Here is a 70,178-nt window from a genome sequence, read left to right on the forward strand (position 1 = left end):
GCATTCCTCCATGGAGAAGACAATGGCCTTGCAAGCAGATATAATAATATCTTCTACGTTACTGACAAGGAGGAGGGGCAGCTGGTGAACATCTTAAGTTCGCATACATGGTCAGCAGGTTAGGCAGGGGGCAACCCAAGTCACTCAGCCAGGGGCCTACTAGTTCTCTTACACCACTTAGCATAGATGGCTTGGAAGTCCAGGGCTCTGGGGCGGGGATAGAGGAGGTGTTCACACACAAGCAAGGCTGTGCTTTGTCCAGCCTATGCGTTTTAAGGGCAGAGCATGACAGGGAAGGACATCTGTCTCAGCCAGACCGGGAGGAGGAAGAGAGGCGGACTGGGAAAGGTGGGAGTCCAACGTTGGGCTGAGGTGGTGATACCACTCCCGCACTGACCTCTGCAGGACCATCAGCTCCCACCTCTTGGGCTGGTGTCCTTTGCTGGGTTAGGAGTGGGCATGGGGTGGAGGGGGCCCAGAACCTGGCCTGACCATCTCAGGGCCTAATAACCACAGCCTCTGAGATCTTGACCCTGATCTACTTTGGCTCGTCCCTTCACTCCAGGCCAAGGGTATTGCAGGAAAGTGGAGCGAGCATCCAGAAGGACCAGTTAGTTAGTTAGTTCTATGGCTTGTTCTGTTCTCCCTCTGAGCTTCCCAGTTATGCCTGAGGCGATGTGAGTTGGGCTCACACTCACTTGCTGCTGAGAGTGCCTACAAGGGCAGAATTTTTCCAAAGAAGTCGCAGCTAGTGAGCAGTAAAGCAGTTATTCAAACACCCATCCGCCTGATCCTGGAGTCTATGGTCCTGATCAGCCCTTGGGGGTGGCTCTTCCCCCTGTTGATTTTAACAGCTATAATGGACCACGTTCTTTATCTGCTTGGACTCCTTTATCAGACCTCACCTTTATCAGCCACTGGGGTCTGTGCTCGCCAAGACCAACTTTAGAGGGAGGAAAATGGACAGACAGAGAAGCTGGGAAGCAACTTGCCCAAAAGAACAAAGCAAGTCAGTGGCAGAGCTGGGACTTCAGCTCGGGCACGTAGCCCCAGCCTCTGTGCCCTTGGCCGCTTCATGGCGTGGCCTTCATCAAAACCCACTTTCCTAGAGCCAATCCCATCTCTCTATCCCCCACTCCTACCCCCGGGGGGAGGGGCAGAAGAACCCCTTTTTATTTTTTCAATTTTAATTACAATTCGTTAACGATATAGTGTTATATTAGTTTCAGGTGTGCATTGTAACGATTCAGCACTTCCATGCAACACGGGGAGCTCATCACAGCAAGCGCCCTCCTTAATCCCCTTCACCTGTTTCACCCATTCCCTCCCCCACCCCCGTAACCCTGAGTTTGTTCCCTGTAGCTAAGAGTCTGTTTCTTGGCTTCCTCTCTCTTTCTCTTTTCTTTTGCTCGTTTGTTTGGTTTCTTGAATTCCACAGATGAGTGAAATCACACGGTATGTGTCTGTCTCCGACTGGTCGTTTATTCTGCTTCCCATTATGCTCTGCAGCTCTGTCCATGTCCTTGCAGATGGAAAAGATCCACTTTCTATCTATCTATTTATTTATTTATTTATTTATTTATTTGACAGGCAGAGATCACAAGTAGACAGAGAGGTAGGCAGATGAAGAGAGAGGAGGAAGCAGACTCCCTGCTGAGCAGAGAGCCTGATGCGGGGCTCGATCCCAGGACCCTGAGACCATGACCTAAGCCGAAAGCAGAGGCTTTAACCCACTGAGCCACCCAAGTGCCCCAAGATCCATTTCTTCTTCTTCTTCTTCTTCTTCTTCTTCTTCTTTTTTAAGATTTCATTTATTTATTTGACAGACAGATCACAAGTAGGCAGAGAGGCAGACAGAGAGAGGGGGAAGCAGACTCCCTGCTGAGCAGAGAGCCCGATGTGGGCCTCGATCCCAGGACCCTGAGACCATGACCTGAGCCAAAGGCAGAGGCTTAACCCACTGAGCCACCCAGGTGCCCCAAAGATCCACTTTCTTGAGGAGTTTCCCTAGTTTCTTTCTGGGAGACATTGCCTGGATCCCCTGCTCACTTGTGCAAAAGCTGACAAGGACCTGGTGGAGTCTGGGATGCTCACGGGCTTCCTGGCTCAGCTCCCTGTGCCCCCTTGGTGGGCTGGAGCTGGAACAATCCTGAGTGTCCCTTCCTGAGCTCACACGGCAGGGCGCCCCACTATCCACCCCATACTAAGTGCCTTGGGGTCCGGGGCTGCTCAGAGCTGAGCCACAGATGAGCTGGTCTCACCCCTTGGGGGGCCCACCGCCTGGAGGAAGACAGACAAGGAAATGGACCCGGCCGCCATGCCAGTCAGGTATCCCAGCCTAAGACTCCAACTCTTCCCTACCTCAGGTCTTTCTGCTGTGCCTCCCCACGCCCTTCCCTGCCTGCCCCCTCTCAGGAGCACAGCACCACAATCAGCTCACTCTGTATCTCCTCAGGATGCCCCAAGAGGGGTTCTGTACTTGTTGTCTCCATCCTAATATATTTTGCACACCTCTCACAGACTCACGACTGCCCCACAGAGACTGCACTGTGGGGCACGGTGCTGAAAGAGAGCTGTGTTCAGGGAGCCCCAGGAGCTGGGGCCAAGGACAGTCAGGGTGGGCTTTCCTGAGGAGGGGAGCCTTGTTCTGAAGAAGGGTAGGACTCTGGCAGGTCAGGGAGGCTGGGCTTCGGGGAGTGGGGGAGAGGGTGCTCCAGCAGAGGAAAGCTGCCTGTCCTGGAGGGGGCGGCCCACTGGGCCGGTTCAGGCTTGGAAGGGGTGGAGGCTGGCAGGGAGGCCAGAGGCCAGCTCACAAAGCTCCAGAGTGCCCCCTAGGGTCCGATGACGGGGTGCGGGGTGGGGGTGTGTGTGCTGTGGGAGCTGAGCCTCAGCATGGCCCCTGCCACATCTGTGACCTTGCTAAGCCCCCTTCTGCCTCTCTCTGGGGACCTCAGTTACTCCTTCTGAGCAATGGGGAGTTGCGATAGCATTGATACGCACTTCTTTGTGCCTGTTTGGAGCTCTTACTTTCTTTCTTTTTTTTTTTTCCCCAAGATTTTATTTATTTATTTGACAGAGAAGTCTGTTGTTCAGTCTGCGGCTGAGAACCTGGAACTTTTGCCCAGGGCCCTGCCTTTCCACAAAACAGCTGCCGCAAGCCAAGCCTGCAAGAATCCCAGGAGGGCCGCTGCTCAGAGAAGCGGGAGAGTCCTTGCCATGTGGACTCGGCCCCAGCCCCACGTGTGAGGGTGTGGGGACCCGGGGGACATTTGGAAGAGCGGGAGGGGCCCTGGAAATCACACAGAGACTCAAGGGAGCAGAGTGAGACCCTAAGGCCTGGAGAGAAAATCTCACAGAGTATGGTGAGGGCTTGGGGGACAGGGGGAGAGATCCTGGGGAGCAGAGAGGGATTCCCGGAGACCTGACCGAACCCTGCCCCCTAGCAAAAGAAGTCAGCTGGCTAAGGATTAAATAGCTTAATTTACCAAATTTACCTGGAGAGACCACTTTTAGGCAACCATGGAGCATTGAAAACCTTATACAAACAGGCCCTTTAGGTGACCCACCTCAGAACATCCCGTAAGCCCTAGCTGACCACTGGCTTACTAACTGGGACATCAGACACCGGACACTAGTACCAGGAAAGGGGAATTCTGTATTTTCCCATACCTCCTCACCTTCTCTCTTAACTACAGCTCCCTCCCCCACCCCTGTGCTGACCTCAGCTTCCTTGCAATATATTGGATACACTTCTGTCTCCTTTGTTCTTCTGCCTTGGGTGAATTCTTTCCTGCCTACAAGGCTGGCCTCTACCCAGTAGGGCTGTCCCACATTTGGTGGCCTCATCCCATCAGAGCGTGCCACATTACCAACACTTTGTTTTAATGACACTTCATTCCTAATATATTCTTATGAACACATTTCTCAGATATGTTAAGGAGATTGAATGCTGAGTTTGGGGAATTTATTCTTCTTGAGGGTTAGTCTTTTTATCATAGAACATAGTCTTTTTTTGCTATAAAATAAAAACTAGCTCTGTATAAATGAAAATTTTAGTTCTTTTGATGTCCCTTAAAGATTGAGTAATTTTCTGATGTGACTTCTTTTAGTTTCTTAAGAATACTGCTCTGTTTTTCAGACTGAGCAATTCAGAAAGTCTAGCAAGTGATCAATTAATCAAAGAGGGCCCTCAAACATTTTGTACCATTTACAGGAATTCATGTAATAGGAGATTGGTTTGAACACTTGAAGATTTATCTGCAGTTCTACTGGGTCTGCTTTTATGCCTCTTCATAATGAATTTGAGCAGACATGGAAACATAAACTGGGGTGGTGAACCTGAAAAGAGGGAGACAGAGAGGAGGAGGCTGAGGACACAGGGAGGCTGGGGTTTCGGGAACACTGGAGGCCTGGCCCCTCTGACCCTCTCAGGCCCTGTGACTCCATTCCTCCCCTCAGCCCCTATAGAGATACATGAGTACGTTTTGGACAAATCAGTAAATTTTATCAACTGTGTGAATGGATCGTTCAGAAATCATCATGGAGAAACCTTAGAAACATTATGCCAAGTGAAAGAAATGAAACTGTTTATATGAAATGTCCAGAATAGGAAAATTCATAGAGACAGAAAGTAAATTAGTGATTGCCTAGGGCTTGGAGTGCAGCTGGGGGCGGGGAATGGGGAGTGACTGCTCACAGGGTTTTCTTTTCTTTTTTTAAAAGACTTATTTATTTATTTTAGGGAGAGAGAGATTGAGAGCGTGCACAAGAGATCAGGGGGAGGGTCAGAGGGAGAGGGAGAGAGACACGCTGAAGAGCGTAGAGTCCGAGGTAGGCCTCAATCTCGGGAACCCTGAGACCATGACCTGAGCCAAAATCAAGAGTCGGATGCTTAACAAACTGAGCCACCCAGGTGCCCCTCCAGGGGGTTTCTTTTGGGGATGATGAAGATGTTCTAAAACTGACTGTGGTACTGGTTTGTAGAACTTGTGAGTATTCTAAAAATCATCAACTTTACACTTTATTTTTTTAATGTTCTCACTTTTAAATTTGATTGTTTAGTGTTCTGTATCATTTTAAGATCTTTATTTATTTATTGGACAAAGAGAGAGAGAGATCACAAGCAGGCAGAGAGGCAGAGAAAGAGGGGAAAGCAGGCTCCCCACTGAGCAGAGAGCCTGATGAGGGGCTTGATCCCAGGACCCTGAGATGGTGACCTGAGCCAAAAGCAGAGGCCTAACCCACTGAGCCACCCAGGCCTCCCCAACTTTACACTTTAAATGGGTGAACTGTGCGGCATGTCAGTCATATCTCAGTAAAGTTATTACAACAAAAAAGTTGATTTGGGACGAGGCATCTGCTTCCCAATCCCTACAGCCACAGGCAACAGATAAAATTTACAGGTGCATGTTGCCTGGCCTGCAAGAGAGAGGGGAGGACGGTGGTCATGGGCCTTCCTGACTTCAGTCACATCATTCTGGGGGCTCCCTGGTGGGGGGGTGGCTACAAGGGAAGGCTGAAAGAGGGAGGCTTATCAGGGCTTCTGACTTCTCTCCTGTTGCCTCGGCCCCAGCCACCTGGAGGCACAGAAATGTTGGAGCAGCACAGGGTTTATGGATCACTGGCAAGAAGAGGCTGGGAATGGGGAATGGAGCTGGGCAAGGTCACCAGGCAAGCAGGAGGGGCTGCCCAGGTCAGGAAGCTGAAGGCCTCATCTTCCTCATTGGTGGCAAATGTGGAGATGGGAAATCTGATTTTGCAATGGGGCCCTGGCCCCGTGTGGGTATTCTTGCACAGGCCAGGGTGTGATTGCCCACAGTGGCCTTGGCCTTTCCCAGGAGGACACATTCTTTGGTTTGACACTTCCTGTCTCCCCCACCATATACCTTGCAACCACCACCAGGGGAAGACAGATGGGCCCTAGAAGCTGAAATCCGGGCAATATCTGGGTTTCCCCATTCTGGCCGGACAGAGATTCCTGGGACACCATGTCCCAGGCCCCTCTAGGGAATCACTCCAGGAAACAAAGGCATATGCTCTAGAAATGACACATCAGCATATCAGTAGCTTTTCTTTTGATGGCTGTTCTCTAAACCTGGCTCTGGATGCACTGGTTGTTGGACCCCTCTGAGGGCAGAGCCCAGTGCCGGGTCCCAAGAGGGGCCCAAAGATGAAATGGGTCCTGTCCCCTACGGAACCTGTGAGATGAAGGGAATGCAGAGTCTTGCCCTCAGGAGCCTCTGTCTGGGGGACAGACTTGGCACATTTGAGAAGCCCTGCGGGGAGGCTAGACAGATGGAGTGGCTTGGGGAGTCCAAGTTTGAGGGGGCAGCTCAGGCCTTCATGACTCTTGCCTAAAGGGATAGGTAGCCTTATCCTGTGGACCAGCCTCAGACTAAAGGGAAGGTTGGTGAGCTGCCTCCATCCTGATGTTGGGTGTGGGATGCATCATAGAAGATGCCAGCTGGGGGTGACATTGGGCCAGACCTCCCAGAGAGGCTGACTCTGAGGAAACATGTAACAGGACCCCGGGGCAGTGGGTGTTGGTGCTGGCAAGGAGGGCACAGCTCCCAAACCTGCATGTGGGCATGCACCTGTTGGGATATGGTTGAGTTCGAGTCCCTGCTGGGCAAGGAGACTTGACCCTGACCTCACTCACAAAAACTCCCCGGGAGGGCAAGACATGACAGGACACATGTGTCCCCATGCAGACATTGCAGGACATGTAATCCCCATCCTGAAGATGAGGAGAGCCCACCGAGGCCCAGGAAAACAAAGCAACTTGCTCCAAGTCACACAGCTAGGAAAAGATGGTGCTCACGATGCCCCCATTCGAGGTCGTCTGGCGGTCCGGTCCGGCAGCAGGGAGAGGTGCACAGTGGGAATTGCGGAGTCTGGGCAGAACCGATGCGAAGCCCTGCTTGACCAAGAGGCCACTGGGGCAACAGCTGGCCTGTGAAACTAGGTTGCACAGCAGCCCATTTCTTCTTCCTTCTCCCAAGACTGAGTGTGCAACCAGCATCATGCATCCAAGATGCCACCTTCTGAGGTGCCCTGCCCTAGCCCCCAAGAGTCCCATGGGCTGCTGGAGCCAGAAACTTCCCCAAGGCTCACAGCCTCATGGCCGTTGCACAGGGGAGCTGGGACTAGCATGGCCTCTGGACCCTTCTGTCACTCTGGCTGATGGTTTCTCCCAGCGGTGCCCTCTCCACACCCCCCAGACCCAGCCACCCTAGCCTGAGGTCTCAACCAGAGCATTGGACAGAGAGAGTCATTTGGGGTCAATTCAGAGGAGACTTTCTGAAGGAAGCAAAGAGGAGCAAAGAGGAGGAGGTTGCTCTGACTGGTCAGAGTTCAGGGGAGCCTTCACAAGGTGGAGGGGCATGCCGAGCGGAGGGATTGGGTGCAGAGGTCAAGCAAGAGGAGGCGGCTCAGAGGAGTCTGGGCCGTTTGCATATATAGGGCATCCTGGTGTCTGGGGTGTGCAGGACTGCCGGTGACGGCAAGGGGGAGCAATAAGACTCCAGGCTCTGAGGGTGCCTGGGTGGCTCAGGCAGTTAAGCGCCTTCAGCTTAGGTTATGATCTCAGGATCCTGGGATCAAACCCCACATCGGGCTCCCTGCTCAGCGGGAGTCTGCTTCTCCCTCTCCCTCTCCCCCTGCTCATGCTCTCTTTTTCTCCCCCTCTCTCTCTCAAATAAATAAGTAAAATCTTCGGGGCACCTGGGTGGCTCAGTGGGTTAAAGCCTCTGCCTTCGCCTCAGGTCATGATCCCAGGGTCCTGGGATGGAGTCTGCATTGGGCTCTCTGCTCATAGGGGAGCCTGCTTCCTCCTTTCTCTCTGCCTGCCTCTCTGCCTACTTGTGATCTGTCTGTCAAACTAAAAAAAAAAAAAGAATTAAAATCTTAAAGAAAAAGAAAAAGACTCCAGGCTCTGATACCAGCTCAGGAGGCATGTGAGCTCCTAAAGGCAGGGGTTTGAAAGAGCCCCTAAAAAATTGCTGTGCATGATAGCTTGTGGCCTGGGAAGAGTCCGGAACCTAGAGAAAGTGGAGTCTGGAGATTATGGTCACGCTCCAGAGGAAAGAAGATGATGACAGAAACCAGAACAAAGGGGCACCTGGGTGGCTCAGTCGGTTAAGCATCTGCCTTTGGCTCAGGTCATGATCTCAGGGTCCTGGAATCGAGTCCCGCATTGGGCTTCCTGCTCAGCACGGAGCCTGCTTCTCCTTCTCCCTCTGGCACTCTCCCTGCTTGTGTGTGCTCTCTCTCTCTCTCTCTCTCAAATGAATAAATAAAATCTTAAAAAAAGAAAAAGAAAGAAACCAGGACAGGGGGTTACGGGGGAGGTCTTCCCAGGAAGAAGGACCAGGCAGGGCACACCACAAGCTTTCATCTCAGGGTTCATGCAATGGCACTGAGCAAAACAGCAGACCTAGTGGAGACAAGCAGTGGGTATTCATGGGGGTCTTGAATGTAGAGATACAGACCAGGTCTGTCTCTCATAACTGGTGTCCTGAGAGGGGATGTCCCCAGGGACATGAGAGGGAAACCAGGAGAGTGGCATCAGGGGACAGTGGAGCAGGGGTCATCAGTGCCTGTGCAGGTAAAGACAAGGCTTGAGAGGGACCACTGCATCCAGCGAGTGCTGGCCAGCCTATGGCAGCGTGAGTGTCAGAGAGTGAAGAAGGGGGTCCATGAAGGTTGACGACCCTTCCTCGGGCTTGGGTGGGGAGGAGCCAGGGCAATGGGCCATTTTCAGGCTGAGAAAGGCAGTGGAGATGACCCAAGAAAGGGGGACAGCCACAGCTGAGCCCCTGAGCTGTCCGAGGGCTGGGTCCAGAGAACAGGATGTTGTGGCCTTGAAGGTTTCCCTTACAACTGACTGGGCAGGGGGTGGTCAGGCTCTAGAGGAGGGGTGGTTACTGTTATTCATTCATCAAACATGAGCTGAGTGCCAACTGGATGCAAGACAATGCCTAGAGCTGGAGATTGAGTGGTGAATATATTATATTACCGTGATTCCTGGGGAGAAGGATGTTGGACAGCTGTCTGTCTCCCTTTTTCTCCAGGGTACTCAACTCTCTTGAGCAACCCTGGCCATGACACTCCCCTGTGGGGCCCAGGAGAGGCCAACACATTGCCAGGGAGATGGAGAAACTATTTCTTTAGTCGCACGTGAGGACCTCTTGCCCGCTGTCCAGCAAGCCCCGTGAGGCAACCACAGGAGGGACTGAGGCAAGCCTCTGTCCACATCCTGGCAGGCAGCCAGTGATGGGTGGGTCAGGAAGGCTCCTGGTTGGGTCTTTGCATCACGCTCAGGTTGGGCATAAAGGAGGGACCTGCAGGTTGGGAGGAGGTCGACTTGGGGACCATGGAGACCCAGAGGGACAGCACCTCCCTGCAGCGGTGGTCACTGTTGCTACTGCTTCTCGGCCTGGTGGTCACTCCGGCCACCTCACGGACCCTGAGCTACAGGGAGGCTGTGCTCCGTGTTGTGGATAGCTTAAACCAGAGGTCCTCAGATGAGAATCTCTACCGTCTCCTGAAGCTGAACTCAGAGCCTCAAGGAGTGAGTCGGGGAGGGTGACAGTGGGAGGGACGCTCTGCTCTGGCCAGCCAGGATGTCCGTGCTGTCCTTTCCTTTGTTCATGCTTTGCTCATGTCAAGAAGGCTTTTCTCTAAGTGTGGTCCAACCTCTTCCAGGAAACCTTCCCAGAGCTGTGTGCCGCCTCCCAACCCCCCCAGCATGAGCGCTTCTTGCCTTAGAATCTCTGCTGTGTGTGAAGAGATGCCAATTCCATTCAGCCTTCTGGAAGTTCTGGGGATGAGTGGGATTACTGGCTCTGGGATGTGACTTCCTTGCCCTGGGAAGGGCTCTGCTCAGCCTTGAGATTCCAGTGGCAATGTCTTTGTCTCCAGGAGACCCCTGTTTTCCTGCGGCTCCCTGACAAGGGGGTGCCACTCATTAGAGCTTGTCTGAGGTCTGCTCATGCTCTCAGCTTGGGGAGGGCGGGAATGGGCTCTGCCCTCCTCACCTCTGTGCCTTAGCACGTAGCCAGTATCAGACACACAGCAGGGGCTATTGAAAGGCTGCTCTCTTAGCTGGGAGGTTGGTGAGGGGCATGGGCTGGGGAAGCTGGGCAGGGATATAGATTAGAGAAGGCAAACATGAGCCTGAGTCTGGTCTTCCCACTTCCTCCCCTGACCAGGACGAGAACCCTAACATCCCACAGCCAGCAAGCTTCACTGTGAAGGAGACTGTGTGTCCCAAGACAACACAGCAGCCCCTGGAGCAGTGTGATTTCAAGGACAATGGGGTAAGGCTGGGGGTGCTGGCAGATGCCCCCCTGGGAGCTGAGCAAGTGGCTTCCTGGGAATATTTCCAGCCACTGGGGTGAGGCTGGGAGGTTATGGCACGGAGGTTCCAGTTTGACCCAGAGCCTCCTCTTCTCAGCTGGTGAAACAGTGTGCTGGGACAGTCAGCCTGGACGAAGACAAGAGCTACTTTGACATCAGCTGTGAGGAGGTGAGTGGCCCCTTCTGGGTTGCAGGGGTTAATGGGGGTGGTGTAGAGAACATCCTATGGGCCACTTAACCACTGTCACATCCAGGCAGAGAAAGCCCTTCCTACCCTGGGCTTCTCCCTTAACCTGAGCCTCAGGTCTCCAGGACTGTCTCTACAACCCTTTAGAACAGTGGTTCCCAAAGTGTGATCCTGAGAACCTGGGAATTTGTTAGAAATGCAAATTCTCAGGGCGGCTGGGTGGCTCAGTGGGTTAAGCCTCTGCCTCCTCAGGGGTCCTGGGATCCAGCCCCGCATTGGGCTCTCTGCTCAGCAGGGAGCCTGCTTCCCCCTCTCTCTCTGCCTGCCTCTCTGCCTACTTGTGATCTCTCTCTCTCTGTCAAATAAATAAATAAAATCTTTTTTAAAAATGCAAATTCACAGGCCCCCCTCAGACCTGCAGAATCAAATTCTGGGGTGGGGCCCAACAATTCGTACTTTAACAAACCCTCCAGGGGATTTGGACTCCTTTTGAGGCTTGAGAGCTAGTTTGAGTAATGAGCTTTCAGCTGTGAGACTGTGTGAAGCCCCCTGCCTTCCCTAGGCCAGTCTCTTCCTCCATGGGTGCAGGGATTCAATCCAGCACATACTCTAACAGAAGGATAGAGCCAGAGGATGACCCGGAGCCCCAAGGCTCTTGGGGTGGCCCAAGAAGGGGAGTGTCTAGGATGGAGGGGTTTCGTCTTGACCCTGGGTCCAGACCAGCTCCCATAAAGAATGTGTTTCCTTTTGATGCACAGAACCTGGAAGTCAGCAAATTCGGCGGGCTGCGCGATCTCCTCGGGAGAGCGAGGCGGGGTATTCGCAGAATTGGCAGGAGAATCAGGAGACTCTTTACTAAGTATCAGCTGCCCGAGGAAGAGTCCTAAGGGTCTGCTTTGCCCTGGCTCGGGTTTCTACACCCTGAAAAATAAATTTTTGTGAAAGCAACTTCCTCCAAGCTTCAATTTTACTTGTCTTGCCTCTTACTTACCATGACGGAATCTTCAATCCTGGGAGGGCTTGTGCGTGTGTGCGCGTATGTGTGTGTGTGTGCGCGCGCGCTTGTGTGTGTGCGCGAACACACACACATGCAAAACACAAAGGTCTGCGCCGCTCTTCCACCCCGAAGGGCATGGGGTGAGGCTGGAGGGCTAAGAGGGCAAGGATGGTGTCTCCATTCTCAGGGTTCTTCCCCATGCCCTTCAAATGCCTCCCACCATCCTCGTTGAACACCCAGCAGTGATGAAGGAGATGCACCCTGTGTGTAGTGGTAGTGGAAAGGCTGCAGAGCTGTTCCTGCTCCCATAGAGATCACAGCTGTGGGAGGGGCCAGGCATTCTCTCAAACACAAGCAGTTCTGTCTCTGGCAGGCGGGGTTCTAAGGTCAGCCTGCTCGTACAATTCCCATAAAGTTCCAATTCCCCATGTAAAGCCTAACTCTGGGGGTGCCTAGGTGGCTCGGTGGGTTAAAGCCTCTGCCTTCGGCTCAGGTCATGGTCCCAGGGTCCAGGGATTGAGCCCCGCATCGGGCTCTCTGCTCGGCAGGGAGCCTGCTTCCCCCCCTCTCTCTGCCTGCTTCTCTGCCTACTTGTGATCTCTGTCTGTCAAATAAATAAATAAAATCTTAAAAAAAGAAAAGAAAAAAAAAGCCTAACTCTGGAAAGCCCACCACTCCTGGCATCTTCTCTGGCATTGGAAAACATCACTGTTTCTTTAGCTGGGTAGCAGATTTAAGTTGGGGGTTTGTGTTTAGGGATCATATGGTACCAACATTTGGAACTATTAAAAGCAAGAATCTTGGACGCCTGGGTGGCTCAGTTGGTTGGACGACTGCCTTCGGCTCAGGTCATGATCCCGGAGTCCCGGGATCGAGTCCCGCATCGGGCTCCCAGCTCCATGGGAAGTCTGCTTCTCCCTCTGACCTTCTCCTCACTCATGCTCTCTCTCACTGTCTCTCTCTCAAATAAATAAATAAATAAAATCTTTAAAAAAAAAAAAAGCAAGAATCTTGCTCAACAGGTTGAAGAGCTCTGGCTAGGAGAGACATGGGTGCTTAGGACACTGTCAGTGTCTTGCCCACTTGCCATTCAGTAGCTGACTAGAAGCACCTGTGGCTCTTTGCCAGGGGAGTTGGCACTCCGGGGAGTAGCCTCAACCAAAGATTGGCAGGAGTTGGTGGAAAAATATTTTCTCTTCCTTGTTCCTTGGGTGAATCCACGCCAAGATGGGTTACACATCGCTCACGTCCCCAGCTGGTTGTGGCCTTGATGCCCACAACAATGACCTGTTTACTAACACACCCTGTTCTGGCTTCTTCTGTTCCTGTTCCTTCTCACTTCCTTATGCTCCCACTGCTGCTTTCCGTATTTGCCTGCCAAATAAACTCCTTCCCTTGTGTCCTTGTCTTAGATCTGCTTCTGGGCCAGCCTAAAATAAGACATAGATATCCTGTTCTAAGAGCAACAGGAGGCAGGATATCACATAGCATTTCCTTTGTTATCTCTCACACTTGCTTCTTCCTGGTGAGCAGGTCACACTAAGTTTTCTGCTTCCATGGCTCCTACCTTCCCAAGTAGGCCCATGTTGAGTGGGTTCCACTTGACCCTCCTTTCTGTGACGTCCACTGTTCATCAACTACTGAATTCCCATGCCCTGTTGTGGGCCATAATTGTGATCACTCTGGAAATCAGAGTTAATTGTCTTAGTGAAGGGACATGGTCTCCTCTGATTACAAGGTTCTGGAAAGGCTCTTCCTTTAGGAAATAGGTTTTCTCTTCCATCAAAGGTATTCATCTTTTTTTTTTTTTTAAAGATTTTATTTATTTACTTGACAGATCACAAGTAGGCAGAGAGGCAGGCAGAGAGAGAGGAGGAAGCAGGCTCCCTGCTGAGCAGAGAGCCCGATGCTGGGCTCGATCCCAGGACCCTGAGATCATGACCTGAGCCAAAGGCAGAGGCTTTAACCCACTGAGCCACCCAGGCACCCCCAAAGGTATTCATCTTTGTGTGATTTATTTAGTTTTTAAAATTTTCTCAGTATTTTATTTAGAAAGTAGTTAAACAGGGGCACCTGGCTGGCTCAGTCAGTAGAGCATGTGACTCTTGATCTCGGGGTCATGAGTTTGAGCCCCACACTGGGCGTAGAGCTCACTGAAAAAATAATAAAATAAAAAGTTAAAAAGTAGTTAAACATACAGAACCACTGAAATAACTGTATAGTGAACATGTACCCACCTATTAGAATCTACAATCAGTATTATATTTAGATTATTTTTGTAGTAGAGTCAATCCTTTAACAGCTCCTTGGATGGTCTTTGCTCCTTGTGGCTGGTTTGGGGGCAGAAGCATGGATTCAGGAGCCATGTTTTTAGACTGGGTAGCCCTCACCGATGTTTGTGATGGGAGGAAGCACCCCAGACAAAGATCAGAGCCACTGGGGGCACCTGGGTGGCTCAGTGGGTTAAAGCCTCTGCTATCGGCTCAGGTCATGATCCCAGGGTTCTGGGATCAAGCCCCGCATTGGGCTCTCTGCTTAGCAGGAAGCCTGCTTTCTCTTCTCTCTCTCTGCCTGCCTCTCTGCCTAACTTGTGATCTCTGTCAAATAAATAAATAAAATCTTAAAAAAAAAAAAAAGGCTGGGGAGTGCCTTGGAGGCTCAGTGGGTTAAGCCTCTGCCTTCGGCTCAGGTCATGATCCCAGGGTCCTGGGATCGAGCCCCGCGTCGGGCTCTCTGCTCAGAAGGGAGCCTGTTTCCCTTCTCTCCCTGCCTGCCTCTCTGCCTACTTCTGATCTCTGTCTGTCAAATAAATAAATAAAATCTTTAAAAAAAAAAAAAAAAGAGGGTCAGAGCTGCTGGTGACATTGACCCGTATCAGTCACTGAGGCTGTGGGCTGCCCCCTCCAGAACACATAGTAGGCACCCAAGGAATGGCAGTCCCTCTCTTCCTTTAGTGGAGAGGTTCGGCTGTGGATAACCCGAACTTTCTGATGAATCCAAGGACGACTTTGGTGACTCAAGACTGGAAGGTCTTTAAACATGAGGCAGAGGAAGCGTGTAGCCTACCCGTGGTCTCGCGGTGAAAATTACTGATGGGAGCTCAGAGTTTGGGGCCACGTTCCCTGGAGCAGCCCCAGCATGCACAGGAAGGTCAAGTGCATTGACTGGTGCCTTGTAACAAGCCGGATGCCGCCCGTGAGCAGAGAGGAGTAGAGTTTGGCCTTGTGGGCATCTGCTCATCTCCTGCGGAACGTCACTGTGCTGCTCCAAGGATGAACAATATTCCCTCTTTGTGATCTCGGTGCCAGATTTTTGGAGTTTTTGTTTGTTTGTTTGTTTTTGTTTTTAAAGCTTTTGATTGGTATAAGAGCCTGTGGTTGAAAAGTAAATAAATCAGTAGGGTGGATATGGAAATGTCTCCATGGGCCTGTATTTAGCCTCTGCCTACTTCTAGACATACTGTTTGTCACCAGACTGCCCCATAACACGAGCTTCAGCCCCAGAGCACATGAGGAGGATGGTGGAGTCGTGCTCAGTGGGCCAGGAGGTGCTTTCCCCTCTTCCACATGTTGGTGCCAGTCAGCCCGATGGTTTGTGTGACCAGCAGTGGTCCTCCCTGTTCACAAGGGGCTTTGTGGCATTTGAAAGACACCAAGTGCCTGCTTCTAGTTTGGCCCGATCCTGTTGGCGGGGATGAGGATGTACACATCAGCGTGGGTCTGAGGGGACGCTGTGGTCTGGTTCTGGGGCCCCGCGGCAGGTCTGGCTTGCCACCTCAGGAGCCTGGGGTGCTGTATCTTTGGCCTGGGGCAAGCAACCGAGTTAGGGGAGCCTGTGGAATCCAGAAGAAAAACGTGAGGTGAAAAAGCAATCCAAACAAGCCATTAGCATGCAGGGGGTTAGGCCAAGAGGAGGATCCCATAGGAGCTCCAGGGTGGGCTGGACAGCTGAACTAGATGTGGTGGTTTCACATGGAGCCAGAAGGATTTCTTCAAGCTGAACCTATAGCCCTGCGGGCTGCTTCCAGGGTGCCTGGAGCCTCGGTCAAGAGCAGGAAGGGGGCACTTAGAAGCCTCCGCCTAAGTTAGCCACTGGGAATGTCTGCTTCTCTCCTTCCCCGCCTCTCCCTTAAGGAAGATAGAGAGTAATCTCCCTACACTGCACATGAGGGAAAACCAAAACCAAAAAACGTGGAAAAGAAACCCCACCCAAGATAGGAAAATGTCAAATAACTTCCCCAAGATAGACCGATTTCCTTAAATTGCCTGGTAAGAGTTTGGTGAACTGAATATAGCCCCGTCTCACCCAGTCACGGCACGGTCTTTATCACATTACCGCTTGCTTGCGAGGGAATGGACATTTCACAGGACTAGTCTGATTCCAAAATCCGAGTAGGGTGCAAATAGGCAAGCCTCGGCTCCAGCTGGTGAAAGAGGGAAAGTTTTCTTGCCCATGGCCAAACTCCAGCGTCAGAGCCATCCCGGGTCTGGCTCGGGCTTCCTGTCGGCCGGCATAGCCCCACCCCCTGCTCTGTCTGTACCCGGATGCTGCTCTGGTCACCCAAGGGCACAGCGGAGCTCAGACCCACCAATACCTCCCCCACCCTGGGGCTGTTCCTGGACGATGGTTCCAGATCCAAAGACCCAGGGGATGCAGAGAGGGAAGGGCTTTTCGAAGATTGAGTGAGTGGAGGGAGGTGGCCGGGGGTTATCCTTGTCCGGATATGGGTGAAGGAGGCTTCTGGGTAAGGCTGCCTCAGGCCGGAGCTGAGGCGCACACTTTCTCCCATAGACACACTTAATCCATCTAGTCCCTAACTTACGTTATTCCCTTCCTTCTTGGGATAAGAATTCCGTTGCATTCCCACAATAATGACAATATATCGTATGTAATTACAACCTGATTTTGAATCTGATCTCTTTACCTAATATATGTTCACATCAGAACACAAGAATATGCTGATTTTTTTGTTTGTTTGTTTGTTTGTTTGAACCAGACTAGTTTGAAATACTCAGCTTTATCTACAAAGGAAATCCCAGTTAAACTGCCTGAGGAGTAGGGATTTTTAAGCCTCCTGCCCTGTATCTGAGAGGCCGTGTGTTGGGTGGACAGAGGACCCCTCGTTCACATTTCGATGATGAAACTAGGACTCCAAAGTGAGGAAGTGGTGGGTTTGGGATTTTCCATGAGTTCTTTTGGATTGCAAATTCAGTGTTTTCAACCGTCATATTATATTGTTTAGTATGAGATAATCTGAGAGGATCAAAGGTCACTAAAAAACATGGAGAGCACAAGGGAAAAATAAGTCCTTCATACTTCCTCCCCAACTTAGCTGACTGCTCCAGGATTCAAGACCTAAAGGACACTCTCCATCCTGCGGCAGCTGGGAGCGGATGCCTGCCGCCTCCTTCCTGAGGGCCTGGCAGAGCCTCCTCACAGCAGGTGAACCATGGTCATGGCCCTGAGCATGTGGAGGTCATGGTCCTGACCAGACCTGACCATGGTGAGGGCTCTGGTCATCTGTGGTCACAGCCCTGAGAAAGTGGCATTAAAATCTTTCCCATCCTATTGATAGATTGATTGATTGAGATAGAAGTTTACTGAATACTCTGCAAGGGAGTGGCAGGCTAAAATCTCTCCCATCCCTAATATATCAAAAAACCATTCTGACTGCGGTCAGAGCCAGGATTTCCCCTCTGCCCTCTCCTTCCCGCATTTTCCTTCCATAGTTTTTTAACAGGAAGAATGGAAATCACTTTGTTACCCCCACAAATTAACTATTCCATCCGTCTAGCTCACTGATTATCTACACCCAATTTATAAAAGATAACTAATTACCTACCACCTTAGCATCATTCCCTGCACCAGGGGTAACAGCCCCACCTATGTGGGGTCAATACCAGGTGAAGTTGGGTTTCCACATGAGGACACTGGGGTCCTGCCCACAAAGACTTACGGTCGAGACCCCAGAGAAGTTAGATCCTGGATGGGAGAATAGCACTATAGGGGTGACTGCTCTGAGCAAGGCAGTGGTCACAGCCCCAGAAGACCTGGGGTCAAACCTTTGATTAAGTGGGGTCAGGGCCCTTGGTACCGGGGCTGCATGCTCTGATTACTTGCCTCATGGCCCCAGCAGACATTTCCCATCACCTGGAGTCAGTGGCTCTGATCATGTGGCGTCAGGGTCCTGATCACATAAGGTCATGGCACTGTTCACACGCGGTGACAGCTCCCTGCACTCGGGGTCCCATCTAAGAACTGGAGGGACAGAGGACCGTTCTGCTTCTGAACTACGCTTCCCGGCGGGCTGCACGCCGCGGGCTGACGCACTTCCTTTAGAATCCCCGCCTCCTTCTGACCCACCTGCGGCGCCTAGAATCGCCGCGTGGTCCTCCATGGGCTTGCTTATGCCACTGTCGCCCCTGCCCCCGCTTCGCCTTCCTGTCAGCCTAGGCTCGGAGGTGGGACCCGCGGGCTGTGCTCGGGGTTCGGCGGCTCACGGTGAGTCGGCGGACTGGTTCGGCGGGCCGAAGGGACAAGGGAGAGAGGAGGTGACCGTCCTACTTCCTCCCGCACTTGGACCTCAGGCGCCGAGCTGGTGTCAGCGGTGTCCTAGGCCTCGGCTGCCCCTCAGGATGTGGCGGTTGAGGCTGGGCGCTGTGCGCGCTGCTGAGGACTCCTTCGACTGCTCACCTGCCCTGCGGTGGAGAGGGGTTGCCGTCCCCCTTGAGTCCTGGACACTGTCCATGGTGCTAACCGCCGCCTCTGTCCGGGGGTCAGGCTACACCACCTGTTGTGGCAAGCGCTTCTGAGGAACTACATTTTAAATGTTACTTCTAATTTGTAAGTAAGTACTGGACAAGTCTAAAATATTTCCCCATCAACCACAAGTTAATTAATTAATTAATTAATTAACTTTAACAATTTTAATTCCGGTATAGTTAATAGACAACATTGTGTTTCAGGTGTACAGTATAGTGATTCAACACTTCCATACATCACCCACTGCTCATCCTGACAACTGCAGTCCTTAATCCGCATCTCCTGTTTCACCCATCCCCCGGCCCATTTCCCCTCTGGTAACCGTCAGTTTATTCTCTATACTTGAGTCTGTTTCATGGTTTGTCTCTATCTCTTATTTACCCCTTTGCTTGTTTGTTTTGTTTCTTAAATTTCACATATGAGTGAAACCATATGGTATTTGCCTTTTTCTGACAGACATATTTTGCTTAGCGTTATGCTCTCTAGGTCTGTCCATGTCAGAGCAAGTGGCAAGAATTCATTCTTTTTTTGTGACTGAGTAATATTCCATTATATATAAATACCACATCTTCTTTTTTTTTTTAATTTAAAAGATTTTATTTATTTATTTGGCAGAGAGAGATCACAAGTAGGCAGAGAGGCAGGCAGAGAGAGAGAGGAGGAAGCAGGCTCCCCGCTGAGCAGAGAGCCCGATGCGGGACTCAATCCCAGGACCCTGAGATCATGACCTGAGCCGAAGGCAGCGGCTTAACCCACTGAGCCACCCAGGCGCCCCAATACCACATCTTCTTTATCCATTCATTTACTGATATATCCCTTCGAATTAGTATTTTTGTATTTGGGGGGTAAATATCTAGTAGCATGATTACTGGATCATGGAGTAGTTCTATTTTTAACTTTTTGAGGAAACTCCATACTGTTTTCCACAGTGGCTGCACCAGTTTGCATTCCCACCAACAGTGCACAAGAGTTCCTATTTTTCTGCAACTTCACCAACACTTGTTATTTCTTGTGTTTTTTATTTTAGCCATTCTGATGGGTATGAGGTGATACCTCATTGTAGTTTTGATTTACATTTCCCTGATGATAAGTGATGTTGAACATCTTTTCATGTGTCTGTTGGCCATCTGGATGTCTTCTTTGGAGAAATGCCTGTTTGTGTCTTCTGCCCCACAAGCTTATTTATTTTTTGTTCTTGGTGAGACCACATTTTCCTTTAACCTTTGAAAATTTAAGGTCATTATTGAGATGTGCTTTGTCAAGTACACACTTGACAAAGAATATAAACTACTGATAACTTTTCAATATTGATTATGTGTTGAAATGATAGTATTTTATTTTTAAAAGTTTATTTTTTTAAAAAGATTTTGTGTATTCATTTGACAGACAGATCACAAGTAGGCAGAGAGGCAGGCAGAGAGAGAGTGTGGGAAGCTGGCTCCCCGCTGAGCAGAGAGCCCGATGCGGGGCTCGATCCCAGGATCGTGGGACCATGACCTGAGCCGAAGGCAGAGGCTTAACCTACTGAGCCACCCAGGTGCCCCTAAAAGTTTTTTTTTTTAATTTTAAAATATTTTATTTATTTATTTATTTGAGAGAGAGAGAGAGAGCAAGCAGAGGGAAGGGCAGAGGGAGAGGAAAAAGCAGACTCCCCACTGAGCAAGGAGCCTGACTTGGGGCTTAATCCCAAGACCCTGAGAGCATGACCTGAACTGAAGGCAGATGCTTAAATGACTGACCCACCCAGGTACCCCTAAAGATTTTTTTAAGTTTTTTTGAGAGAGAGGGAGAGCGCACGTGCAAATGAGCAGGGGGGAGGGGCAGAGAGAAGGGGAGAGAATTTCTTTCTTTTTTTTTTTTTTAAGATTTTCTTTATTTATTTAAGAGAGAATGGGAGAGAGAGCATGAGCAGGGTCAGGGGCAGAAGGAGAGGAAGAAGCAGACTCCCTGCTGATCAGGGAGTCCAATGTGGGACCTGATCCCAGGACCCTGGGGTCATACTTGAGCCAAAAATGCAGACTGAGCCACCCAGGTGTCCCTAAATTTGCTTTCAACTGGCCAATCTAATTTGGTCTAGTTTTCATCTTGTTTCATCTGCTCCTTATTCTCTATGCTCACATTTTTGTTGATTCTGAGGACTATGTTAAAATTGCCTTAAAATAACCTGACTCAAATTAATCTTTACACTGGAACTTTGGATCCTATTGGATCCATCTCAGGCTTTGAAATGTTTTGCTACTCTTGATTCATCCTTTCCATATATTTTTTTTTCTCTCATTGCTGAATCTTTTAAAGCAAATCCCATATAATGTGGCATACCACTCTTAAGTATATCACAGTGCAACTCTATTAAATAAGGACAATTTTGCCTTACATAACCACAGTATCATTATCATATGTCACAAAATTATCAGAAGTGCTTCCATATCATTTAACACTTAGTCCATGTTCAGATTTACCTGAACATCTCAAAAAAGTCATTTTGCAAATTTGAATCCGGATTCAGACAAGATCCACACATTCCATTTTTTTTAAATGTCTCTTAAATCTGTATCAATTTTTCCCTCTCCTGGTTTTTCTCCATGGGCCATGAATCTGTTTGTAATGCTCTGAATCTAGAATATAACTCTGTTTTAGATAACACTAAAAGGTAATTTTTGCCTAGATTATAAATCAAGGGAAAACACTTCTAAACTTTACCACGAGGTGTTTATCAATATGAAAAAAAAATCACATCATCAATGGCAGTGCTGGTGGCAGTGTTTGAGTCACCACCTATATAGCACACCTGTGTCTATCACCAATAAAATAGGCATATGTGTGTAATCAAAAGACATCTGTATCTGTCTGCATTTGTTTTTTTTTGTTGTTTTTTTTAAAGATTTTTTATTTATTAATTTGACAGAGAGAAATCACAAGTAGATGGAGAGGCAGCCAGAGAGAGAGAGATAGGGAAGCAGGTTCCCTGCCGAGCAGAGAGCCCGATGCGGGGCTTGATCCCAGGACCCTGAGATCATGACCTGAGCCGAAGGCAGCGGCTTAACCCACTGAGCCACCCAGGCGCCCCTTTGTCTGCATTTGTAACTTCGTGTCCATGATGATCTGCCTATAGCTGTGAGCATCTGATTACTTTGTTATGTCTCTTAATGTAGTCCTGACAAGAAATTCATATTGAAACACATAATTTTTTATTGTAAATTACTTTTTAAAATTCCTTTTTGGTATTTTGGATAAGGTATTCCATTATCTTAAAAATATTCTTTGTGGCTCTGTGGGTTAAGCCGCTGCCTTTGGCTCAGGTCATGATCTCAGGGTCCTGGGATCAAGCCCTGAATCGGGCTCTCTCCTCAGCGGGGAGCCTGCTTCCTCCTCTCTTTCTGCCTGCTTCTGCCTGCTTGTGATCTCTCTCTCTCTCTGTCAGATAAATAAATAAATAAATCTTTAAAAAAATTTTTTTCTTTGCATAGGCACAATTTATTAAATATATATTTCATTTCAGGACAATAAATGAGATGTTAGAAACCAGGGTAAAAAAGGAGGCTTTGGGAGTGCCTGGCTGGCTCAGTTGGGGTGGGGGGGAGGGTGTGAATCTTGATCTCAGGGTTGTGAGTTCAAGCCCTATGTTGGGTGTAGAGATCACTTAAAAAATAAAATCTTTGAAAAAAGAGGAAGCTTTGGTTGTGACAGTGTTGACCATCTTTTATCTGTCTTCTCCCTCACCTTTTAGTTCTTAATTAATTAACTCTGCTCCTATCATTCATTCATTCAAAAATATCTATTAACTCTTCAATGTTAGGCCCACATGTGGGTTCTTGGAATATATCAGTGATGTGTCTGGGAGGATGGTGTTCCCAACATAGGAAACAGCCAGTGCAAGGCTTCAGGAGGGGAGGTCGGCATGGCTCTGGTGGAGCAAACAAAGGGTGGAAAATAGAGTCAGAGAGGCAGCAGATCACCAGAGAATGCGGATCCTCACAGGCCCTCTGAGGAGCTTGGCTTTTACTCAGAACATTATGGACTTTTAAAACGAATGTTTTAAATGAAGAGTCCTATTTATTAGAAATACAGAATAGGGGCACCTGGGTGGCTCAGTGGGTTAGGCCTCTGCCCTCAGCCCAGGTCATGATCCCAGGGTCCTGGGATTGAGCTCTCTGTTCAGCAGGGAGCCTGCTTCCCTTCCTCTCTCTCTACCTGCCTCTCTGCCTACTTGTGATCTCTGTCTGTCAAATAAATAAATAAAATCTTAAAAAAAAAAAAAAAAAGAAATACAGAATAAATATAGACTAAAAAAGGAAGAGCCTCTGACTTTTGATTCCAGCTCAGGTCGTGATCTCAGGGTTGTGAGTCAACCCCCATCTCAGGCTCTGTACTCAGCATGGAGTCTGCCTGAGATTCTCTCTCCCTCTCCACCCCCCTCTCTACCCCCTTCTCGCCACCCCACCCTCCACCCTGCTCTTAAAAAGAGAGAAGGAAGAGAGAGAATTGGCTTTAGTCCCCCACTCCCACTCATTTCTTCTATTCCTGATCTCAGGGCAGAGTTCTCCAGGCCCCAGGGAATACTACCTTTGGAATGGGTGAGGATCCTGCTAGGACTGGGTTCAGTACCTCCTCTGGAGTAGCGTGACTTAGCTACCCCCCATTTTGTCCTGAGTCAGTGCAGTTGGGCTGGTGTTTGGACATCTCCTGATCAGGATGTCTTGGTGGCAGCTTTACAGCCCTAGACTGCCTCTGGATTTAGTTTATATGCCAAATTGGGTTAGCTTTCCCCTCAGAAGACTGCATCTGTGTCCGAGGCTTAATTCTTGTTATTTTCTGCAAAAACCTAGTCAAGGCAGCAAGAGTGTCATTTTTTGCTTAGAAGCTTTTTTCTCTCCCTTTATGGACAGATTTAGTAGGATATAAAGCTTTGTATGCTAAGTAGTCAGAGTTATCTGTGGTTTGTTTAAGAGCACATCTTGAGGGGTGCCTGGGTGGCTCAGTGGGTTAAAGCCTCTGCCTTTGGCTCAGGTCATGATCTCGGGGTCCTGGGATCGAGCCCTGAATGGGGCTCTCTGCTCGGCAGGGAGCCTGCTTCCCCTCTCTGTCTCAGCCTGCCTCTCTGCCTACTTGTGATCTCTGTCTGTCGAATAAATAAATAAAATTAAAAAAAAAAAAAAGAGCACATCCTGAATCCTGTCTTGTCTCTTCTTACTTTGTAGCTGTGGATAAGTTACTTACCCCCTCTAAACCTCAGTTTCCCCATCTATGAAATGATAATAGCAGAACTAAATTTGGTTTTCATGAAAAACATTGTATAGCAAAATGCTGGGCCCATAGCAAGTGCTATTTATTTTTTTTTAATTTTTATTAACATATAATGTATTATTAGCCCCAGGGGTACAGGTCTGTGAATCGTCAGGATTACATACTTCACAGCACTCACCATGCAAGTGCTATTTATTATGGCAAATGGTCATGGTAATAACAACGCTTAGAATCCAAATGTCAGGTCATAAAACAAAGACCACCAAAACTTACTAAAAAAAAAAAATTCTGAGTTTATTTAATTGTCAAATAAAGATATATATACCAGTAGAAAAACTTTTAGTAAATAGTTCACAGAGAAATATCAGAGATGTTTAAGGATTAGAAAGGCAGTTTTATGGCATTTGTGCTAATAAAAGATAAAAAAAGATAGCATTCTGCATGGGATGGAATGAATCTGTGGGTCTGTACATATTTGGTGAAAACATTCCTTTTATTAATCAGGAAAGAGTCTTCAGTTAGGGCCAATAAAGGGTCTGGTCTCCCATGATTTCAAAGAGTTCATGATTTATCATCTTTAGCTGGCTAGAAGAGTTGCAGTCCAGTTTTGATGATTTCTTAGGTAAGTGCAGACAAACGGTAAAATTTCTGTAGGTGCTGATTTGTGGAAAACAGAGAAGAGCATATCTTGGACTAATTCGAGGGGCCAAGAGCCAAGGTCACTTAAGTCAGTTGTGCCTCCCTGTCTTTTATTTTGCTGAATCTCCACTTCCTGGTAGAATGATGCATACTAGTCCTCTAACCAGTATCTGAGAATGGATGGGGAAACTCAAATGTAGATTTCACATGTGTTCTTTAACCACTGTTCTATACTACCTCCTACATTGGAGGACATCCAGACTGAGTGACTCCTAAGTCACCTGTTCTTTCTTCCCATTGGAAAAGTCACAAAGGACCTTCCCATATAGGTCATAAAGATGGTTCTCTCTTATTGGAAATAAATGTTGTAGCTATTTTGTCAGTGTAACTGGTTATGGCCTAGAAGATAATTTTAGTATAATTACAGATACTTACAGAGCTGAAGATACCTCTGATGCTTACTTGGAAGACTCCTTGTAAGATAGTATGTACAGTAGGTTTTGCTGTGGGGTTTTTGAGTTCAGGTAAAGGATGTAATATTTAAAAGTTGAGTGTGGTACGTAATTTGAATCTAACCATGGGAAGACATCAGGAATGCTCTCTATAGGGGTGCCTGGGTGGCTCAGTGGGTTAAAGCCTCTGCCTTTGGCTCAGGTCATGATCCCAGGGCCCTGGGATCAAGCCCCGCATCAGGCTCTCTGCTCAGCTCAACTTTGTATTTTGCTTCCTCTCTCTTTCTCTGCCTGCATTTCTGCCTACTTGTGATCTCTGTCTGTGAAATAAATAAAATCTTAAAAAAAAAAAAGGAATGCTCTCTATATATTCTAGAACATGAAGAATGTTCTTTAAAAATAGGGAAGGAAACTAAAGAAACATGATAACTAATTATAATATCTGATCCTAGACCAGATCCTGTACTGCAGGGAAAATGCTATAAAAGGACATTATTGGCTCAACTGACAAGATTGGAATATATATGAAACTTAGATACAGGTATGATGTAAATGTCAAATCTATGAAGTTGATAACTGTATTGTAGTTATGGAAGAGAATACCCCTACTTTTATGATACACACCAAAGTATTTAGGGGTAAAGAACCGTGACATATGCAGTATATTCTCAGATGTTTCGGAGAAAAAATATACATACATACACATGCACACACACACGTATATATAACATCACACATGTTAACAATAGGTAATTTGGGTAGAGGGTGCCCAGATATTCTTTGTATTGTTCTTTTTTTTTTTTTTTTTAAAGATTTTATTTATTTATTTATTTGACAGAGAGAGATCACAAGTAGATGGAGAGGCAGGCAGAGAGAGAGAGAGGGAAGCAGGCTCCCTGCTGAGCAGAGAGCCCGATGCGGACTCGATCCCAGGAACCTGAGATCATGACCTGAGCCGAAGGCAGCGGCTTAACCCACTGAGCCACCCAGGCGCCCTCTTTGTATTGTTCTTAATCTTGCAACTATTCTGTACATTTGAAACTATTTCCATATAAAAAGTTTAAAGAAGTTGAATGGAAATGTAGGTCCTGTAAAGTACATCTTGGGGAAACGGACATGAGTCATTGTGAATGATTAATGGGCTAGCTTTTAATCATAAGACAAGGAAGAGGAGCCCAGTGAGCCTTTCCTATGACTACTCTGACTCAGAACTTCCTTTCCTCCTTTCTTCAGGAGAATCAAAACCGGAAGTTCATCCCTGGCCCTCTTGCTTTCTGGCCTTTGGCAAGCAGCAATTTCTCAGTCAACGTGAACTACTCAGTCACCCTGTAGTCCAGAGTAAATCCACTCCAACCAGGAGATGCTTGCCCAGGGGACCAGCAGCAGCAGCAGTGGCAACAGCATTCTGATAAAAGCCATTCGGGAGGCCAAAGAAAATAAAGGAAGAGGAGGTTCTCAACCCTTGTCTGGGAGTACAAATGAAAGGGAGACTTCTCTGGTTTTCCCTCATTCACCCCAGGGACCATCCATAAGCTCCTGGGCAGGCAGCCGAGTACTGAAGGTACAACTCAGTCCAGCCCTTGTGCCCATAGCACAAGCTCTGGGGAAGTGCACAGAGTTCACGAGAGGGCAGGAACAGTTGAGTTTGGAGAGCATGGACTAGATTTTAGCCAGAAGACAAACCTATTCAGACACAAGGCAGTCATGCGTGTGCAGGGAGTGTGGATGAGGTTTCAGCAGGAAGTCACATCTCATCAGACACGAGAGGACACACACAGAGGAAAAGCCTTGTGTGTAAGGGAGTGTGAATGAACTTTTAGCTCGCAGTCACACCTCCTCTCACACCAGAGGACACACACAAGGGAGAAACCCTTTGTGTGCGCAGTATGTGGGCAAGGCATTAGTGAAAAGTAAGACCTTGTTAAGCATCAGAAGATTTACACAGGAGATAAGCCTTGTGTGTGCAGGAACTGTGGAACTGTGGCCAAAGCTTTAGAGTGAAATCACATCTCATCCTACACCAGAGGATACATTCAGGGGACAAGTCTTTTGTCTGCAGGGAGTGTGGTTGGGGCTTTAGTGATAGATGAACCCTCATCACCCATCAGAAGACACATTCTGGAGAGAAGCCTAAAGTGTGGGGGGAGTGTGGGCAAGCTTTTAGCCACAAGACAATCCCCACCAGAGAACAATCACAGGAGAGAGGCTTTACAAGTGCATGGCGTGTGGCCGAGACTTTAGCCTCAAGTCTACTCTCAGCACATATCAGAGGACACACTCAGCGGAAAAGCCTTATGTGTGTAGGGGATGTGGGTGAGGCTTTAGCTATAGGTCAGCCCTCATGAGGCACCAGAGGACACACTCAGGAAAAAGCCCTGTGTGTGCAAGGACCAAGGGTGTGTGTTTAGGAACAAGTCAACCATCAGACACACCAGAGGACACACTCAGGGGAGAAGCCTTGATTGTAAGGTTATGTGGACAAGGCTTTAGCTGGACATCACTCCTTGTCACAGAGAAGAGGACACGCTCAGGGAGAAGCCTGTGTACAGGGAGTGCAAAGTGTTAGCTAGAGGTGACCTTGTAAGAAACACTGAGAGTCACATCTGTCCTCCATAAACCCCATTAGAGCTGAGAGGGCTTCAGGGACAGTCTTCTAACCCTTGACCCCTCTGTGAGTGTGGAGGTGGCAGAGGTCTAGCTTCTGAGAACAGAGGTACCAAGTGATGCTCCCTTTAGTGGTCTTTGCACCAGTCGACTAAATCTTACTTCCTTCTGCAAGTCCATTAATTTTCATTGACTTCTATGACACTCTCCTGTTTTATTTATTTTTTTTTTCTATGTCCCTAACCTTTGCTGCATCCTCTTCTGCACCCACTTTTAGTGATTGCTCGGGGTTGAGTCTCTGGCCCGTAATCTGCGGGACACCTTAGCCATGTCTTCCTGCTACCCCTCCAATCCCAAACCCAGGTCCATTTAGCCACAACCCAAAAGGTCTAAGTCTCAGGACTTAGACTTCATAATCATGCTGCTTTGGCCCTCCCCTGGCAGGTGTAAGATTTCTTGCAATGTCCACCATCAGCCTGACAATACCAGGTTTCGGGGCTTTCTCATGGTATCCAGGGCCCAAATGGCCCCTCTTGGTCAACATAAAGGAAAGAAAAAAATGTTTGTTTTCTATTAAAATCCACACAGACATTGTAGAGACACCACAGAGGCCTGGCATAGTGAGACCACTGTCAGATCCAGGAATCACAGGAAGAGATGCGGAGGTGACAAACATCCAGGCCAGATAGCTTTGGGTTCCTTCCAGTCAAGAATCATTCCCTCCTGGGTCTGCATTTTTTTTTTTTTTAGGGAGAGAGAGACCATGGGCATGCATGTGAGTGGGTGGGGAGGGGGTGGGACAGAGGCAGAGGGAGAGAAACAGACTCCCTGCTAAGCACAGAGCCTGACACACTAGATCTCAGAATCCTGAGATCATGACCTGAGCTGAGATCAAAAGTTGGACACTTAATTGACTGAAGCCACCCCTTCCTTTCTTGAAAAGGGATTGAAATCAGGTCTCTAACGGCCCAATCTCTACAATGACAGGCTCATGGTTTTGTGAGATCTTCAGAATAAAGGATTGTGAGTGGAGGAAGGGATGGGGAAAGGAGGCAAACACTCCAAAGACAGTTGCGGTTCACAGAAGTTCCTGCCCAGGGAGGAATAGCTGAAGTTTTGTTTTGTTTTGTTTAAGATTCTTTTTATTTGTTTGAGAGAGACAGACAGACAGAGAAAGAGAGCAGGGGAGGAGCAAGTGGAGGACAAGCAGACTTCATGGTGAGTGCAGAGCTGGATGCAGGGCCCCATCCCAAGACCCTGAGACCATGACCTGAGCCAAAATCAAGAGTCACTCAACCAACTGAGCCACCCAGGTGACGCCGGATCCCAAATCTTGCTTTTTCTTGGACAATAGACCTTACCTTAAAAATGGGTGCCTACACTTGGTTGGATCTTTGGCCTGGACTTGCACATATGAACAAGATTTTGAATCTTACCAGTGAGTTTTGGCAATGAAAGTGACTTTCATCTTGTATCTCAGACCTGGATGTAGTTCTTAGATTTAGGCTTCTGTCCTGGATTTGGATCTCAAATGTGAATATCAGACCTTAAAGACGAACCTTATTTCTGGACCCTGGCCCTATAATTCAGAATGGATTATATGTGGCCTTGGGACTAGAACTTGGATTGGGATCTCGGAGCTGGAACTCAACCTAGTACTAGATATTTAATCTGGACTTTAGAGATGGATTTAATCTAGATCTTGGACTCAGCTTATACCTGGGAAGTGCACCTAGAATTGGACTTTGGACCTGGTCCTTGAACCACAACATTGGATCTGACTTTGGATCCAGACTTTGGGTCTTGACCTGACCTGGACTTTGGAAGTGTTTGAGTGTACCTCAACCTTGAACATGGGGCCTTGAATCTGGACTGTGAACTTGGACCTAGATTTGACATTAAACACTAACACTGGACCTGAGCCTCAAATATGAACATAGATGTTGGACCTGGACCATGGACCTAGACTTGGATCTGGATCTTAGATATTATCTGTGGAACTGCACACTGACCTGCTCCTGAACCTTGTTGTAGGTGTTGGATGTGTAATTGGTCTGTAAATTAGTCCTGATATTAAACCTGGTCCTTAGACATGGACTTTGATATTAGGATTGTATCTTGGACCTCAGACTTGAACACTGAATATTTTAAACTTAGGTCTGCCCTTGGGACCTGAATGTAGAATATGGTCTGCATTTGATCCTGGATACTTGTGTTGGACCTGGGCTTTGGAAATCAACATGGACTTTGGACCCAGACTTTGACCTGATGTGTTGTAGACTTAAAGACCTTGTCCTCAAACTCTGGACCTGGACTTTGAATGTGGAACCTCAGATTTGGGCCTGGATTTTAGACTTGGCCTTTAGATCTCAAACTGGTCCTTGGACATAGACTTGGGACCTTGGACTTGAACATCAAATCTCAACTGTGGAACTCTATCCATGATGTTGGACCTGTCCTCAGACTTGGTTTTTTGGAAATGTTACTTGAACTTCAACCTCTAACCTGAGACTTTGACCTCATGTCAAGACCTCGAACCTAGAAATCAGACCTACATCAGGACATGACCTGAGACCTGGAATGTTGATCTGAACCAGAATCCTAGACCTAGACTGGGGGACCTGGGTCTTAGACTGGAACCTTAGTTTGGAATTCAACTTGTCCTGGACATTAAACTCAGACATAGGACTGACTTGGCTCTTGGAACTTACCTTTGACTTTGACTTAGAGGTCTAACTTTGGTCACAGAACTTGGACTTAGGGCATTTGTTTTGGTCTCTCTTGTGGGTGCTACCTCACCATGTTAGTATGTTTCCATGAGGGAGGGTAGCCTCAAACCTGGCTAGGAAAGAGAGTACTTCCTTGGCTGGTTACTGATAGCTGGCACTCCTGATCAATTCTCTTTTGTCAGTTTGCTTGGTGTTTTAAGCTGGACTTCCTATTTAGTCTGTTTAGTCATGGGAAAGAATAGGCCAGATGGGCCTGTCATGTTTCCAGGTTACAGTTTGGTAAATTCCCATTCTGGATCACCTTGTGTTGTTGTGTAGGGAGACCCAAGATGCCCTGCTACTGTGTTGTTCCTCTAGTCTGGAAGTCTCAAACCAGTTCTTCTTTGGAGAACTTTTCAGAGTTCTCCTTGATTGTTTCTTGCATGATTTTCAGGTTTACAGTTGTACTTAGTGGGGAGGGGCAGAGGTAAATGGGTCTACATACATCTACATTTTGTCTAGACTGAAAGTCACTGGTCATTGCTGTTCTAAGTTACTCTGCTCAGAGTTTTGCTATAAAGGTGAGCAGAAATATGGGACAGTGGCATGAAGGAGATGATGTATTAAGGCTTGCTTTTATTTATTTTTAATTTTTTTAAAATTTTAAGTAGGCTCCATGCTGAATTACCCAAACATGTTTTCAAAACATGTTTGAATTCAAAGGGACTCAGCAGAGAGAGGTGAAAGTGCAGTAGAGACCAGAAAACCAAAAGAGCCAGGTGGGATTCAGAGCACACAGAAGGCTTAATGGAAAGCAGGACACTTCCTATGTTGTAACAGGAAGAGAAGAGGGGAGCACATGCAGATACATTTATAGATTCAGATGTGAGAAGATTCTCTGACTCCCAGACATCCCACTCTAACCCCAGGGTAGCATGACACTATAAATGCTTTAGCCCATTATCTTCCATGCAAGGTAGCCCCCCTGTTGGCACAGAGGCATTGTTCTTACCAAGGTCACAGTGACCTCCATGCTGCCACATTAGAGGTTATTTAAAAGGCTTCATCATTCTGGACTTCTCGATAATATTCAACATTGCTTCTTTCTCCAGAAACACTCTCTCCTCTTGACTTTCCTGATGCACATATCCTTGGATTTTTCCTTCCTTCTCAGGCTATTTCTTCATCTCCTTCGTTAACGTGTGCAAATACTTGTTTTCACAAATTCCATATAAATTCAAGGTTCCTCACTATGCCCTGTATGGTAGATTGCCCTAGTAATGGCCCCCCAGTGATTCACACCTCCCAGTACCCATGCCCTTACCTAGTCTCTTCCCACATGGATGCTGGGCTTGGCCACGGGACTTGCCTTGGCCAATGGGATATTAGCAAACATGATATAAACAGAAGCTTGATAAGCTTGTGAATGGGGCTCTGTCCTCCTGGAACCCTGAAACAATCATGCTATGAAGCAGCTCAGGATAAAAAACCATGTTTGACCTACCTGCAGCCACATGAGTGAATCCAAGTGAGACCAGCCGAATCACCCAGCCAATCCAGAGACACATAAAGATAAATCATTGTTCTAAGCCACTAGATTGTGAGGTGATTTGTAGTGCAGCAATAGGCAGCTGTTACCCTCATCTAAAACACAGATGTGGCTAACTTTAGTGGCTTTGTGCAATCAGAAAAAAAAAAGTGAGTCATAGAAACATGCCTCTACTGGGTAGAAACACCTTTGTTCAAATAAAAGGTGCCCTCCTCCACCTGGCATAGGAAGCAGACTTATGCCAGGTGCACAGCATGGATCTGGGCCCACACTCAGCTCTGTCACTGGGTGCTTTTATGCACTAGACAAGATGCACACTGTGTGTGAACCTTCTGGGAGATTTCTGCACAATTCTCTCCATTTAGCATAGACCAGGAACTGGGTTCGGGACAGTTTTGTTGTTGTTGTTCTTTAAAATTTATTTTAGAGAGAGAGCAGGGGGAGGGGCAGAGCAAGAAAGAGAGAGAATATCTCAAGCAGACTCTGCACTGAGCATGGAGCTCGACATGGGGCTTGACCCCATGACCTAATCATGACCTGAGCCAAAATCAAGAGTCAGATGCTTAACCAACTGAGTGACCCAGGCATCCCTGGGACAGGTTTAATTACTTCACTTAAGGAGAGAGAGAAAACACCTAGAACAGTGCTCTTAGCCTTTAGGATTTAGTAGAACGCTGACTTTTATTAAGAAAGATAGGCCAAATGGTGCTTATAGAGAGTCACTGCATTTTCCAGGCATGTCAGTTAGGCAAGCTCCTTGAGAAAGATGAATAGTTCTCAAAGAGAGGAGCCATTATTTCTCTGAATCACCCATGAACATTCTTGAAAAGAGGTAGATAGAGAGCTAGATCCTAGAGCAGGTGGCAGTGAGAAGCTAGGTCCTCGGGTGGCTGCGGTGCCTACAGAGATGGTGCCATGATTCCCAGGCCTCCCTGGTCCCAGGAGGTCTCCAAGAAAAGGCTGGGAAATGCCACCAGTCTTCACAGACCGACAGGCTTGTGTCAGGCTGGTCCTGGGCCTCCTGGTCTGGCTGCACAGTGGATGCCTCCCTCTGGGCTGTAGCGCACGGGCCCACAGCGCAACTGGGGCTCCTCTTCCTCATACCAGCGCTGTTCACTGAAGTCAGGGAAGAAGGCTGCAATCTCTCTACTGGCTGAAACCACAGAGTCTATAAGGAGAGGTAAGAAAAAGAAAGGGTTCTTCTAGGGAGTATAGGATGGAGGCAAGAGGCAGTTATAATCAGATTCAGAAACCTGAGCCTCTAGTTCTCTAGGCCCTCTAGGCCCTCAGTCCTGGGGCCACATCTGCTGAGCAGGCCACAGGGGGCAGAAAGGCCATTGGGAGGGAAGTTCACAGCAAGGTTACCTGGCTCTCAATTCCACCATATGGCCTGAGCACCAATGGCAAACCATCCTCCCTTATATATGGCTGAGGATAGGGAAGGCAGACTCACCAGAGCCATGGGTTGTGTTGCGGGTGTCAGTGAGGCCAAAACTTCCACGAATTGAATCTGGGGCCACGTGACGTGCTCGAAACACTCTGGTGGGTCCCATCAGCGTCCTCCAGAGCTGGATGGCATCCTTGTGGGCCAGGATGTAGGCTCGGATTGGCCCGCTATGTACAGGAGGAACACATGTCAAGAATCTGGCTGTGGGGCTGAGTAGGGCGCACTGTGAGCAGGGCACGAATAAAGGCACACTACATCCTGAGAGATACCCTGCTTTTCTAGCTAAGTACCCATGCTGCTTCAAGTTGCAGGTAATAGAAGGCCACTGTGGGTGTACACGAAAGGCCACAGAGGTCAGCAGAGTTGTTAAGTAGCATTCACAATATTATTCTATAGCCCTTGGACCACTAACCATCATGGGACAGGTGGCTACCAGGTCGGTGTTGGCTTAGACATGGTCCCAAGCCATGTTTCTTCAGACACTTAACAATGATTACAACTTGAAAGAGTGTCAAATGAAATCAACAAATTTAGGGAGCAGGGGGAGGTAAATCTTGGTGCATAAAGATGCTGAAATGAAAATGAGAATTACCTGGCCATGAACTCCACCAGCCGCTGATAGAAAAAACGCCCTGCAAAGAGAGAGTAACTTCATCAAGACACTGGTGCCCAAGAGAACTTTTAGTACTTCTGCCTCCTTACTTGGAAAAATAAAAGCTGTTTTATTTTATTTTATCTTTTAAAATATTCATCCACTTTAGAGAGAGCGTGCAGATGGGAGGGGCAGGGGAGCTCCATGTTGAGCATAGAGCCTGACATGGGGCTTGATTCCACAACCCTAAAATCATGACCTGAGCTCAACCACCTGCGCCACCCAGGTGCCCCAATAAAAACTCTTTTAGAGGACTTTGGAGTCTGACATATCTGGGTCTGAATCCAGGCCCTGTCACTTACAACGTATGTGGTTTCAGGTAGGTTATTAACTTCCCTAACTTGGGTTCCTAATCTGTGTACTGGAGACCTAACAACATCTATGTCATAGGGCTCTAGAGAATATTCAGTGCAACCATGAGCATTAGGACAATGTCTAAAAGAGTAAACATTCAATATTAACTACTGATATCATCAAGACATAAGACTAAATTTCTGGTTGGGACTAGGAAGTGGAACCCTCCTAGAAAAAATATATATATTTGTAGGGAGAGGGTGGTTGGGTTATGGACATTGGGGTGTGTATGTGCTATGGTGAGTGCTGTGAAGTGTGTAAGCCTGTCGATTCACAGACCTGTACACAAATAATGTTGTGCATTATTATACACAGTATATGTAATACAGTATATGTTAATTAAAATAATTAAAAAATATATATTTAAAAATATTTAATTAATTAGTTAATTAATTAGAATGAGAGAGCAAAAGAGAGCACAAGCCAGGGGGGAGGAGCAGAGGGAGATGGGACAAGCAGACTCCGAACTGAGTGGGGAGCTAACGTAGGGCTCAATCCCATGACCCTGAGGTCATGACCTGAGCTGAAATCAAGAGTCAGACACTGAACTGACTGAGCTACCCAGGTGCCCCCTAGAAAGTAATTTTAAAAGATTGATAATCATGGAAAGTTTGTATATAAAGCAAGACTTTAGAATGGCTGCAATTTGACAACTGGTAGGTCAGAGACAGCCTGCCATTGAGCATCCCCGTAAAAATCTCTCTTGCGTACGTCTTGGGATAGAGAAGCCTCCCACTCAGAGGACTGCTGATCCTACCTTCATGCTCTTTGTAAAACTGCTGGCATTCTTCTTTTCTCCACAGAAGTTCTCTCATTCGTACAATATGGAACTTGTTGCTCAGAATTTGCTGATGAACAGCCTGGATAAACATCACATCAAAGACAAAAATTGGTCAAAGGGACCATATGAGTGAACAGGAGACCCGGGCTGACCACAAGAACCACGAGGACCCATCAGAGCCCGGGACATGAGGGTCTGTCCCATTGTCAGGTCAAAAGAGAAAGATGGTGGAGGTGAGGTAAAGACCTTCAGTCACATGGCCAGAGCATGAGCCCCGCCGGGTGCAGGGGGGCAGAAAGTGCATCTCTGCCCTTCTGTTTCTACAGCTCCTTGAGCAGAAACCCACACGACCCCCCTTCAGACCATCATAAAAATCTCTTGATGGTGGTCCTGCCTTGAGTTTGTCCAACTCTCTCCAAACCATCACACTTGACAGATTAAAAACACCATAACTTACATGTCACACTCTGGTCAGAACCTTATTCATAGAATGAGGTACAACTACTTTAGCCCAGGGCTCAAGGCTATACTTTCCTTGCCCTCCACCTCTTCCAATTCTAGTCCCACTGGCCCAGCCTTCCTGTGGCCCCCAGATCCACCACACGTGTTCCTGCCTCAGTATTTCCCTCTGTGGAACATCTGCCCCTGCCATGCACTGACTGAAGTCCACCCTTCCTCTGAGCATGGCCAGGTCCCAACACGTGCATGCCGCCATTTCTGACTGCTCTGGTCTTCCTTTGCATCACAGTCAGCTCACCTAGCAGAGCTGCTCAGTTAGTATTTATAGAACTATTGTAGGTAGAACCCTACAATGACCCTCCCCCAGTATCAACAAGATTCTGCACCCTTCTCTCCAGGACTGTGAATATGAAGCAATATGATTGTAACATTACATGGCAAAAGGGATTCTGCAGGTGTAATTGAGGTTGTCATCAGTGGACTTTGCTTTGTTTTTTAAGATTTATTTATTTCTTTTAGAGAGAGGATTTTTGGGGAGGGGCAGAGGGAGAGGGAGAGAGAGAGAGAGAGAGAGAGAGAGAGAGAAGGTGAATCTTGAAAAGATTCCCCACTGAGTGTGGAGCCCAACATAGGACTAGATCCCATGACCCTGAGAGGATGACCTAAGCTGAAATCAAGAGTCAGGTGCTCAACTGACTGAGCTAGCCAGGCACCCATCAGTTCACTTTGCTTTAATCAAAACAGAGATTATCCAGAGGTGCCCAGTTAATCACATGAGCTTTTTATTTTTTTATTTTATTTTATTTTTAAAGATTTTATTTATTTTTGACAGAGAGAGACACAGCGAGATAGGGAACAGAAGGGGAGTGGGAGAGGGAGAAGCAGGCCTCCCATTGAGCAAGGAGCCTGATGTGGGGCTCGATCCCAGGACCCTGGGATCATGACCTGAGCTGAAGGCAGATGCTTAATGATTGAGCCACCCAGGTGCTCCAATCACATGAGCTTTTTAAAAGCAGAGTTTTATCTGGCTAGGAGAAGTCAGGTTTAAAGTGTGAGAAGCACTAAATACACTGCTGCTATCTTGAAATGGAGTGAGCCATGAGATGAGTAATGTGTGTGAGTGGTCTCTAAAAACTCAGAGCAGTCCTTGCCTGAAGGCCAGCAAGGACATGGGGACCTCAGTCTTATAACCATAGGAACCAACTTCTGCCAACAACCTGAATGAATTTGGAAGTGGATTCTTCCCCAGACCCTCTAGCTAAGTACCTGGTCAGCTGATACCTTGACTTTAGCCTTGAGACCCTGAGGAAAAACCCCCCTGAGCCTACTGGACCGCTAAATTCTAGAATTGTGAGATAATAAATGTTACTTTAAGCTGCTAAGTTTATGGCAATTTGCTGTAAGTTTGTGGTAATTTGTTGCACAGGAACAGAAAACTAATATACATGCACTGTCTTGAGGTTTGGTTCTTCTTATTGTATTGGATCCTTATATTTTTAATCTGCCCCAATTCTCCAGTAGATTTTTAGTCTTCTTAGGGTCAGAGTCCACAGCTCCTAGCTTTGTGTCTTGCACAGGACTGTGCTATCAGTCTTCACAAGTGGCCCTGTGGCACCAGAAAGAGATGCAGGGCCCACGGCATACAGTAAGAGGTTTACGATTCCTTCTTACCTCCAGAATCAGGGGGTGAGCAACAGCATCAGGCTTGATCAGGGCCAGAGTAAGCTGGAGAGCCTGAGGGCTCCGCAAGATCGAGGTCATCTCACTCCTGCCATCAGAAAGCTGGATTAGGGACCTATCAGTGGTGTCTTCCCCACCCTCCCGACTCCAGAGCCACGCTGCCTTGCAAGCCCACAGGGATCTCACTCCCAAAGCCTGTGGCAGTTACCTACAAAGGAGTTATCTATTCAGGAGAAATTCAAGTTTAGACACTGCCTGTCTCTGCCAATATTCCCTTCACTTCCTAACTTTTCTTTGTGTTTTTGAGGATTTATAATTTACATTGCTAAACAGCCTGGCCACAAACGTACAATAACTGTTACCTTTCATAAGGTCTTCTATCCCACAGTGTGCTCCCATCAATCCTAGAATTGGAAGATTGGATGGACAAGAATTGGGACCTTGCCAGGATACCCGCAAAGAAGTTTGCTGGATATATACCATCTCTTATCTAATCTTACAGATAGGTCAGGATCTCCCCTGCCCAAATCAAATCCTTTAATACACTCGGTTGTCCTCAATGGCAAGGCTTGTGGACATGCAACTCCAAGGTCCAGGGCCAGCTGTAATTGTTTCGTATCTGAAGCTGCCGAAACAGTGCCACAACAAAGGTCAGTTTAACTGACTAACTGAACCTAGATAGTCGTATCTGTCCATCTTTGTATTCCTAGTGTCTAGCATGGTGTAAGAGCTCAATAAATAGTTATGGAAATGATATAAGAACATGAAAGTATTTTTTTTTTTTTTTAACTGGACTAAGATGGGGCGCTTGGTGGCTCAATTGGTTAAGCGTCTGCCTTGGGCTCAGGTCATGATCCTGGAGTCCCAGGATTGAGCCCCATGGCTGGATCCCTGCTCAGCTGGGGGTCTGCTTCTCCCTCTTCCTTTGCGCTCCCCCTGCTCCTTCTCTCTCTTTCTTCACTCTCTCAAATAAATAAATAGTTTTTAAAAAATAAATAAACTGGACTAAGAATTTGAGGTCTCTCCCAACTGTGAAATGCTATTCACATGTGAGAAATTGATCATTTGATCAGGACCAAGAACTAGGTTTCAAAAGATTATCTGGCAGAGCTCCTAAATTTACCAACAAATATGGAGAAGGCTTCCATGAACACACACAGGGTCAGTATGGACAATGTTCTCATTTCTCTTAGGCTGAAAGTCCGACAGTCATGTCAAAGGCAGTGCTAGGGTCTCCCCTACTCATGTCCTTTCTACAGTTTTCAGCTGGATGCTCCCCTCAAACCACAAAACTAAGTCTAGTCTAATTGGTTCAAGATCAGCCAACCCACTCTCCCTAATATCCCAGGTTGTGAGTAACCCCAAAGCAAACCAAATCTTCACCGTAATCTAGGGAGAGATATCGCTGACCCCTCCCCACCCTCACTCCACATCCACACTCATCACCAGACTCCTCTCCTTCTCCAGGGCCACCACCCCAGTCCAAGACATCATCAACCCTCCTGGGACTCCTGAAACTCCTCCATGGCCTCTCAATTTCTACTCCTGCCAGCCTCTACAATCTGTTCTCCGCTAAGCAGCCAAGGAAGGAAAAATGCAAATCTAATTATATCACTGCACTCCTTAGCCCTTTGCCTGAGATGTTTCCACAGTCCAGAATGTGCCTCCTCTGGTAACCTCCTATTTACCCACTAGCTCTTAGCTGAATTCCACTATTATATATAGCTTTTTAGACATTTTCTTCAGTTATTTCTCCACCCCTTAGGTCAGGTCTATTAAAGCAGGGGTCTGTTTTGCTCATCATATTATTCCCAGTACCTTTGCCAAGTGCCTAGTACATAGCTGCCTCTCACCAGTATTTGTTGAATGAATGAATGAATGAATGAATGAACAAACGAACAAACGAACCTCCTTCAGCTACTGCAAGGCCAAGCTGCCAGGGGCTCTCCAGGAAAGGATGTGGTTCCTAATGTCAGCTAAGTAAAGACAGTCTTTAAAACAAATGCGGGGGTGGGGCGCCTGGGTGGCTCAGTGGGTTAGAGCCTCTGCCTTTGGCTCAGGTCGTGATCCCAGGGTCCTGGGATCAAGCCTCGCATCCTGCTCTCTGCGACGCGGGGAGCCTGCTTACCCCCCTCTCTCTGCCTGCCTCTCTGCCTGCTTGTGATCTCTGTCAAATAAATAAATAAAATCTTAAAAAAAACAAAACAAAACAACCCAAATGCTGACAGGTCAAGAAAATCGCTCAACTTTAAATTTCCTCTATCAGAGAATCACAAATTACAGAAGTTGCCTGGGCATTCGCCTCCACGCCTGAGGCGCCCATTCCTCTGCTTCCAGGAGGGCAGTGACCGAGCCCCCCTCCTCCCAGGCGCCGCGGGGGCCTGCAACCCCTCAACTCTGTCTCGTCTCCCCATCCCCTACCCTCACCCCGACACCTGAGGCCCAGCTCCCCGACCACCAGGCTCTTAGCCCCATTTCTTGACACCAACCCCTCTCTTCGCGGGCCCTCATTTCTCCGGGCCGACAGCCGCGCGACTCCTGGCCTTCGAAGCAGGACCTAAGCGCTCCCCAGATCCAGGGCCGTTCGGACCCCAGCCCAGCCGGAGTTCAGGTCTGGAGTCACCTGGTCCTCCAGCGCGGAGCCCGGCCACCAGGCACTGCGATAGCTAGCCTGCGCGGCCCCCGCGGGGTCCTTCGGGCGTTCGGCCGGGCAGCCCTGCTGGGGGTCCTCGCCGGGAGGCTGCGGACCCAGCCGGTCGCGGACGCCGGGTATGTGAGGTCCGCGAGGGGACGGCGCAGTGAGTGGCAGCGGCCGGGCTGAGGCCAGGCGGCCTGCAGCCCGAGGTCCGGCCCCGCTAGTGGCCCTTGTCTCTCCCCATGAGCTTGTCCCGGGCCGCACGAGAGGACAGAGCCGTCTCGGGCGAGAGCGTCCTCTTCGAGGTGGCGCTCGGGCGCCCCCAGGCGGCAGGGAGGCCGGAGTTCCGGGTCGGCCCTGCGCAGGGGTGGGGAGGGGGAGGTGGCGGTCTGAGGTGGGACGGACTTTCCTTGCCTGATTCGCGCTCTCTTTACTGTCTAGGCTAGTGCCTGGCATGTGGTTGGTGGCCAGTACTTGCCCGAAGTACGTGCAGGACGAAGAAGCTGTGCGCTGATCTCGAGGGCCGAGGCCGCCTTTGTGAAAGTCTCGAGCTGCAAGCGACGCGGAGACACGAGGGAGCGCAGCTAACGTGGGGGTGACCCAGGGTTCCGGGCTGCGGTCCAGGTGTCAGTAGGCAGTGATCGGTGAGCTAGTCAGTGATCCGGGAGCTAGTCTAAGGGCCTTGATCTTGTCGCTAAGGAATTTGGGGTGCGATGGGTTACCCAGGAGTCTATTGAAGCCAATGCAGGGTGAGTTGGGAACTGTGAGTATTCTTGGTGTGTAGTCGGAGTATGGACAGGGGACGGTGTGACAGGTTGGGTTTTGGGAGGAGTCATTGAATTTGGGAGGAGTGAAAATAAGCCATAGTTGTCATCAGTGTGTGTGTGTATAGATATATAGATATTTTTTTAACTGCCTCTGGTGCCAAATATACAGGTGTCGCACTCCTGACATGTTGGGTGGCAGGTCCGTGTTTGGCAGCTTGTTTCCATCAGGTGTCTTTGGGAAAGTTCAGTCCTGCCTGGCCGGTGAAGGCACAAGTCCATTTCTGCCTTCACAGGATTAGAGTAAATGTAAACATGGGCTACTGTCCAGACATCAGGTTTTAGTCTTATTTTCCAAATGCATCAGGTCCAATTTTGTTTCCTTTTTTTTTTTTTTAAGTTTAATTTTTAATTTCTACACCCAGGATGGGGCTCTAGCTTACAACCGTGAGACCAAAAGCAGCACGTTCCACTGGCTCAGCCAGCCAGGCACCCCTGTTTTCTACCTTCATCTTCACTAATATACCTTTGAAATAGGGACTTTGCTGATTCTTAGACCATGGTCATTAGTTCACCTGTCTTATACACACACACACACACACACACACACACACACACACGGTATGATCACGGTATTGCCCCACATTCACTGAATTTAGAAAGCAGGCCGCCTCTAGCTCGTAGCAGATTTTGTCCCTAGAAACTTGTCAAAAGACTCTGCTACTCAGTGGTACATAAGGGAAGGTGAATAGGCGGAAAAGGTCTTGATTCAGTGTCACTGGGACTCAAGTAATTCTATACCAGTTACTCACTTAACTAGTGAGTCTGAACTCAGTTGGGAGAATTACCCATTATGAGGTTGATGAGGACCTGTGTTCATTATATCCTGAGGGGCATCTACCTGTGTCTAATCTTGTCTTTAGCTAGTGATAATTAAGATGATGCCACCTTCCTGCAATGTTAATTTACACTAGTGGCAGCTCCAAATCCCATCTTTGAGATGCCTTTCTTTTTTATCCAGCATATTCAAATTTCTCAGTACTGTTTCTCTTTGGGGGCCTGTGTTTGCATCCCCAGGCTGCCTTGAGGGTGGGTTCCTAGGACCTAGCTTACCCAGCCCCACCGCGAGCAGGCCTTGTTTGGCCACTTCGTTTTGCTGTGCAGTTGGTCAGGCCCAGGACGCTTGGCTCCTGTGTGTGGAGGGCAGGAGGGTGATCCTTTATGCCATGAATTCCAATTCAGAATCCCTCTGGCAGGTTGTGTGGTTTGCTGGGGTGTTTTGTTTTGTTTTGTTTTGTTTTTTACTGAAGCTGCTCTTTCTTCTAAAGTTTGTTGCCTCAGGGACCCAGCGAGAATGGAGACCTCTGCCATTGCTCAAGATACGGTCTTCAGCTTCTGGATGTACCCCATGGGAAGTAACATTTCTTTCAGACACTTCTCTTTTGGCATTTTTTTTTTTCCTGTGTTCCCCTCCTCCTTTCCAGAAAGCTCTCTGAATTTTTGACTTTTTTATTGTTGGAGAGAAGGAAGACCATGGAGCCAGCTCTTTGCTAGGCTACAGAAAATGGGGAAGGAATGAACTTCCAGGGCTATGCCCTGGAGATTAGTCTCTCAGTTGTTTTCCAAGACGTCTACTTTCTTTTTTCTTTCTTTTTTTCTTTTTTGGGGGAAGATTTTATTTATTTGACAGAGAGAGAGCACAAGCACAGGGTGCAGCAGAGGAAGAAGCAGATTCCCCCCTGAGCAGGGAGCCCAATTTGGGGCTTGGTCCCAGGACCGTGTGGGGTCATGATCTGAGCCAAAGGCAGATGCTTAACTGACTGAGCCACCCAGGTGCCCAGATGTCAACTTTCTTTTAAGAAAATGTCTCTTAAAAAAAAAAAAATCTGTTGGGGCGCCTGGGTGGCTCCGTGGGTTAAGCCTCTGCCTTGGGCTCAGGTCATGATCTCAGGGTCCTGGGATTGAACCCCGCATCGGGCTCTCTGCTCAGTGGGGACCCCGCTTCTCCCTCTCTCTTTGCCTGCCTCTATGCCTACTTGTGATCTCTGTCTGTCAAATAAGTAAATAAAATCTTTTTAAAAAATCTCTTTTCCTTTGTTTTCATTCTTGTACTGCTTCTAATCTGACAGAGCAGGTTTCTAAAGCTATGCATTTCTCCCTGGATTTCCTGAACATAGGTGGTTCCTTAAGACAGTGTTCCAGGCATAGGCTTCTCTCATCTCCTTGTCAACCTCTGTGGCTGTGGTAATTTCATCAAGTGGCTTTTCTACTTCAGTCTGAGAGAATGACATATTTTATTTGCAAGGAGGGCATTGTTTTTGTTATAAATAAAACCTTCCATCTTTTTTTTTTTTTAAAGATTTTATTTTATTTATTTGATAGAGGAAGAGATCACAAGCAGGCAGAGCAGCAGGCAGAGAGAGAGGGGGAAGCAGGCTCTCTGGTGAGCAGAGAGCCCGATGTGGGGCTCGATCCCAGGACCCTGAGATCATGACCTGAGCCGAAGGCAGAGGCTTAACCCACTGAGCCACCCAGGTGCCCCAAAACCTTCCATCTTTTAAAGATTGAGGCTGCATTGCAAATCCCAGAACTGTAAAACCCTAGCCAGAGTTATTGACAGACCAGCAAGTGGGGATTGATCCTTAAACGAAGGAGGGAAAAAAGCAACATATGAATTCTTCTGGCTTTGGCCTTTGACCTTTGGCCTTGAGTCTAGCTCAGAACATAAGGGATGGAATTTGGGACAGCCTTTCCGTGCTGTCTGCTGGGCTGGGACTAACAAAGTTTGGAGCTTACACGCTTGTGTTCCTTAGCACGTGTGGAGTTTAACTGTAGTTTAAAGCCCCTGGCCTGTTGAATTACCTAAAAAACATAGTAAAGGACCAAGTACTTGTTTTGCTCCGATATCTAAAAGATGTGTGTAGGGAAAGACTTCCCTGTAGTCAAACGTGTGCCTCAGCACCGCCTGCTCACCAAGATCTTCTCTGCGGCTTAGGCTTTGCAGATGCCCCACAAGAGAGGCAGTGGTTCTGTGGTAAGGTCAAGGTCAATTCCCACATCTTAACCCTTACATTTTTAAACCATAGCGCTTGTGTAAGGACAGTGTCTTTGCTGAACCATGTGACTGGCTAAGGTACTCATTCATCCCTGCCTGTACATAAAATCAGTTATAAAAACTCTTGCCTGTGAACAAAGTAGCCAGCATCTCCACGTGGCCAACTTGAAAAGTGTGTGAAACTTCTCCAGGACTGGTCCCATCATACATAGCCTCAACTTGTATGTGGTATTTCACTCCCCGCATTCCTCACCAGGTCTATCTTATATTCTTTGCCAAATCACAAGATCCTAACATTCCTTTGACTTAAACATTCCTTCCCCCCTGCCAAAAGGCAGAGCCTATTCCTGTAAAACTTCCAACACAGAGCAGCAGAACCTGTGGGCAGGTGGCTCCCAAAATAAGGAAGGGAAGAAAGGGCCAAGCTACACTTAACCTGGTTCTCTGTCCCTGAACTTCAGCCAGGGCATGATTTACAGCGAAATGCTGGAGTTGTTTAGAGGAAATCCTTCCTCGTGGACCCAAGGAATCAGTCCAAGAAGCATTCCCTTTCTAAGAGTTAAAAATAACTCTTTGGTTTCAGCCTCCTGTGTGTTGGGAATTGGGGTTGAGAGGTTGGCTTAAAGAAGAAAATGAATTCATTTGGGATGTGGTGAGTTTGATGTGATGGTGGGACATTTAAGCAGAACCAGCCTGGTTGTGGTTAGAGAGTTAAGATTTGGGAGTGGTCAGACTGGTGATAGTCGGAAATACGTCAGTGAAGAACCGACCTTGGGAAAGAATGCAGAGCAAAGACAAGGTCAAAAACCAATCCTTCCCCTGTCAAAGCATAATTTAAAAAACTTGTTTATAAAGGGGGCGTCTGGCTGACTCAGCCGGAAAAGCAGCAACTCTTGATCTCAGGGTCATGAGTTCAAGCTCCATGTTGAGTGTAGAGATTACTTAAATAAATACATAAACTAAAGGGAAAAAAGAAAACAAGCAGAAAACCCCACTTGTATATAAGGGAAAGCAATAATTGATTGATTTAATTTAGCAAAAGCAGCAAAAACAGGATTTATATGCGAGAAAGAGTAGCAAGAAAAGAAGGAAAAACCACAGATTGTGTGAAAATTGTGGCTTTTGTTTCTTATGGGTACAAAGAGGCCGGCATTCTGCCCTGGGGCAACAGAACGGAATATAAAATACTAACTTCACTTGCTTATGGGTTCTCCAGAGGACCTTGAGAGTTGTGGTGAGGTGTATGTGTCTGACTATCTCTGGATGAAGAATGTCTCGGTGTCCTTCGTAAGTCCCCTCATCAGTTAGACCAGGTCTGTGCTCTTTCCCTCGTCTGGATCGCTGACCTTCTCCCTTTTAATCTGACTGAGCCCTAGTCCACACTAGCCCTGAGCATTTCAGTCTTCTTCTGAGTCTCCAACATGAGCTGAATATTGTTTTGGGGACAGAGGCTGTATAGCCATATTTAGACCCCTGAATATTAGCAGGCAATGTCAAAAAGAGCAAAGGAATCCTAGGTACTCTTAAAAATATTTGGAACCCATTTCATATTCAGTTTACTCACCGGCCTGTTGAGCTGGGAGATTAAGTCCCAAGGATTAGTTTAGACAAATTTAACTAATGAATATTTGCAAGCCCAGTGAATCATAATTGAGAGCATTTACTTTAGAGAACAAAAATCCTGAGAGAAATTTCTAACTTTGAGGGATGCCTGGGTGGCTCAGTAGGTTAAGCCTCTGCCTTCAGCTCAGGCCTTGATCCCAGGGTCTTGGGAGTCCCGCATTGGGCTTCTTGCTCCGCAGGGAGCCGCCTTCTCTCTCCGCCTCTGCCTGCCTCTCTGCCTGCTTGTGTGTGTGCGCTCTCTCTCTCTCTCTCTCTCTGACAAGTAAATACATACATACATGTATGGAATATATGGAACATACATAAAACCTTTTTTTTTTCCTAAGATTTTATTTATTTATTTACTTGACAGAGAGAGATCACAAGTAGGCAGAGAGGCAGGCAGAGAGAGAAGGAAGCCGGCTCCCTGCTGAGCAGAGAGCCTGATGCGGGCCTCCATCCCAGGACCCTGAGATCATGACCTGAGCCGAAGGCAGCGGCTTAACCCACTGAGCCACCCAGGCGCCCCATACATAAAACCTTCTTAAAAAATTTTCTAACTTTGAATCACTGCTTCTGTTCACAGCTGCTGAAACATACTTTCCATAAAAAAAATATATTTAAACACCTCCACACTCCTTTTTAGATGAAGTGCGTATTTTTTTCTTTTGTCATAAATGTTATAAAACAGAACTTTTCGATCTCTGGAGCTCCACTCCTACTGTGAGCCATCCAGTTTTCCAAAAGCTCAGGCATGATTCTTGGTATCCTTTTTTGCCAGACTCCCCTCAACCATCCCTCAGCAAACCCGTCCATCGAACTTCCAGCTGTGCACTAACTCTGATCACCTCTGGCCATCTCCTAGCCCAAGCCAGCCTCATCTCTTCTTGTACCATCTAGCCCTTCTGGGGCTTGTTTGTCATACAGCCGTCCGATTGGTCTTTTTATTTTAATTTAATTTTTATTTTATAAAGTAAATATGTATTTTTAATCTACACCCATCGTGGGGCCCAAACTCACAACCTCGAGGTCAAGAGTTGCACGCTCCACTGACAGCCAGCCAGGCTGATCTTTTTAAAGCATAAAGCAGGTCACATCACTCTCCTGCCTGAAGTACTGCCATGTTTTGCTGCCCTATTAAGAACAAAAGCCAGACTCCTCACCATGCTCCTTAAAGCACGACCTGACTTGGCCTTTGCCGACCTCTGATCCTTCTTCACAAACCTCTCTCCCCTCCTAGCATTCCACCATCTTGTTCCCACCTCAGGGCCTCTGCAGGAGCTGCTCGCTCTGCCCGAAAGCTCTTCTACCCAATATTTGCCCCTTTCAGTCCGCATTGAGTCACCTCCTCAGAGAGGCCTGGCCAGATTTCCTGGTCTAAAGCAACACCCTCTCCGGATCAGTCGGTGAGGCATCTGCCTTCAGCTCAGGTCATGATCCCAGGATCCTGGGATGGAATCCCACCTCAAGCTCTTTGTTCAGCGGGGTGCCTGCTTCTCCCTCTGCCCTTCCACCCGCATATGCTCTCTCTCAAAAATAAATCAATCTTGAGGGGCGCCTGGGTGGCTCTGGGTTAAGCCGCTGCCTTCGGCTCAGGTCATGATCTCAGGGTCCTGGGATCAAGTCCCGCATCGGGCTCTCTGCTCGGCAGGGAGCCTGCTTCCCTATCTCTCTCTCTCTCTCTGGCTGCCTCTCCATCTACTTGTGATTTCTCTCTGTCAAATTAATAAATAAAAAATCTTAAAAAAAAATCAATCTTTAAAGCAGCACCCTCTCCCAGCATTCTCTTTCCCTTCACCCTTCTCTTTTTCCTTAGTACCTGTACTCATCTTTGTTGCTCTAGCCTACCCTTTTTCCTGCCTTAATTAGAGAGATGAAAATCTGGCTAGCAGCCCTCCAGGTCCACTTGCCTCCTCCCTGCACATGTGAATGTGTGTGTGTGTGTGTGTGTGTGTGTGTGTGTGTGTGTAGGTTGCTTTTGAGGAAGAGAGGTGGTTCCCCTGAGCTGAATGAAGGGGACTCCAGAGTACCCTCCCTCCTACTGATTCCTTGAACCTCAGGGCCCAGTGTTGCCATGGTCAAATGGGATGTGCAATGGAGTGGTTGGTGTGAAACCTTGACATGTATCCCCCTGGATTTGGGGCTTATGGAACCATAGAATCTGATGCCTTCTGTCTTCCTGAACAGTCTGCCCACAGCAAGGAAAAGAGGAAGCTACCCTCACTCTGCTTCCCCAGCCCAACAAATTCCAACCCTAGTATCTAACCTGTTACTTTAAATTCTTTTTTTTTTTTAAGTTTTTTTTTTTTTAAAGTTCTTTATTTATTTGTCAGAAAGAAAGAGAGAGCACAAGTAGGGGGAGCAGCAGGCAGAGAGAGAACCAGGCTCCCCGATGAGCAAGGAGCCTGATGCGGGCTCCTTGATCCCAGGCCGGGGATCATGACCTAAGCTGAAGGCAGACGTTTAACTGACTGAGCCACTCTGGCGTAGTTTTTACTCTAAATTCTATATCCTGACCCCTAACCCTGACACTGATCTAACTTTTAACTTGTAACCTAACCTTAGCTCTGTTGACCCTGACTCATTCTCTTCTGACACTGACCTTGTAACTCTGACCCTTGGTCCTTAAACTGAAGTCTTAAACCTTAGTTATTTGCCACAGCCCTAATATCTAATCTACAGCAGTCCCTCACCACCACTCTAACCTTAACTCCTCTGATACTACTTTCTAACCCTAACCCAAGCCCTTGTCCCTGAACTTCTAACCCTTCAATCTTAGACCTGGTTTCTAGATCCAGAGGCCCTGACATTCATCTTCCAACCTTATAATCCTACCCTACTCTCAGTGCTTAATCCCTAAATTCTGACCCATGGATTCTAATGTCAAACCCTCACCCATAAACTGCTAACCTCCAAGATCCCGTAACCGCAGAGCCCCTACCCTGACTCCACAAATGACAAGACAGTACTTCACCCTACCATGAGCCACAGACAAGGGGAATAACAGCAACTCAAACTGCATAGGTCAGAGGACGTAGTGAATGCCAGCAAATTAATCCACCAGGCAGAGAACATGAAACAATAGGACTCTTAGAAAGACAGACAAAAAAAAAAAAAGAAGAAGCCAGAAAAACTCCCCTAAATACAGGATGTGGTAGACTAGCAGCAACCTAAACAAGCTTTCAAATCTCAGAAGATGGGCAATGAAAGTCCCTATTATTGTAACTATGCCTCTATGTACTTACTAAGTACAGTTCTCTTCCACCGTGGGTCTAGGATGACCTCAGCAGGTCATCCTAGACCCACGGTGGAAGAGAACTGTACTTAGTAAGTGGCAAAACTCTCAGACACAGATGGATGGCTCAGTAAAGCCCTTGCCCTAGGACACAGAAAAAGAAACCTCAGCAAAATACAATGACCACCATAACCCAGGAGATAAGAGCCATAGTCAGCATTGCCATTCCCCAGTTTCCCTAGCATAATCACTGGGACTCCAGGAGAAGCCCAGAAACAAGCTAACAACCCAGCTGAACAAAAGACAGGAACCCTATATGAAACCAGCTCTTTCCCCAAATTCCAGACCCTGACCTAGATGGGATCCCAGAATCCAGTGTTCCAACATGAACCAAACTTTAAGAAGCAGGTGGAGGAGGAGGAGAAAGGGGGGGAGGAGGAGGGGGAGGGGGAGAGGGGGAAGAGGGGGAGGAGGAAAAGAAAGAAAGAGGAAGAAAAGGAGTCCATGCTCTGATAAAGAGGGAATCCCAGAATTCTCCCTTTTGTCCCATTCCCAACCCCTTTCCCACCACCAGGGTGCCCACGCACATGTAAGAGACAAAGGACAACTAATGGTAGTAACAGAAAATATTTACCAATGGTACAGAGGAGGTGCTTCACATGACTTCTACATGTACCTTGTACTTAGGTATAATTTGCTTTAAATTGAAGAACACTGGTGAAACCTAAAATACATACATTAGAAAAGAAGGCTGAAGAATCCATCATCTAAGCCGCCACCCTTTTCTACAAGTTAGAAGAAATAAGCAAACTAAACACAAAATTTATTAAAAAGAGTCAAAAATAAGAGCAGAGATTTCTCAAAATGAAAAAAATCAAAATACAAGCTTATTTGAAAATTTTTATGTAGTTATACGTACAGCAAAGTGAACAAATCTTAACTCTTCAGATTTTAAATATAACTACACCTGAGTAACCATCACCCAGATCAAGATACAAAACATTTCAAGCATCCAAGCAGTTATAATCAATATTCTAAATGAGGTTGGGGAATATTTAAGAAAATATTTTTAAAGATGAGAGAAAAAAGGAGGCAAGAAACCCTTGGGAGTAATAAGATAATGCTTAGATATTAAATATAAACTACAATAATTAAAATTGTGCCATTGGGATAGGATTGTGTCAGTCATGGACAAAACTTTCAGAATGAGGATTTTTTTTTTTAAAGATTTTATTTATTTGACAGAGAGACCACAAGTAGGCAGAGAGACAGGCAGAGAGAGGGGAGAATTAGGCTCCCTGCTGAGTAGAGAGCCCAATGCAGGACTCCATCCCAGGACCCTGAGATCATGACCTGAGCCGAAGGCAGAGGCTTAACCCACTGAGCCACCCAGGTGCGCCAGAATGAGGGTCTTGTGTGTAGAAGAATAAATGTTTGAAAAACAATCAAAAATTAATTTTTTAAAATGGTTGGGTATAGACTTGTCTTACAAGATATTTATATTTCTTATAAATCCACTTTCATCAAATAGTGAAGTATATGTATATGTACTAGTCAGTGGTATTCCATGAGAAAGAGTAATGTTCATGCAGTTGAGAATTCATCTAGAAGGAAACACCTAGACTTTAACCTCAACCATATACATGACAAATTCTTTTTTTTTTAATTTTTTATTTTTTATAAACATATATTTTTATCCCCAGGGGTACAGGTCTGTGAATCGCCAGGTTTACACACTTCACAGCACTCACCAAAGCACATACCCTCCCCAATGTCCATAACCCCACCCCCCTTCTCCCAACCCCCCTCCCCCTATACATGATAAATTCTGCCTGGCTTTAAACCGGAGAGAGTGAAATACAATGATAAAAATGTTGGGATGAAATTTAGGAAAATATTTTTATATCCTCTGTGATGAAGAAACTTTCCCAAGCAAGATATGGTCTAGAAGTCATAAAAGAAAGGCTAGACCACTTAAATAAGTAAGTAAATGTAATAAAAGACCATGAATGAATTGTAGATCATGTTGTAAATTATAGCTTGTTGGCAACAACAATAAATAAATGTCCCTTACCAAATGGCTAATAGATATGACTCTACAAATTGATAAGTGAAAACATGTCCAGGCAAGTTACAAAAGAAGAAATGAGTTGTCCTCTACTGCTCTTTGGATTAGAGTTCTAATCATCTTGAATGGAGCCTTTGGAGGAGTCGTTTCTTAAGGCAGAAGAAAAGACTTGATGCATTTCTTTATTTCTTTATTTTTATTTTTTTATTTATCTGACAGATCACAAGCAGGCAGAGGCAGGCAGAGAGAGAGGAGGAAACAGTCTCCCTGCTGAGCAGAGAGCCCGATGCGGGGCTCGATCCCAGGACCCTGAGATCATGACCTGAGCCGAAGGCAGAGGCTTAACCCACTGAGCCACCCAGGCGCCCCAAGACTTGATGCATTTCTATACAAGACAGAAGAAAGAGAAATTAAGGAGTCAATCCCATTTACAGCTGCACCCAAAACCATAAGATACCTAGGAATAAACCTAACCAAAGAGGCAAAGACTTGGGGTCTGTTAGGTGAGGGTGGATGGCTCTCCCTGATGTTCTTTGGAGCTCCAGTAACTCCCAATTGCCTGCAGCACATCTGCCTTTAAAATGTAATCCTGTGGGGCACCTGGGTGGCTCACTGGGTTAAAGCATCTGCCTTCTGCTCAATCAAGATCCCCAGGGTCCCGGGATTGAGCCTCACATCGAGCCCCACATCGGGCTCTCTGCTCATTGGGGAGCCTGCTTCCCACACCTCTCTCTGCCTGCTTTTCTGCCTACTTGTGATCTCTCTGTCAAAAAAAAAAAAAATAAAATCTCTTAAAAAAATAAATGTAGTCCTCATCTCAGATATGGTATCTTCTCCCTCAAAATCTGGTATCTTCTCCCTCAACAATTACCAACTGGATTACAGCATTTATGTAGAGTTCTTGTCTTTTTTTTTTTTTTTTTTTTGACACACAGAGAGAGAGAGAGAGAGAGAGCGTGCGCGATCACAAGTAGGCAGAGAGGCAGGCAGAGAGAGAGAGAGAGAGAGGAAGTAGGCTCCCTTCTGGGCAGAGAGCCTGATGTGGGGCTTGATCTAAGGACTCTGGGATCATGACCTGAGCCGAAGGCAGAAGCTTAACCCACTGAGCCACCCAGGCGCCCCATGTAGAGTTCTTGTCTTTAGCCTTATGTAGTCGGTCAAGATACTGTTCTACAAAGTCACTTAGCTGGGTTAGCTTCTTCCCTACCCCCTTCAGGGTGGTTGTGGAATTTAAAACACGGCTTGTGCAATCCTTAGTGTTTGTATTCCATTTTGAGTCCTCCCACATCCTGGCTGGTTTTAATTGTTTATGCCTGTGTATGTGAAACATAACTGTGGTTTCAAGGGAACTTTACCAAAAGATATGCTTGGAGAAGTGCTGCTCCCCCTCATTCCTGCTCTCTTGTTCCCATTCCTCATTTCTTTCCATCACTTCCCCACCTACTCCCTACAGGGAACCATTCTCTTCTGTTTCCAGTTTACCCTGTCTATATTCCCTTTGCACAAAGGAGCGGATACAGGTGTAGTTTGGCTTATCCTCTTCTTTCTTACACAAATGTAGCCTACAGTAGATACTCTTTGGTATTTTTCTTTCTCCTTTCCGGAATGCCCTGTATGTATCAGCTCACAGAGACTGTTCTACTTTTCTTTTACAGCTGCATTGTTTCTTTATTGTGTGATGTCACCTGGTGTGTTCAACCACTCCCCTATGCATGGACATTTAGGTTGTTTTCAGTCATTTGCAATAACAATGCTGCAGTGAATGACCTTGTACATACATGTTTTGTACAGAGGTCTTCAGAGTTGTAGATTCCTAAGAGTGAAATTACTGGCTTGGGAGGAAAGTGTATACCTAAGTTTATTAGGTATTTGCCAATAGTTTTGTTAGGTATTTCCTTCTGCTATCGATTTCTAATTTTAGTCCGTTGTGGTCAGAGAACATACTTAGTATGATTTCAATCCTTTCAAATTTATTGAACATTTTTAGTGGTCCAGGACATGGTCTATCCTAGAGAATATTTCACATGCACTTGAGAAATACATGTAGTTCTGCTGTTGTTGGATGGAGTGTTCTATAGATGTCTAGTTAGGTCTGTGATACCTGCATAGGTATAGTTACTCCAGTCTTCTCTTTTACTTTGGATCTTCTGCTTATTTGCTCTATCCAGGATTTAAAAATGGAATATTGGGGGTCCCTGGGTGGCTCAGTGGGTTAAGCCTCTGCCTTCACTCAGGTCATGATTTCAGGGTCCTGGGATCGAGCCCCACGTCGGGCTCTCTGCTCAGCAGGGAGCCTGCTTCCCCCTTCTCTCTATGCCTGTCTCTCTGCCTATCTATGATCTCTGTCTGTCAAATAAATAAATAAAATATTTAAAAAAAAAAGGAATATTGAAACCTCCAACTGTTATTGTGGAATTGTCTATTTAGCTCCTTAATTTGCCTCATGTATTTTGGAGCTCTATTTTTACTTGCAAAAATGTTCATATGTCTTCTTGCTGGATTGACTCTTTGATCATTATAAAATATCCTCTGTCTCTGGTAGCAATTTGTTTAATACTAGTATAGCCATGTTAGGTTTCTTTTTGTTACTATTGGCATGCTTCTTTTTTCATTCTTTTATTTTCAACATATTTGTGTCTTAGGATCCAAAATGTGTCTCTTGTAGCTGGCATCTAATTGGATCATGTTTTTATTCATTTGGTCAATCTCTACTTTTGATTTTAAAGTTTAACCCGTTTATGTAGTTGTGGATAAGGTAGAATTGTCCTCTGTCATCTTGCAATTTGTTTTCTATTTGTCTTACGTCTTTTTTTTTTCTTCTGTTCCTCTGTTGTTGTCTTTTCTTGTATGTACTGTTTTCATTCCCTTGTCTTTTTTTTTTTCTTTTTATTTATTTATGGGAGAGAGAGCATGTGGTAGAGAGAGAGTGCAAGTGAGAGGGGCAGAGGGAGAGAATCTCAAGCAGGATCCACACTCACCACGGAGCTCAACATGGGGCTTAATCCCACGACCCCAAGATCATGACCTGAGCCAAAATCATGGGCCACAGCACAAGGTACACAGCTGGCAGTCAACCAGAGATAAGTGTTAGTCCTCCATCAAGGATAGTGTTATTTTCTTTTTAGTCTTGCCAAAAACGGTTTCCACTGTGCTTTGGTAAAGGGCTATGGGGAGGGACCACTATGCATGCATTCGTTCATTTATTCATTTATTCCCTTTCTCCTCACACTACAGCCAAACATTTTAATGAGTTCAGAATGTCTCTTTTTGTTTATGCGTTTGCATAAAATATGGATTGTTTGTAGTTATTTTTAGTTTGCATAATGGTATTGAGGTACTTGAATTATTCTCTCTTTCTCAGTGCAATATTGTGAGATGTTCTCACACTGCCAAATGTACATTTTTAAAAGATTTTATTCATTCATTCATTCATTCATTCATTCATTCATGTATTTATTTAACAGAGAGAGAGAGAGAGAGAGAGCATGAGTAGGCAGAGCAGCAGGCAGAGGGAGAAGGAGAAGCAGGCTCTCCACTGAGCAGGGAGCCTGAGGCGGGGCTCAATGCCAGGACCCTGGGATCATGACCTGAGCTGAAGGCAGAGGCTTAACCCACTGAGCCAGCCAGGCACCCCAGAAAAGCTTACTTTTAAATTTATATGGAGTTGCAAGAGGTCCTGAGTAGCCAGCACTATTGAAAAAAAGTTGGAGGACCCCAAAATTCCAATTTCAAAAAACTTACTACTAAAATATAGTAACTCTGTGGCACTGGCATTGGGATAGACATATAAAACAATGGAGTGAAATTGAGAGTGCAGGATAAATTCAAACATCTATGGCAAATCAGTTTTTGACAAGGGTGCCAAGACCTTTCAGTGATAGAAGGAATAATCTTTTCAACAAGTGGTGCTGGGATAATGAGATAATCACACGCAAAAGAATGAAGTTGGACCTCTGTCTCCCGCCATAACAAAAATTAACTCAAAAATAGATCTCCAACCTAAATTTAATAGCCAAGACTATAAAACTCCTAGAAGAAAACATAGAGGTTTTCTTCTATACTTTTAGTGCAGCAAGAGCAGCAACAGGGAAAAAAATTTAAAAAAAAGATGCATTGAACTTGATCAAAATTCTAAATTTTGTGCATCAAAATACATGATCAGGAAAGTGGAAGACAATCTACAGACTGGGAGAATATATTTATAAATTATAATATCTAGTATTCAGAATATATAGAGAACTCTTACAACTTAAAAATAAAAAGACAAACAATGCAGTTAAAAAAAATGGGCAAAAGACTCAAATACACATGTCTCCAGAGAAGGTATACAGATGGCCAACAAGTACTTGAAGATTTTTTTAAAAATATATTTTATTTATTTATTTGACAGAGAAAAATCACAAGTAGGCAGAGAGACAGGCAGAGAGAGGGGAAGGAAGCAGGCTCCCCAAAGCCTCTACCTTCGGCTCAGGTCATGGTCTCAGGGTCCTGGGATCGCGCCCTGCATCAGGCTCCCTGCTCAGCAGGGATCCTGTTTCCCCTTTCTCTCTGCCTGCTGCTCTGTCTACTTGTGATCTCTCTCTCTCTCTCTGTGTCAAATAAATAAATAAAATATTTTTTAAAACTTTTGTAATTAATGTGGTATCAATACAAACTAGATTATTATACATTAAAATCTTTTCATTCCGTTTTAACTATTAAGAAAATATTTCAGAAAATATTAGTCAATGGGAGTTCTTTGAAAACTGTCTATCTCTCAAGTACCTCCTGGTTTTAGCATTCAATGAGTCTGTGATGTTCTAAATTCCCCAGACTGTGCATTCTGATGATCAGATGTCTGTACCGGTGATGGAGGCTGACATGAAAGCTGTTCATCTCACAAGTCTCTTATGGGTTCTAGTGTGAATTTTGGTATTTATGCAGCAAGGCATGCAAGAAAGTCCAGTCTTACCCAGCTTGACATCTCTTGTTGTGACCACAATTATTATTTCTTCTTTTAAGCAGAAGACAAGAGGAAGGAGAGAAAGAAAGTTTTATCTACTCTCCTGTCCTTGCTCTTCTCTCTCTTAAAATATTGGACTTAATCTCTAAATCTTAGTTATCCAAGGGTGTTGCTTTTTTCCTTAAAGGAAAGAGCAGATATCAGGGAATCCTTCCCCAGCCTCTGTCAGGCAGTGTCCTTGATGAAAACCCATCTCTTGCTGTTCCTCTTAGATCAAAGCATTGGCCATTTCATGTCTAACATGTGATGCGCCCAAAGACTAAACCACGTAGCTCACACATGAAAGCTACAAGAAAGTTGGAAGCTAAAGAAAGTTGAGAAGAGTTCCCATTCAAAGATCAATGAATCAACAGCTGGGAAGACTCTTCAGCCAGCCTCCTCCTCCTCTTCTTTGTCAGATTTCTGTTCTTGGTGTGTAGGGACCCTTGTCTGCTGCGGTCCCATGATCTGAATGCTGCAGCTCCTTGCTGCTTGAGAACTTTCTACATGATACTTGTCGAAGTCAGGCACAACATGCTCACCTCAGCGGGTTTCTGTTTCTGCATAGTGTGAATGGGATCCCTTCCGGGGACACAAGCAAAGAATGGAAGAGATGGAGGAGCAAATCGTGGAGGAGTCACTGGAGGGAGGAGCTAACCAGTAGGAAGCATTCTGAGGAGGTTACTCCTATCCTGGCTACCTTTAGCCTCCTGACTGGGAGAAGGGAGAATAAAAATCAAGACTTAGGGGATTTGGGAGCCGAGATGACATTCACTGCTGTAAGTAACCTGGTCACTGCCACATATGGGTTCACTTGGCTTGATGTAAGAGAAAATCCAACACTTCTTTCTGTTCTCAGTGGATTCTGCCTAAAGATGAGACACAGACTCCTGCTTCAGATGCCTTCGTCTAGGACCTCTGACCACTGTCCCTGGTAGGGGGGTTGGGAGCTTGCAGAAGTAATGCTAGATCAGGAGTCCAGAGACTTTGGCAGCTTCAAGGTCTGACCCCTGGCACTTATCCAACAATATGAATATAATATAATATTCTGTGAACTCCCAGTCTGAGCTGTAAGTTCCTCATTAGGATGAAAATCCCTTGCCCTACCAACCGCAAAATGTGATTATTAGATTACAGAAAAGAACATGTCTTGGAGGGGAGACTTTCCTTATAAGCATTACTGAATGACTTGTGTGTGTGTGGTGCTTCAGACAGCAGTGGTGTCAAACTTGTCCCAGCAGAGGGAGGGAGTAGAAGGAAGGGAACCCAGAGAATATTTGTGGGGCCTTAGGGTAGAGGAGGCAGGATGTACATTTTGGTCCATCTTGGCTGAAGGAATGATCCCTGCAGCATAGGACAGACCTGAACTTGAGCCATGACTCCATCCATTTACTGGTTCAAAATACTTGGCTTCTATACCACAAGAGAGTATGAACTGATTGGAATAATGCATGGGAAGAGGGCTCAGGAACATAGGAAATGAGCCACACAGTTGATGACTTAGTTTTTACTGTGGTGTTATTCCCACACAAGCCCCCTCTGCCCCCACCTCTCAGAGAAAAGCTCTGGGGCCTATCAAGGAAACTGCCTTTCTTCCCACTCTTGTTCTTGGGACCAAGGAAGTAGAGTTCACCTTTGCCTTTTGTAGGTGAGCCCCTGTGCCTGTAGGAAGAGGGAAATCTGGAAGACAAAAAAACATATTCAGAGGTGCTGCTGCTGTCTTCTGACCTTAAGGGGAAAAGCTAGAATGAGAGAGACTCTGGCTGGCACATGGGAAGCATCAGATCCCATCAGAAGGTGGAGATTGAATAATTGCCAGTGACCAATGATTTAATCAATCATGCCTTTGTGGAACTGTATAAAATTTCTAGACAGGAGAGATTCCATTTTGAAGCTCATTTTCCTTCCTTTTTTTTTTTTTAAGATTTTATTTATTTATTTGACAGAGATCACAAGTAGGTAGAGAGGCAGGCAGAGAGAGAGGAGGAAGCAGGCTCCCTGCTGAGCAGAGAGCCCCATGTGGGGCTCAATCCCAGGACCCTGGGATCATGACCTGAGCTGACGGCAGAGGCTTTAACCCACTGAGTCACCCAGGCACCCCCTCTATTTTCCTTTCTAACTAATGAACTCCTGAACTGGGCCAGAAGGGGTCATTGTATCACAAACAGTTGCTTGTAAAATCCAAACTGGTCCTCAGACCATAAAACTGTTGACATGACCTTTATGAAGACAAAAATTGTTGACGAATGCATCTCAGTTTTATTTGATAACAGCTATAAAATAATCAACTAGGTAGTCATCGAAGGCAGCCCAACCGGTTAGCACTGGATTAAATTTTTTTCTCTTCTTCATCTCCTGTAGCTGCCTTCCTTCTTTCTCACAAAAACTGCCTACTTTCCCATGGGAGCAGGACACTTTTTGGGTTACCCCGGAAACTGTGCTTGCCAAATTACGATTCTGAGACCTCTCAGCTAAAGGCCATTGTTCTTTTTCAGCTTTGCCTCTTTTTCTCAGTTGACACGATCATAATGGAACTTCATAAAAATCCTAGACCAGGGGGTCCCTGGGTATCTGGTTTTGGATGGATGCTAGATAGTATTGTCACAATTGTATTAAATTGTGGGATACCCAGTTGGTGTCCACAGAAAATGGGAGGATTGCTTGGTGTGGAAAACCCACACATTTGGTGTCAGAAGTGTTGGAGAAGAAGGAAATAGTTTTATCTTCAGTAGAAGAAGAAAAGGGGTTTTCCCCTTCAGATATGAGAGGCATGAAGAATCGTTTTCAGTTTGTTACAGAGCCTCTTAAGATGTGAGAGGCTTGAAAAAATTGTTTTAAGTGAGAGAAAGCACCAATCGAAAGTAGAAAATTGGGGCGCCTGGGTGGCTCGGTGGGTTAAAGCCTCTGCCTTCAGCTCAGGTCATGATCCCAGGGTCCTGGGATCGAGCCCCGCATCGGGCTCTCTGCTCAGCAGGGAGCCTGCTTCCTCCTTCTCTCTCTCTGCCTGCCTCTCAGCCTACTTGTAATCTCTGCCTGTCAAATAAATAAATAAAATTTGAAAAAAAAAAAAAAAAAAGAAAGTAGAAAATTGAAGGTGAATGAGAGTTTCAGCGTCCAGATGGGAAACAGATGGGCCTGTTGAGTGTAGAGGCCGCCTTTAGGCAACAGGCTTGAGCAATGGAAATCTGAAGAAGGCAAGTGGGTCCACAGTGACCGGAGACCACTGAGCTGATACAAACAGGCTTATTAGGCAATCCACCTGAAATACCCATGGGCCCTAACTGACTAATTACAGCCACATGCAGTTCCTAAGATTACCAAAAAAGGGACAATTCCATAAGTCCCCATACTTCCTCCTTCCGCCCTATAACTATAGCCCCTCGCCACCACCTCCGGGCAGTCTCTGCTTCGTTGTCCTGCCTGCTGCTCCCTAAACTTTTATGTCTCTTATCCTGCCTTGGGTGACTTCTTTGACCACTGGCACTCCTGGCCCCCACACAATCAGAATGCTCCGCACTGAGATTCCCTACAGTTAAGCATGAACACTGTTTCCTCTCAAACCAGCCACTGACCAGAAATCTGATTCTATTTCCACAGACCCTCAGCACGTTCTTTTGGGGTTTGAGAAATGTAAATATACAGACTCTGGAAATGAGTGTTTTTAAGGTTTGAATGCCTCGGTAGTAATCAGGTACTGGAGAAAGGTCCTGGGTTTGGAAGTTCTGGAGTTTACTCCCAGCTTTGATATCAATGACATTGAGGGAATCCTTTCTTCCTTTGGGTTCAGTTTCTACATCTGTAGAGTTAGGAATTGGGATTAAACAAAACTGAACTGCGCTTCTACTCCTCCCTCCTACTCCTCCCTCCTACTATCCGGTAATCCTGGATATACCCCAGAAAATGAACAAGCGTACGTAACTCACCAACTGCCAAGGCAGCCCACACAGAGATGGCCAACACAAGACAGCATTTGAGAAAACCTCCTTCATGGTGGGAGAAAAGCTGTGAAAATATGCAGCCTTTGATGGCTGGAGAGAGAAAGTTCCATGCGAAGTACGCATTCTCACACAGATCTGACTGACCAGGAAGCGAAGTCTAAAGGCTTCAAGTCTGTTCTTTCCTTAGGCCATTTGAAGTGAATTTTGTCTGATGCTATTAAGTTGCTTCATTTATTTCCCTAGAACAATTGGACATTAGAAGAAAATAATCCCGGGGTGCCTGGGTGGCTCAGTGGGTTAAAGCCTCTGCCTTTGGCTCAGGTCATCATCATCTCAGGGTCCTGGGATCGAGCCCCGCATCGGGCTCTCTGCTCAGCGGGGAGCCTGCTTCCCTCTCTCTCTCTGCTGCTCTGCCTGCTTATGTTCTCTCTCTCTCTCTCTGTCAAATAAATAAAATCTTAAAAAAAAAGAAGAAGAAAATGATCTCAAAAATGGAATTTTAGGAGATGCCAGAAAAAAGAGCTAGTGAGGACTATCTAGAGGGGATCACTTGGTAAAGAATACACACTAAGAACTTTGCAATTAAATGTTTATAAGTTGATCTTTGTCTCTGATGTAAGAAGGATAGTCACTAGGAAGTTCAGTGACACATGTTAAATCAACAGACAATAAAAGACAGGAAGAGACAAAACAACCCACTCTCATTTCTTAATCTTCCATATTATTACTTTGGTGTTAATATTTAGTAATCAATAATAGTATTGAAGGGAAAGCCATACAGTATTTGCCAACAGCTTACTTGCATTGTTGAAAATATGATAGTACAAGGCAGTTGACATTATTTATATGCGAGTTTCAATCTGTAAGGAAAATTATATACCTAGGTAATTTCTGACCAAGACTTCCAGGCAAATTATATACCTAGGTAATTTCTGACCAAGACCTCCTGAGTAAAACAAATAGTAAATTATATAACCCTTTTCCTACTCAAACGTTTGCAAATTTGTATGTCCACTTTAGCTGCCCATAGTTGCTGTGATAAACAGGCTGGACGAGATTTTTAAATTTCTAGTTTGTTGATAATGAAATAACGATGTGTGTGGGAGTGGGTGGGTGAGGGAGGAAATGTCTTCTCAAGGCTGAGATGCCTGGCAGTAGAAGACCGTGAACTTTGGTTTCAAGGATTTTTTTTTTTTTAATTTTTTTGAGTTAACTCTACACCCAGCGTGAGGCCCGAACTCACAACTTGGAGATCAAGAGTCTCACACTCCACTGACTGATCCAGCCAGGTGCCCCGAAGGAAGGGAACTCTGAAGTTGGGAATGTGGTCACCACTGATACCTATTTCTTCCAACTCCAAATTCTGTAATTCTGTAATGCCTAAATCTCATGAGTTTCTATTTCAGTTTTTTAAGCGTGCTGTCCACTACCACTTCAGAATCTAGTCGTTCTTGCCAAACCTAGACCTAACTCATAATGTGTTGCATGGTGCTGATGTTTCCCAGTTATTTGTGTATGGACCCTTGAATATTACTTGTTGCTGGAATTACTTGGGACCCAGCATCAGTTCTCTATTTGCCCTGTTTTTTCACAGATTCACACTGAAAAATCATGTTCACATTAAATAAGTCGATGGTGGTGGGCGGAGGCTAGGTGACTCTGTGGGATAAGATCTACTTTAATTATCAAAACATACTTAGGAATTAGATACAGTGTTATCCTCATGTCACTGATCTGGAAAATGCAACACTGTCAGGTTAAATTACTTGCCAATATCCATATGTCTGATGAGTAGCACAGCTGAGATTTGCACTGGCTCTGGGGTCTTTCACTTTTACACCTCACAGTCTCCAATATGGGTAGCCTCGTTGCATATTTTATGGAGTATTTAAGAACCTAGATGTTTGCTGATTGCAGCTTTGCAGGAAGCTTATTCTTGTTTCTTTCCTCTTACGGCAGATTCAGACTCACGGGAGTGGGATGCTGCTTTAAAGAAAGGAAGGAGTGAGAGAAGGAAGACTGGGAAAAACAGAGAAGGGAGAGGGAGATGAGGGAAGAGGCCGAGGATCACGGATTTCCAGGTGGGTTGAAACAAGTCAGAGTTCTACCAGCACGGTAGGAATGGGCTTGTCTCCTTAATTCCCACTGGCATTAGTAATTTCAGCATTTCCCTGGGTTGATGATTAGAAAGTGATATGGCATTGTTATTTTATTATTATTTTTTAAAGATTTTATTTGTTTGAATGAGATACAGAGCATGGGTGTTGGGAAAGAGGCAGAGGGAGAGGGAGAAACAGACTCTTAGCTGAACACAGAGCCCAGCATGAGACTCCATGGGGGGCTGGTCCCTGGACCCTGAGATCATGACCTGAGCCAAGTCAGATGCTTAACCGACTGAGCCACCGAGGTGCCCTGCCTTTGTTACTTTAATTTGCATTTTTCCACCCAAATGAATGTGAATACTTTTCTAAGAGGTTGTGTCTCTCTGGGTTAGTCCTTGTGAACTGAAAATTCATACCTTTTCTCCAGTTTTCCTTTAGTCTTTCCTCAGAAATTCATAAGTTATTACTTCTGTGTAACTAATCAAATTTTATAATCTGCAAAGTACATTTTTACTAGATTGATTATTTACATGCTAATTGTATATTAATTATGTTTATAGAATATATTATCACACAAATATTTTTACATGGTATTTAATCAAGTAATTCCATTTTATTATTACATAGTTTCTGCTTTCTTATCTTCTTTGATATGGTTGTCCCTGCCTCTAAATTTGAGATGTAGTCATGTAGTTCTTTTTGCAAAATTGTATTGCTTTATATCTTTAATTTAAATACTTCAGTTGTCTGAATATTTTAAACTTAAACATTAAAGCTCAGATTTAAATATGGAGTAAAATAGGACTTTGAAAAAATATTTTACATTTACAGAGAGCTACGATGATGAAGTCATTGTCACCAGCTGGCTCAGTCAGTGGAGCGTGTGACTCTTGATCTTGACGTTGTGAGTTCGAGACCCACGTTGGGTGTAGAGATTATTTAAAAATAAAATCTTTAAAAAAAAAAAAGAAAAAGAAATAGATAGATCTTTATAAGCCAAAAAATAGCTTTAATAATTTTGAAGACGAATGAAAAAATAGGAAAACAAATAAATAAAATCAAGGTGAGAGCCCAATATTGGGTGTTTTATCTTCTAAAAAAAGGAAGCAAGTAGATGGCTTAGTCTCCTCTTGGGACACTGTGTTAGGTGGTGCATATTTTTTTTACTGACCTGTAAAAAAAAAAAAAATGTTATAAAGAAAGAAAAAGGCGGGGGGGCCTGGGTGGCTCAGTGGGTTAAAGCCTCTGCCTTCAGCTCAGGTCATGATCCCAGGGTCCTGGGATTGAGCCCCGTATCAGGCTCTCTGCTCGGAGGGGAGCCTGCTTCCCTCTCTCTCTCTCTCTCTGCCTGCTTCTCTGTCTACTTGTGATCTCGGTCTATCAAATAAATAAAATCTTTTAAAAAAAAAAAAAAGAAAGAAAGAAAAAAAAGGAAATCTGCTGTAGGGAGCCATGCAGGAGGCTGTTTGACCTGGCGAGGTGGCAGAAGAGGGAGCTCTAGACCAAAGCCAAGAGGACGGAAAAGCTGAATCACAGCACTTCCACGATGGAGGAGGACACGTGTGATGCCCAAGCAAAGCACAGAAACATGCTGTACATATCCAGAAAGTGTAAGAAAACATAAGCAACCATATACAGTTTGTTTTAGTAAACCGAGCAATACAAAGAGATCTGTTTTCAGCTCAATCACAAAATGGCCTCTCCGTTCAGGCTTTCCTCCATGATCAGTGACTGTCACCATTAAATACTTCCCTGCATCACCCACCCACCAGCTACCCAAGTCAGCTCTTCACCTCCATTTAACAATCAGCTCATTCATGCCACCTGAAAGAGCTGATGAAGAAATAGAGTGAAAAGAATAAAAAAGGTAATAGCAGGGGTAGGAAAACATGTTTAGGGGAAGAAATAGCAATTAAAAATTATCTGTAAGGATCATTTGATCTCTGAAACCTTCAGACCTACACTGTTATGTGTCCAGTTATATACTGAAGAATAGAAAGTGGGCAGCTTCTCGCTGATCACAAGCCCTTTGGACGAGAGAGACGCTTACTGTCTCCTTCATTGTATCGGGCTCTGAGACAGAAACGAATGAGAATCTCCCAGCACCTATGCCATCAGAGCATGGGAACGCAAAGATTTTATTCCTTATATATAAGCAGAAAAATTATAATGTTCCTAATATTTGTGTATAAAACCAGACATTTTTATAAAAGATGATGCAGGAAAATGTAGAATTCTAAAAGAGTTTCTTTTTTTTTTTTTTAAGATTTATTTATTTATTTATTTGAGAGAGAGGCAGTGAGAGAGAGCATGAGCGAGGAGAAGGTCAGAGGGAGAAGCAGACTCCCCGTGGAGCTGGGAGCCCGATGCGGGACTTGATTCCGGGACTCCGGGATCATGACCTGAGCCGAAAGCAGTCGTCCAACCAACTGAGCCACCCAGGGGTCCCTAAAATAGTTTTAAAACAGGTATCCTGGGGTGTCTGGGTGGCTCAGGGGGTTAAGCCTCTGCCTGCAGCTCGGGTCATGATCTCGGGGTCCTGAGATCGAGCCCCGCATCGGGCTTTCTGCTCAGTGGGGAGCCTGCTTCCTCCTCTCTCTCTGCCTGCCTGCCTCTCTGCCTACTTGTGATCTCTGTCTGTCAAATAAATAAATAAATAAATCTTAAAAAAAAAAAAAAAAGAATCAGAATGTGAGTCCTAGTTTTCTGTCAGAGAGAGATACTGGTTATCTGTGTCTGAAAGAGGACTTAAGAACCTCTGTTTTGACCTCAGTCCTACTTCTTAATTGATTCAGTTCTTCCCAGCTTATCTCCTAACTCAGGCCAAAGACCCTTCAGGCAAAGCATCCGTCACAGGAACTGAAACTACCCCTCAAGCAAAAAGAACTGCCCTGAGCCAGCAAGACAGGGATGGTGACTGACCCCAAGACCTGTGGACATGACCTTCACTGCCCACCTGCCCGTACTCACCGACCTTTGTCCCACAGTTCCCTCTTACAAACCTGGAAGTATTTTCAGCACTTTGGAGATGGTCTTTGAGAAGCTAGTCTTCCAGGAGTCTGCCTCTGTGAAATAAATTCCTATCCTGTTTCACCACCACTGATCACAGCGAGTGGCCGCACCTGGTCTGTTTGGGAACCAGGAGCGAGGGGCACGTGCACCCCTGCAGCCCGGCTACCTTTCTGTTGAAGGTCGTTTTTTCCCCAGTGAATCAATGCTTCGCTAACGCTGCATGGAAGACCAGGTAATAAATAAGAGTGACAAGGTGATAAATAATGATAAATAATGAAATAGTGATAAAACTATCTGAAAAGTCTAGAAGAAGCCTACAGAAGTATCTATATTGAAGAAAGAAAGCAGGGTAACAGCCCCGGAATAAGAGAAAAGGAGATGAAGAAGCATCAACAAGCGAGAAAAGCACAGACAGGAATCCCAAACCGAAAAAGTGAAATATAACAAGATACCATATTATCATTAGAGGAAAGATAATGGCTCACCATGTAAGTTTAACTTCCACAGGAACTGGTTTGGCAATAACGCTCACAGGGAAATGATGTGTGTGTGTTTATTGTAGAAAACACGTATTTGTATGAGACAGTAAGTCACTGAACGCACACTGGGTGACAGCGGATTGCTTGAGACAAAGCACAACACAGCGTAAGCGCACCAGCCTGCATGTAGCCCGTGTTAATGTGGCGCTGTCCATGTGGCCTCTGGACTTAATTAAAAATTGAGGAGACAGTCTCCCTAAAATCTATATACACTGTCATTCTCCAAAATTTGACACATTTCTTGTGCAAACAGCACAGTGCTGGCCACTGTGATTAGCATGACTCTGAATGCCCTACCCCCCCCCTTTTTTAAGCTTTTGAAGCTTTAATGTAGATATGATTTCCTTTTTTAAAAAAAAATATTTATTTGACACAGAGAGAGAGAGAGCGAGAGAGCACAAGGAGGGGGAGCAGCAGATGGAGGGAAAGGGAGAAGCAGACTCCCCGCTGAGCAGGGAGCCTGATGCAGGACTAGATCCCAGGACCCTGGGATCATGGCCTGAGCTGAAGGCAGAGGCTAAACTGACTGAGCCACCCAGGCGCCCCTAGATATGATTTCTGATAGGCTTTTACAAATACTGAAAGTAGCTTCCAGACCCTCTTCTTTAAAGGATCTTTGGAGATTCATAAGAACTACAGATTTGAAGATTGTAGTACCATCCAAAGAGGACAAAAATTCAGTGACTTCCCCAAAATTATTAACCTGAAACTATAAGTCCTGATTATCTTTATTTATTTTTCACAAAATGCTCCATAGAGTTTTAAAAAGACACAAAAAGCATTTTTATGTTTATATAAGCATCTTAAAATATAAAGTAAGACCACAAAGCAGTGTGCCAGGTTTTCTTTTTTCTTTTTTATAATATATCTACTAAAGGTTTTATCTACTTATTTATTTGAGGAGAGATTGAGAGTGGGAGAAGGAGCGGAGAGAGAGGGATAAACAGACTCCGCGCTGAGCATGGAACCTGACGTGGGGCTCAATATCAGGACCCTGAGATCATGAGCTGAAATCAAGAGTCAGATGCTTGGGATGCCTGGGTGGTTCAGTGGGTTAAGCCTCTGCCTTCAGGTCAGGTTGTAATCCCAGGGTCCTGGGATCGAGCCCCACATCAGGCTCTCTGCTCAGTGGGGAGCCTGCTTCCCCCTCTCCCTCTGCCTGCCTCTGCCTATTTGTGAACTCTGTCAAATAAATAAATAAAATCTTAAAAAGAAAAAAAAGAGACTCTTAACCAACTGAGCTACTCATGTGCCCCAGTGTGATAGGTTTTCTTCTGTCACTTGCAAACTCTGGAGAAGACGATCCTCAGAGCCCTAGAAGTGCCGTGGAAATGTCTACCTTACCAGTTAGGATAAACTGAATTCAACCAGGAATCGAGAGTTCTGGGTTCCAGCTGGACACGGAACTTTGTATGTTGCAATATCTGAGGTTCCCGTCGAGCTTAGAGAAGATGACACAGTCACAATTTAGATGTGCGACGGGATAAGGGTGATTATAAGAGCCCGGAAATGAGGCCGGAAATTCTCAGCTTTCTACCCAAATGTATGTATGGTGAGAAGGAGCTAAACTCTGCATGGTAACTCTGAGCTCCCCTGTTTCCAGAGCTGCCACCTGCAGCAGGAATAACCATCGCTTTAAGAGAACAGCATGCTAATTCTCCGACCTAGATTTGTCCAAGTATTATTATTGAAAATGATTAGCAGTTAATGAAAATGCCCAACAAAATGGTCAAAATTAACTAGAAGAGAAACTTCCCAGTAATTTCCAGGGTGATGGGAAACAGATATCCTCAGATGCAGTAAATGAGTGTAGAGAATCTAATTTCACTTTCCAGAGAGATTATGGTTCCTTTGAGGAATTGATTTCCCTGAATGTATAATTCCATATGCTTTTCTTCACAAATTTAAGATACTCAGGCATTTATGATATAAAGAGTGAAATAGAGGGGTGCCTGGGTGGCTCAGTCGGTTAAGTGTCTGCCTTCAGCTCAGGTCTTGATCTCAGGGTCCTGGGATTGAGTCCTATGTCAGGCTCCCTGCTCAGTGGGGAGCCTGCTTCTCCCTCTCCTTATACCCCTTCCCCTAGCTTGTGTATTCTCTCTCTTTCTGAGAAATAAATTTTTAAAAATTTTAAATAAATAAAGAGTGAAATAGAGGGGTGCCTCGGTGGCTCAGTGGGTTAAAGCCTCTGCCTTCGGCTCAGGTCATGATCCCAGGGTCCTGGGATCGAGCTCTCTGCTTGGCAGGGAGCCTGCCTCCCCCTCTCTCTCTGCCTGCCTCTCTACCTACTTGTGATCTCTGTCAAATAAATAAATAAAATCTTTTTTAAAAAAAAAGAGTGAAATACACCAAAAAATGTGTAAAATGGGACTGCCAAGGAGGAAGAAGTAAATAAACACCCTCCCCCTGCCCCACTAATGTCATCTTAACAAATATTTTGGATTTTGACTAATTCCAAAACTGTTAAGAGGAAAATTAATATAACTACATTGAAGTAGCTCTTGAATTAAACAGGAAGGAAGTTCTGGGGAAATTGATGGTTTCAGCACCCTCCGTGGAACTGTGATTCCGAGGAAGCTAAGAATGAAGGCAGACACTGTCGTGTAGACGGCTCTATTAAATATTTTGGATATGAAAAGAGAGGGCATTTATCCTACATCCTGGGGCCCATTTGTCTTCCCTGATTATCCAGAGAACTTTCTATATCTTATTCTTGAGAACCAGTTAACATGATGTCAGCATGTCAAGATAATGAAAATCCTGTCAGATTACATGATGACGTAGAACAGAAAAGTTGTGGCAGCTGGGTGGAAAGAGAGAGAATGTGAATGCTTTCTTTTTTATTTATTTATTTATTTTTAAAATTTAAGATTTTATTTATTTACTTGACAGAGATCACAAGTAGGCAGAGACACAAACAGAGAGGTGGGGGGAAGCAGGCTCCCTCCTGAGTAGAGAGGGCGATGTGGGGCTCGATCCCAGGATGCCAGGACCATGACCTGAGCTGAAGGCAGAGGCTTTAACCCACTGATCCACCCAGGTGCCCCTGAATGCTTTCTTATCCAGGTGATTGAAAATTGCTTTAGATCCTCCTTCCTGATAGAGACAAGAGAAAACCCATGTTAGACTAAGAGCCACATTCCGGAGTTCGTGTTAATCTGTTCCTACAAGGTTAATCCATCGCCTTGGCTGCTGCTCAAAGAATGGCCCCACAGTTATGTTTATGGTAGTTGACTCTCATCCGCCATGATCCATCTTGTTTTTGCAACAGCCATAGCTTGGCCTGTGATGGGGCCCACATGCCCTTTGTCTTTGAGACCACAATTCTACCTGGATGCAGTACAGTATTTTGATTAGTTAAGATGGTTTCAGGAGCATTCACTTGGCTCTTCTTACCTTAGTGAATTTTACTTCACAGGACATAGAACCAACACACGTGCCCTCCCACCAGCCAGGCAGAGCTGTCATGACTTTATAGTCCGAGACCAGAGAAAGGACAATGAGGTAAGTTCATAGAACCACTGGATCCAGTATAAAATGGACATGAGTTGGCTATCTTCTGGTCTTCATATGCCTGAGTTTAACATGAGGGCTGTGATCGATTTTTTTTCTTTCTTTCTTTCTTTTTTAAAATCAAAGTATAGTTGACATGTAATAGGTTCGTGTCAGGTGTACAAAGTTCTGATTCAACAATTATATGCCTTACACAAATGCTCACTGCAAGTGTGAGCGCCATCTGTCACCCTGCAAAGTTGATACAATACTGTTGACTGTAGTCCCTCTGCTGTACTTTTCATCTCCATGACTTATGTGTTTTATACCTCTTAGTCGACCCTGGTAATTGGGTAAGCCCCTTCTCTATATCGAACAGCCCCCAATAGATCTAGGTATCCTTCTTTTCTCAGAGTAGGGTTACTTGGGCCCATGGCCATAGGTCCCACTGGTAAAGGACTCGTGAATATATGTTTATTTATGCTTACAGAGGCTCTGTTGGGTCCATTCTTAAGGACACCAGGTCCCCCCATTCAAGCAATGGGCTGTGTGAAACTGGTTTAGATGTCCAAGTTATATAAGGGCCTCACAGTTATCTGCTTAGTTGCTGACACGAGTCTTCTGCAATCCCATTCTTTATCACGTCATGCAGAAGGTAAGCTGTGACATCCCTGGTTGCCATCCTCTCTCATGCCTAGGAACAACGCCGATTTGCCCTCGACACAAATCCGTGTGAATAGAGGCCCCCAGGTTGCAAAGCCAGACTTATTTCCTGTCATAGCCGTCACATGCATCCCACTTCTAACAGTGAGCTGTTACCATCTGGCTCCTGTGGTATGGAATCCCGTAGTCCCCACTGACACTAGGGAGCCCACTTTCTTAGTCACGCTCCTGTCCTCACCAGGACCCTCAGTAGACAGAAGCTCACTACTGAGCTTCTTAGTGATGCTGCTGCCTGTCCAACTAATGCATCCTGTATTGCTTTTGTGAGAGGAGTGATCTCTGGGCCCTCTCCTGGACCATATTCTAGTAGGTTCTCTGGAGTCACATAATATTACAATTCTTTTTAAAAAGTTTTATTTATTCAGTAATCTCTACACCCAATGTGGGGCTCAAACTCATGACTCCGAGATCAAGAGTCACACACTCGGGGCACCTGGGTGGCTCAGTGGTTAAAGCCTTTGCTTTCAGCTCAGGTCATGATCTCAGGGTCCTGGGGTCGAGTCCCACATTGGCCTCTCTGCTCAGCAGGGAGCCTGCCTCCTCCTCCTCTCTCTCTCTGCCTGCCTCTCTGCCTACTTGTGATCTGTCTGTCAAATAAATTTTTAAAAAATCTTAAAAAAAAAAAAGTCACACACTCATCTGACAGAGCCCCCTAGGCACCCCTAATAATTCAATTCTTTTTTTTTTAAGATTTTAAAAATTTATTCATTTGAGAAAGAGAGTGAGAGCATGAGCGGGGTGGGGGGCAGAGGGAGGAGGGAGAGGGAGAAGTAGACCCCCTACTGAGCAGGGAGCCTGATGTGGGGCTTGATCCCAGAACCCTGAGATCATGACCTGAGCTGAAGGCAGATGCTTAACAGACTGAGCCAACCAGGCACCCTAATAATTCAATTCTTGTGTGTTCCTTTGCTGAAGCTTGACCCTCACAGTTTGCCAAGGCAACTCCAGCATCTCCACCTCATTTGCTGTGGCATCAACAGGTCACATTTTCAAAGAGCTCTCCCAGCAGGATCAAGGGCCAGTGCCATGTGTCTTTGCAAGATGTCAAATCCTGAGTCACTGTGAGTGCCCTCATGTCGACAAACACCCCCATGCCCAGCCTTTCCACGGCCAGTGATAACCCTTACAGTGCCCTTCTGCTCCTGTTCCCCCAGTGCC

General features: G+C 46.1%; 2 protein-coding genes and 2 long non-coding RNA genes across 11 annotated transcripts; 3 read left to right on the top strand and 1 right to left on the bottom strand.

Moving 5' to 3' along the window:
• The first annotated feature begins 9,343 nt into the window (after positions 1–9,343).
• On the top strand, positions 9,344–11,511 carry CAMP (cathelicidin antimicrobial peptide). Of its 2 annotated transcripts, none has more exons than XM_032318507.1 (4): positions 9,344–9,571; positions 10,212–10,319; positions 10,457–10,528; positions 11,281–11,511. In XM_032318507.1, exons 1-4 carry the CDS (start codon positions 9,374–9,376, stop codon positions 11,431–11,433), a joined length of 531 nt encoding a protein of 176 aa, XP_032174398.1. In that variant the 5' UTR covers positions 9,344–9,373; the 3' UTR covers positions 11,434–11,511. The 2 variants fall into 2 exon arrangements, with proteins under 2 accessions (XP_032174398.1, XP_032174405.1); XM_032318514.1 differs by having other exon boundaries at positions 11,305–11,511.
• A 6,443-nt stretch (positions 11,512–17,954) lies between these two features.
• LOC116576358 lies at positions 17,955–27,751 on the top strand. 2 transcript variants are annotated; one of them, XR_004280118.1, is made up of 4 exons: positions 18,305–18,390; positions 18,509–18,622; positions 25,093–25,181; positions 25,874–27,751. It is a non-coding gene; the product is annotated as an uncharacterized LOC116576358 (long non-coding RNA). The 2 variants fall into 2 exon arrangements; XR_004280119.1 differs by lacking the exons at positions 18,305–18,390; positions 18,509–18,622 and adding an exon at positions 17,955–18,044.
• Positions 27,752–28,722: 971 nt separating this feature from the next.
• NME6 (NME/NM23 nucleoside diphosphate kinase 6) lies at positions 28,723–39,763 on the bottom strand. Of its 6 annotated transcripts, none has more exons than XR_004280129.1 (8): positions 39,364–39,585; positions 37,237–37,327; positions 36,866–36,962; positions 34,712–34,814; positions 33,541–33,580; positions 32,955–33,115; positions 31,457–31,596; positions 28,723–31,142 (listed from the first exon to the last, which is right to left on the bottom strand). XR_004280129.1 is itself a non-coding variant. In XM_032318542.1 (7 exons), the coding sequence occupies exons 1-7, from the start codon at positions 39,383–39,385 to the stop codon at positions 31,538–31,540; spliced, it is 573 nt and encodes a 190-aa protein (XP_032174433.1). In that variant the 5' UTR covers positions 39,386–39,585; the 3' UTR covers positions 28,723–31,537. The 6 variants fall into 6 exon arrangements, 4 of the variants coding, with proteins under 4 accessions (XP_032174433.1, XP_032174427.1, XP_032174451.1 ...); XR_004280127.1 differs by having other exon boundaries at positions 28,723–31,209; XM_032318542.1 differs by having other exon boundaries at positions 28,723–31,596.
• LOC116576384 lies at positions 39,727–40,601 on the top strand. Its single transcript, XR_004280132.1, has 2 exons — positions 39,727–39,814; positions 39,951–40,601. It is a non-coding gene; the product is annotated as an uncharacterized LOC116576384 (long non-coding RNA).
• Positions 40,602–70,178: the final 29,577 nt, after the last annotated feature.

This window comes from Mustela erminea, chromosome 1 (genome assembly GCF_009829155.1).
Source record: "Mustela erminea isolate mMusErm1 chromosome 1, mMusErm1.Pri, whole genome shotgun sequence".
Lineage (NCBI taxonomy): Eukaryota > Metazoa > Chordata > Mammalia > Carnivora > Mustelidae > Mustela > Mustela erminea.

What these genes read in the sequence shown, in the direction of transcription:
- NME6 (XM_032318536.1), bottom strand. Translation starts at nt 39,385, where the DNA reads ATGAGGGCCCGCGAAGAGAGGG. An exon ending in GATAGAAGACCTTATGAAAG is followed by an intron (nt 36,963 to 37,236) that starts GTAACAGTTATT and finishes TTCTGATGGCAG; the next exon opens with GAGTGAGATGACCTCGATCT. An exon ending in CTCACCCCCTGATTCTGGAG is followed by an intron (nt 34,815 to 36,865) that starts GTAAGAAGGAAT and finishes ATGTTTATCCAG; the next exon opens with GCTGTTCATCAGCAAATTCT.
- CAMP (XM_032318507.1), top strand. Translation starts at nt 9,374, where the DNA reads ATGGAGACCCAGAGGGACAGCACCTCCCTGCAGCGGTGGTCACTGTTG. An exon ending in TGAACTCAGAGCCTCAAGGA is followed by an intron (nt 9,572 to 10,211) that starts GTGAGTCGGGGA and finishes TCCCCTGACCAG; the next exon opens with GACGAGAACCCTAACATCCC. An exon ending in TTGACATCAGCTGTGAGGAG is followed by an intron (nt 10,529 to 11,280) that starts GTGAGTGGCCCC and finishes GCTCCCATAAAG; the next exon opens with AATGTGTTTCCTTTTGATGC.